We start from the raw sequence: 71,148 nt of genomic DNA on the forward strand, positions 1-71,148 counted from the left end.
GAAAATCGAATGACAGGTCCAGTCGGATGAAATGTTTGTATGACGACCCAAGAAACGCAATAGCTAACTCTCTGAGCGGTATAGTGACGGTCTCACGCGATGACCAAGGGAGAACTGTTGTACAAGGATAATAAGCTCGACTATGCAATCCCAGCCCGAAATGCATTATTGCGCACTTGTAAATGTTTGCGACGGCAAAGAGATCTAGTGGTGCGTCGAAATAGTGATTTATACCGCAAGGTCCTCCTCCCCACCGGATACGCCGTAGAGCACTATCCAAGCCGTCCTGGTACACATGACGATAAACATCTCGGTTAGAGGCAATTTCACTGTACATCAACTGACGCACTAAACCGTAGTTGTCTTCGCCCATCTGAAACACATCAGCCACGACCCGGAATCCGCAGTTACCATCTCCAACTACATCATTCCAGCCGTCCAAGTATGACATGATGATGTTAGGTATCCTATCCTTGTATGGAAACTGGTCAATATCAAATCTTCCTGTTGAACATATCATTAAACACAGTGAACAAGTCTGCAGTAAACTCAAAACCATTATAAAACGTAAATTAAAGTAAGCTATTGTACCAGTGCCGGGCATATTCATAGACGAAGATGACTGGCTACGACTGGATGACGATGTACGACCACGACCACGAATGTACTCAAACGCACTCTTGTTCCGCCGTTGACAACCTCTAGGTCGCTCAACTCCTTCAGGTTCCTCGTGATCTAAGCAGGACGTGTTGAACATGTCATGCAGTACGTGAGTAGCATCACGAATAATGGAAGGATGACTGGAGGATACTCAGTCGTACATCGAACGAAACTGCTCCAACTCCTCTTGTTCGCGGTCGACCATCTGCGTATCTGCATGCTCACCAATAACGAGCGTCCGCCAGAATGGATGAACCTGATCAACGTGTAACGACGTCCTATCTTGGGTAATTACGCGGTGAATGGTGCATGCGCAAGGTAATCCATGAGTTACTGATATAGCACATCCACACCGAACATCAACTTCATCCGCCAATCCCTCATCCTGTTGTGCTCGGCTAGAATCAACCCCAAGCAGTAGTGTGACACACGCCCTTGTAGAATCTTAAATATGAAATGGCTATACATCGTACCATGTCGCCGCCTAGAGTCCTCCAAAGAGTTCCTGATGCCGTTCTTCTGAGTTTCAATTGCCTTGTTTATCCTCTCGAACAGTGTATCTAGAGCAGCGGTGGAAGAATCAGTCCAGTCCTTCGTAGCTCTATGAGCACCCTCAACTCTACATGTTGTAGTGTTTCCAAAATGAAGTACTTGGTTTGTCCAATATTTGACAAACTTTTCCTTGTGAGGTGTCCACTGGTGCATCACATAGTTAACCACTGTTGGACACCATTGGTACGAATCTGTGAAGTTAGCCAAGGCTCAATCGTACTCTGCCTTTGTGGTAGCTTGTAGGATCTTTCGCCACTTACCATTCACCAATCTCTCTGCCATTTCCAAATTCTTGTTGAAAAGGTTGTAGGCTTTCACCTTCACACAGTTGTTGATGTGCCATGTGCACAACAAGTGCTTCGATTGTGGAAACAGCTCTGCTATGGGGGCAAAGAGACCTCCCTCACAATCACTGACGATGGCTGATGGCTGAACATTAGGGCCGATGTAGTTTCTCAGCTTCTCCAAGACCCAATAATAACACGGAGCCGTCTCATCCTTGATGACTGCATGACCAATCAGAAAGTTCTGGTTCGTTGGAGTCATCCCAATCATCTCAACTAGTAGGAACTTGTACTTGTTGTCTTGTACGTTGAATCGATCAAAATCACAGTTGGCTAAGACTTGATCATATCAGCACAATCAGAATGCACAAGCAATAGATGAGTCACCTCCGCTGTATCTTCATCAGAATCATACCAGAACAGGTAGCCACGTGCTTGTGCCTGGTGTAGAAGCTGTTGTACAGGGTTCCTTCCCTCTGACCGTTCAAACCTCAGTTGCTGTCTGACGTTGTAGATGTGTCTTCGGTTTGGTTGGTCTTAAGGAAATTTCTCTAGCACAGATGCTAATATTTTAGCAGGCTTCACTTGAGCATCACTCATTTCTTTGACAACCAGTTTTGCAGCAGGACTTAAGCCGCTCAACTGTCGATGACCCACTTCATATACTATCATCTCATGGTTGTGATACCCCCATTTGGAGTAACCCTTCACTTCCCAACCTTCACGACTCTCTAGTTCCCGAACCTTTACTCTGAACTCACACCCACAACCTTTCCGCTTTGTATCAATGGTTTACTGAAATATCTTTCTTCTCTTTTGCAATAATGGTCGCATCTCAAAATGCGATCCATTCTACCATCCCGTTGAGATTTATGACTTGTTACTACCAAGCAAAAACCAGAAGTAATTGCAACCTGTTTAGCCCAATCAATCGCTTGTTGAGCATCTTCGAAGGGACCATCATGTACAAATATCCCACTGTAATCATTTGCGTCTCCACCGTAATCCTGCATCAATTAGATATTATATTTAAATACATATAATTATGTAATGCGTAAATTAACACAAAATTAAAAACATAATTATGTATAACAGTATTCATACAAATACAAAATTAATACATAATCATTTATAAAAGTATTCATACACATATTAAATTAAAACATAATTATGTGTAAAAGTATTCATACACAAACAAAATTAAACATAATTAATTTTTTTGTAAATCATTAACACAAATCTAATTTCCACATGCAAAATTATAAAATAAATTTATTAGCAAATATGTAAAACATTATTTCAAGTTATACATTTTTTTTTACAATTTAAATTTCTCAAATTTATTAAAAAAAAAACAAATAAATTAAAAATCTAATTTCCACATACAAAATTATAAAATAAATTTGTTAACAAATATTTAAAACATAATTACAAATAAAACATACTTTTTTAAGAATTTCAATTTATCAAATTTATAAACAAAAAAAAAAAAAAATTAAAAAAAAAAAATATAAGGCAGTGGCGCCTGGCTGGACCACCACCACCATGGCAGTGGCGCCTGGCCAGGACGTCGCCACGGTGGGAGTGGCGCCTGGCCAGGACGCCAGAACCGTGGGAGTGGCGCCTGGCCAGGACGCCAGAACCGTGGGAGTGGCGCCTAGCCTGGAAGCCACCACCACGATTCCGGCGTTCTGGCCAGGCGCCACCTCCACGGTGCCGGCGTCCTAGCCAGGCGCCACCACCATGGCACTGGCGTCCTGGCCATGCGCCCCAACCATGACGGTGGTGGTCCATGCTCACGCCTCTGACGATGTTTTTCCTCATTTTGCTGCGACGACGACGACTCTTCAACGTCCCTCGGCTCTCCGGTCTCCCGCGCAGACCCAGTACGGCTCCACATTTATCGATGTCAGAATTTATCGTTTTTTGGTAAGATTTCACAAATGGGCAAAAGTGTCAAACCAAGTGTCTTTTTCAATTCGATTTTTCGATGTCAGAATTTTTCGTTTTTGGTAAGATTTCACAAATGGCCAAAACTGTCAAACTAAGTGTCTTTTTTAATTTGATTTTTCGATGTCATAATTTTTCGTTTTGGGTAAGAATTCACAAATGGGAAAAAGTGTCAAACCAAATATATTTTGCGGGCTTTATGTAGTAATTTGTGGGCGATGTTTAACAAATCCCATTTTCTAAGTACTATAGCCTTCTATCTCATGGAATATTAAGTAGTTAAGACCGTGTTTGGTGAAAATTAAAGTTAAACCTGATTGTATTAGCTGATTTTGACTATCTAGTTGTATTAACTAATTTGACTAACGTATTTTACTAGCTAATTGTATAAAAGTGTTTTGATAAATAGTTGATTACTTAAAGTTGTTTGAGTATGTGAAATGACCAACAAACTAATTGTGAGGGTAGGTAGTTGAAATAGGATTTTAAATTAAATGGGGGGTATAAGCGTTATTTCACCTTAAGATATTGAACAAGCTAATGAAAAAACTCCTAAAAGGAGTTTTTTTTTTTGGATAAAGAGCTTATTTAGTGGATTAAGCTCTTCAAAAAAGTTTTTCACCAAACACTTTTAATTAGCTTATTTAATAGTTAATAAGCTAATGTTGGTTAAATAAGCTAATTTTGCTTAAATAAACTATCTACCAAACACACCCTTAGTAAATTATTTTAAAATTTGTGTGTATAGTGGTGTTTCTTACGCACTCAATAGCACGATACGCGTGGAATGGCTAGGCCTTCGAAAGAATAATTATGGTTGGTGTAATGGCTTATATAATTGTTTGCATGACATTTGGTTGCACATTGCGGCTTGCTAGCTTCTCAATGACGTATGATTCACCATAATGGGTATCACATGGCCAAGATAGAGACAAGGTCAAACACAAACAACAAAGTATGAATCAGCAAAAGCTGAGTACTTATGAACCAATAGAAAAACACACACTAACATAATCGTCCTATCAATAATTGATTAAATAAAACTTGTTTGCCTCCCTACAAAAGTTATTGACTCTCTTTCTTCAATTATTAATTAATTAAATTATTTTAGGTAAAGTATCTGTGACACCCCCAAATTCCTCTATTAAAAAATAGTAGAATAATACGTATAAAATACCATAAAGTGAAACTTGGGTGTATTACCACCACGTGATTACGTAAGACTACTTTAAAACTACTAAACTTGCTAAACATGACGGCGGAATAAAACTGAATTTATTATTAATTGAAATCAAATTCATCATTATTATTGAGTACTTAACAAGAAATAAATAACTAAAACTCTTAATAAACTTAGGGGCCGTTTGGTTCGCGGTAATAATCAAAGGGAATGGGATTCCATGGGAATCATTCCCTTTGTTGTTTTTTTTTTTTTTTTTGCATTTCTATCATTCCCTTTCCCCTTTGATTACCCAAAAAGCTTCTACACCCATTCCCCACCCCCCTAGCCTTTCCCATTCCCTTTCCCCAACCACCACCGTACCCACATCAACCAACCTCACCCAGACCACTTCTCGCCGAAATCATTCACTTTACGAACCAAGCGGCCCCTAAGTCTATGTGAAACAACTCAAAATCCCAATGCGCATATAAAATACACATATGATGAAATCACGACTACTTACCAAATATGACAAACAAGGCAAATCAAAACAAAATAGATAGTATAAGTTTGCAAATTAAGCTAATTACATCCAAGTGCAAGATATGTACACTCATTTTATTTAATTAAACATGCTTTGAAAATATCCAATATAGAATCCATGATTTAAGTAAATTAAACTTTCCAAAAATAATTCATTATTAGAAACTTACCAAAACTTCCATCCTTCCAAATCATACTCCCTCTGTCTTTTTAAGGAAAATTTGTTAGAAATTTTTTTTTAAAAGCACCATTTTGCGAAAAAAAAAACCTTTTGAAAGCTTTTTGGTTATAAAAAATCACCACATTCATTTTTTTGCAGGAGGAAACCTATTTGATTAATTATCCTCTAATTACTTAATTACTCTTAATTTCCTCCCATTTTTTCTAACTACCCTTTAACCCACCTAATTATTTAATAATTAAATTTAATTTATTAAAAAAAAAAACATCACCCCCAAACCACCAGCCAATCTCCCCATTGGACCCGCCGCCCAAATCCTCCCACCCCCGGCAACCTACGTCCATCTCCGGCCGACTCTCCCTTTCCCCTTTATCCACGCTGGCGACCACCACTTCCCTTCGAAGCAAACAAGTAAGAGCAGAAGGTGAAATTGGTTAGGGATTTGGGTTAGATTAGGGTATTGAAAAAGGGGTTGATGAAATTGATGGGGTAGAACGAATTGGTGGTGGTGTCAACTATGTTTTGATACACAATTGTTGAATTAATTGATGGGATTGAAGGATTGTAATTTGATAAGGAGATTGAGGAGAGAGAAAGAATTCGATTGAAATTTGGGATTTGGATTTTGGTGTGAGGAGGAGGGAAAAGTGCAGGAAGATGATGGAAGAGTTGAAAAATATGTTGATGATCCTCTTCTTTGCTCATCGATTCTTCTGGCTGAACCAGAAAACAACAATGAATCATCTTTCGATTACAAGAATCTACAAAGAATGGAATATGAGGATAAATATAATTCATGATGCAGAATTCATAGAAAATGATTTGCCAACCACTTATGATCAACTTGCTTCTTTTATGGAGGATAATTTCCCCGAGCTTGAGGAAATTTACAGCATTATTGATGATCAGAATGTGTTTTATGTACTTGGATACCAATATTGAACTAATTACAAGCGAGCTTCTTGATACGAATACACCATCTGCAACAACAATGTGGATGTTTTCTTGCCATGAAGAAGATATCAATGATGCTAGTCTCTCTTAAGACTTGTCTGGTGGCATATGTTGTGAATCGATTTTTGGGAAATTCAAGGTGGTTGGGTGGCAGTTTTAGGAGGTAGGTGGGGGTACGGTGGTCAGGTGGACTGGTGGTTGTGGGGGTTGTAGACGGAGGTTTGGTGGTGCTGCCAGGGGATGGGGAAAGGGAAGGGGTGGCTGGGTGGTGGTGGTCTTTGTTTTTTTTTTTTTTTTTTTTTTTTTTTTTTTTTTTTAATTTATAAATAAATTTATTTATTAAATGGTTAAATGGATTTTAGAGGATAATTAGAAGAAATTATATCTTAATTACATCAATTAGATGTACTAGGTTGTCTTTAACAAAAAAAAAAAAAAAAAAAATTACAATCGGGTTTTCTTTTGCTAAAAAGTTAAAAATCAGGTTATCTTTTGCCAAAAAGCTTTTAAAAGTTTTTTTTTTTTTTTTTTTTTTTTTTTTTTTTTTTTTGTAAAATAGTGCTTTTAAAAGAATTTTTTTGACAAATTTTCCTTTTTTTTAAAAGCTAGAATTGGGATTTTTCACTATTCATATGTCATCATTGACTTAATTTTTTTACCAATATATAATATATAAATATGATCATATAATGTGCTGTTGGATTTGTCATAATGTTTACTTTTATAAGTTATTTTTTTCATAATTTTTACTAACCTCAAATTAGAGATATTGATAGTCAAAATTGTGTCTCGGCAAATGTGCAAATCCAACTCAAGCTTATAAAAAAACAGAGGGAGTATTGTGAGGAGGGTAGCCGTCGTTGGGGATCCCCTTTCCTCTATGCCCATGGCCCTTTAGAAGCCTAGGACTTTACACTTTTTAGGGTGTGTTAGAATTTGAAATCCTGACTGTTTAGAGGACCTTGAATTAGAATTGATTATATCATTACGCTTTTTTTTTTTTTATTAAAAACCAATAAAGAGTCGCCAATGAGTTTCAGAAAAACTCATAAACCTCGTTCATGCCTTTCTCCCAAGTAGAGTTTAAGGGATATTAAGCACGAATCATAAGTTTACACATGCCCAAATTTGTCTACTAATACCAGAAATGAGTTCAGGAGCGAGGATATTAAGATAACGTTCATTTTTGAGGGGAATCGCCATCCTAGCCCTAGTGCGGCCTTTACTACCTCTTCCTTTTTCACAATTTCATCGCCAAACAATATATGCAACGTGATACCTAAAACTAAGTCAGTTGATTTTATTTACACGCATCAATCACATAAGGATTACATTACAATGAATGCCATTATTCTTATTATTTAATTCAAATTCGTGAAAGAACAATAATAAACAAGATTTGCCTTTGGCTTAAGTGATAAAACAATCAATTAATTTATTTAATTCTAGTCTTGTTTAACGAAAGAATACTATGTCAAACTAATTAATTAAAGGTTTATTTGAATATGATCAAGCAACATTAATTAGTCAATTTAGGTGATTTAAGACAAGAAAAGAGAAGTGATTTACCTAAGTGCTCGGGAATTACCACTTTTCCTTGCTAAATCTTTGTTTAAAATGCAAATGGACACCTTCTTGTTCGGGAACCTCCACCTTAAGAACAAAATGATTAAAGGGTGAGTGTTAGGACAAGTAGGTTAGATTATTGCATAAATTCACAAAGAGTTACTACTGACTTTTTGGCTGATTTTCTGTCTTTTTAAAGCTCGTATTGATCCTCTATTTATAAGCAAGGGTTGCGATTAGGGTTTTGGAGGTTCTGCAGCAGCAGGTGGCGTGCGCAACTCTGGAAGTTGCGTGTGGCTACCGCGCCCAAGTGTGGGAGTTGCGCTGACTAGGCCAGCGTGACTTCTAATCTTGCGCGCGGTTGTAAGGTAAGATTTGATTCAGTATCTTTTTGAAATTTTAAATCTTTCACAAGCACAACACTGAGAGTTTCGCGGCTGCCGAGCGTGACTGCATGAGTTGCGCGCGGATTTTCCTACGGTAACCCTAGATTTTAACCTAGGCGCTCTAAATCCGTCTGAGATTAGGTTTAATCTTTGAATTAGGCCTAATTTCTGATCGGGCTTAGTATTAATGAGCTTTAGTTCATTTCGTTTAGGTCAAGATAGCTAGTTTTATGGTTTAAGCTTTAATTAGTAGTCCATTAACATTCCTTACTCCAATCCAGCACAAATATGGAATTATTTATCGTCATAGCACTTCCGATCGGGACAGGGGACCAAAAGTAGATGCCTACAATTAGCCTCCACTTTGATCGAGTCTAGAATAGACGATGATCAAAGTAGTCAAGGAAATAAATCCAAGACTCATTCTGCGAAGTTCCTTAGAGATAAGGAATCTTTCAATGGTGTTGAGAATGTCGAAACTATCCTCAGTTCGCTTAATGTTCGAGACAAGTAGCTACTAATTAACGCCAAAAAAACACATAAAAACATGTATTTTTTTTAACTTAGTGTACTAAAGAGTCTAGATTGACCCTTTGTAGGTATAGAACGCTTTTACAAGTAAAGGCTGTCCTACGTGATGTCATGTTATGAAAAGGTATCGGGTTTAAAAAGATTAAAAGAGAATGATACCTTCTCAATATGGCATTGGCGATCTACAGTCCCTCGATCTGTCACTAAAAATTTAGTCCATGATTGTAATAAAGAAAAGATCATAAATAGGGGTGCTTTGGCGTTCGTAGCCTAACACTTTGAATAAAAGATTGACATATGCTGCCAAAACAAAGATTCGATGTCCACAAGATAAAAATACATGTCTTAGGACTGGAGGCATACATCAAAAACCAGTGAGTAGAGATGAAAATCGACAACTCTCTCAGGAGTTTTGTCTACAAGATGAAAACACGCGTCTCAAGACTAGGGGCACGTGTCTAAATGGGGTGCAGCTTCAGTAGGGATCGCTCTTTATACATGGGGTGGACGAACACCCTAACTATTTGGTGAAGCAAGATCGTTTTCAAGCTAACCGTATTTGCTTCCAACGGGGGTAGTCAATGCCCCGATGGTCGACGCACTTTGTCGACTCGTTAAGCTAACGCCTAAAAAAAGGTTCTATCGTTTTAACGAGAGACAGATCACATTACTAGTGCAATTTTACGCAGCATGTACACCATACAAATTTACGTTGTATGTACGCCATACAATTTTACGCTGTATGTATGCGGTATTTTTGTTAAGTAACAACAAAAATACTAAAATGTGGCATTTCTTAAAGGGTAGTACAAGAAAAATGCCACACTATCTATGAGATCTTTTACATAAAGCACTACTACGTGATATTTTTTCGTCGTCTTCCGAGAAAATATCCAAAACGTATGCTGGGAAGGCACAAAGAACGGTGTGCATATAGGATGATGCAATTAAAAAACTATTAAAGAAGAAAACAAACTACAAAATGCAAAGCAATAAAAGGATTTTGAAAATCCGCGCGTTTTACGTTTATCAACGCACTAAACTATAAGAAAAAATTCAAAACAGATCAAAATCCGGATACCGACCTTTTAAGTGACCAGTATCCATGCGCAACTTTAGAAGTCGCGCTGCAAGCATGGACAAGGTTCAGAGTTGTGGTGGGATGTCACGCGCAACTTTCAGGGTTGTGCGCGACATTTAAATCAGTAAAAAAAGAAGCGAAGAGCGCAATTCCGCAGCTCATCGCCATTTTCACCATTTTAGACCCTTTCTCTCTCTACAAAGCTTGGTTTTTTCCTCCATTTGAAGCTAAAGAAAGGAAATCTTGCCTCCAGTTCCATTTTTCCATGATCCAATGTAAGTTTTGCTTTTTATTTTCGCGGATTTTGGTCAAAATTAAAGGATTTCGAACCGAAGATTCCTAGTTTTTGAATTTGGGGGTTTTTGATCTGGTCCATAATTCATTAAATTGTTTGTTCTACATTGTTACGCTATGTTTAAGGAGTGTTTTGCAACAAATTTCATGAAAAATGGTTAAGTATTGAATCTCGTATGAGCATGTTTTGGTTTATGTTCGTTTTCACACTCTCCCCTTGATATTTAAGTGCGAATTGTTGTTTTTGCTCGCTTATTTTGTTATACTTGTTGATTATGAGATGAATTATAGTGTTATGACTACAATTATGCTCATGAATCATGTTTTGAAAATTTTGAGCTCAAGAAAAATGCGTGAAATGTTTGATTTTTTATTTTTGCCATTTTTCAAGTTACAAAATAATTATTTGATTGATGATAATTATATTTGTTTGATTATTATTCATCCATAAACTATTAACTTTTAAGATTCTATGAAACAAAGACTTTAGAATGATTAGTTGAACTGGTATAGGTTGGATTGTTGGGTTTTTAAGCCCCCATTTACTCAGTTCAATTGCAGGTGTCATAACCCCCAAGTATTGGGTGGTTTTTCACTTGTATTTTTGCCCTTTTGCAGCCGTTATGCTGCCGAAATGGGTCAAAAAATTATACTTATGTTTTTTTGGTAACATTTTAGGATCTAGAAAACATATTTAACCGTGTGACTTTTTTTTTTAAATTCCATCGATTGATTGTTCGTAGCATGCATGGATTCTCCTCTGTTTGTGGATGCCAAGGACATCTTAGAGGGACAAGTTCCTGACGAGGTAGTTCACCCTCGAAAGAGGAAGACACATGCTCGTGAGAAAGGGCGAGAGCGACATGTTGATGCTGATAGACATCGTCACGAGGAGTTGGTTTGGGAGGCTCCTCCCAACTGGGATCCACATGTCCTTAAATGGGACCTGGATCACCATGTCTCGATTCAGGGTCGGCGCGGCATAGTAAGTGTTTCATGTTTGTTTTTTATTTTTTTATTTTATTTTTTTTATTTCATTATTTCCCGTCATAATTGAGTTTTCTTTCTTCTCTTTTTTTTTTCTTTTCTTTTGTTTTGGAGTGAGCCTAACATGCGCCTATAAGTTCTTACGACTTGAGAGGTCGTTATAACTCTCTACCCGAGGCAGTGAATGAGGTGATTGAGCTTTCGGGGGTCAGTTTCTAGCTGGCAGCTCTTCGGGATTTGTCGAGTCAGCCTGCGTCACTAGCTTTTCTCCCCGGGTTGTTGGAGTTTTGGTGGGATTCCACCAACACTTTTCACTTTCAGTGGGGAGAGATGATGGTTACCCCTTACGACTTATCTATGATAACGAGTTTTCCTTTTGAAGGCGAGCCCGTGGTTTTGGGGAACATAAAGGGGTCAGACGAGAGACTGTGTGATCTTGTGGGGGATCGTCTTGAGGCGACCCTACATGTGTATATGCAATCTTGTCCTTACTTGGTTCTTGCCGACGAGTTTTTGGCTGATGAGGTGGATCGGCAGTGTACTCCTAAACAGTTGGCTCGGATATACATTGCTCACGTTCTTTCCGTCACTGCTTTGTGTGATCGGGGAGAACGTTTCGCTATCGGGTTACTCACATGCCTTAGTGAGTTAGGGAAGGTGGGTAACCTGAATCGGGCGGAGGTGTCGTATCCTCGTATGCTTACTGCTATAGGCAAGATGACACGAGTGATGGATTCCGCGATAGCTACTGAGGTGCCCCGGATCTCCATTTCATGGCATGGTCGTATTCTTGAGGAATGTTTCTTTTTTTTTTTCTTTTTTTTTAATCTTTCCCATCGACTCTTAAGCTAATCTTATTTATTTTGTTTGCTTCTTTAGGCATGGGGGTATTCGTACCTTCCTTTTCTAGCCCCCTGGACGCTCGGGCCGACTCGTTTCCCTATTGGCCACAGTTTGGTCAGAATAGGGAAGATACGAGCTACTGAAGCCGGTGAATTTCGCCAGAGGATTCTCTCGGCAACTTGTGCGTCGGTGAGTATAGGTTTGCAACTTACATTCATACTATTATTATTCATTGGTCATTCGTTTACATGATGATGTATTTTGCAGGCTGACCTTCGCCCTTGGGGCTTAGTCGTGGGGATCCTAGCGGTTGTCCAAGCAAGCAACGTTCGCTGTCATTTCCGGGCACTTTATTAGGGTCTCTTCTTGATTCATCGGACAGACGCGTGGCTTTTAGGCGAGCCCGTTGTTTGGCAGTTTTTGTTCGTGGAGCCTTTGGTTCCTGCAGACCCTGATCCGGATGCTGCGTCCGGACCTACTTTCTACCGAGGACTGAGCTCAGGCAATCCTTGGTAATCCCGCGGAGCAGCTGGTGCTGCCTGGGTTTTCTACTAGGCTTTTGTTGCGCCTAGGATGACTCCTTTTTCAGCTTTTGTCCCGATTCGTATTTTTCTTTCTTTGATTTTATTTTTCTTTTGACGTTCGGATATTAACCTCTTTTTATTTTTTGTTTCTCGTAGAGCGTCATGCTTAGTGGTTGGGCGCCTCCTGCAGCGGAGATCTCGTATACCTAACTCACTAACGTAGGAATCACAGCCACCTTTTAGCTAGTGACAAGCCAATTTAAACCCCTACATTGCCCTAGAGGACGAGTGATGTTCTCGTAAGGGTTTCCTAAAGAGCTTAACCTATAACTCTCAAAACAAAATGAGGCAAAGCATGAAAATGAAATCAAAAATAAAAAGAAAAAGAACAAATGCTCATGAATGGACTTTTGCAAATGATCAAGCACAAATGGATGCAAAACTTTCTAAATAACCAAGGGGATGCACGTTTCAAGATATCCAAGGTTGATTGAAACATAGAATATGCTAAGCGTAGAGAACTCACACGACACAATTACCTTCGTCCCCACCATTCTAACAACGTTCTCTCCACTAGCTTCAAATCAACCTCGAGTTAGCTTCTCATGATTCCTCGAAGGAACCGAAAAAATATAAAGAAATGAAAAACATGAGAAGGTTATCCCGACGTCTTAGCTATACACATCCCTCTCTATAGGCTTGAAAACCATCTCCCTCCACCGGTTGTAGACTCAACCCTCTAGGGTCTAAAGGACTTTATTGGGTTGTAATGTCATGGCTTAGGGTATAGGTAGGGTGAAAATTTGAAAAATTTGGTGGTATTTCCTGAGTGAAGCAAAAGAGTGGCCATCTCCCAAAAACCAACTTAAGAAGTCACCAATAATCATATAAAAGTGCCATCTCCCCCAAGTTTATTCAACAAACACACAAACAAATACACAAAAGCACAGGAACGCTCCTCCAAACGTAAACAAAGCATTGCCTTTAATGCTTAAACTAGGAAAACAATCACAACCAAAGTATATTTGTTGCTTTCCATCATTATTGGCTTTTTTTTATTACTACTAGTTGTGGACCCGCGCGCATTGCGCGCTGTTCCCCAAGATATCGGTTTTTGTTTTGCTAATGGTAGGTTGTTGGGGATTAATTAGGAGATTATGGTGTACTTAGTTACAATTTGTAGGGCATGTATTTGAATATGTAACAAATTAACAATAGTGCGTGTTTGTCATGTGTATAGATATTAGGTTCTTGAAGTTGTATTGGAATAACTACTCAATGATGAAGTTGCGATTAATTGTGTAAAAGCTAATCTTTGGAAGAAAGTAGACGTTAATTTGATTAGTAGTTACACACAATAGATAATTAAGGCGAAGCACAATACTAAGAGTTAGATTTAATTACAAGTGAGGCCCATATATCTCCTGATGAGTTATAGCCTTGAGCTTCGTCATGTCTTTCAAGAGTACAAGATCAATATGTCAATGTACATCTAAGTAATCATAACATTCATGATTCATCAAGTACACATATGCGGTGTATGAAGGTGCTTATGTAATTAGATTATAATTGGGAATCAGCAATTCATCTAAGTTGTGTATAGTAGTAACATCTTTCTTTATAATGAAAGTAATGGGAATCAGGTTCTAGTCATTTATTAGTTTAATGCTACTATTGTTAATTTACTATTAGTTAGAAGATTTTGTTGCTGAGATATTAATATGTAGGGTTCATTTATCAATATAGTGTGAGCATATAGTTTGTTCATGTATTGGCTTTCTTTTACCACATTTAGATAATGGTATAAGCGTGTGATATATTCAATAGAGTTCAAATGTCTAATTAATAACTAAATAGCTATCACAAATTGAAAAGGAATTCTTTAAGTTTATAATGTAGAGTGTCTAATTATCATTTGAGGTACACCTACTAATAGTGTTAATAATAATAACTATTAAACTTGTTTCTTTGGTAAAGAAAGGTGAATTCTCTTGTTTAGTATGCAAGGGTTATATAATTATGTTTGAAGCAGATTACGCACGCCCTTGCCTATATGAGAACTGTTTTTTTTGTTAATGAGTTTTAACTTTTAAAAAAGAATTCTCTACCATTATGTTTCACATGCAAAACACTCAAAGGTATTAATCAGTGAAATTTGTATTAGACTGTGGTGTAACAGTTAATAAGCAATAGCAGACTATAACACGCAATATTAATATAAGCTAATAATATTATAAGTAAAGTAATACATTTGTACCCTTGTTTAAAATCATAGGAACCTGTTTCGGGGTTTTTGTCCCTCCGAAGAGTTACGTCACCAAGACTTATTTCCTGCCGGCTGTACCTGCAAAACAACAGAAGCTCCGGGTGCTTGGAGTTCCGCCTCCGACGATCAAGTTAGAAAGTGTTCGGAGTGATGTAAAAGTGCGGAAAGTAAAATGAGATCTTCTCGGATTCCGAGATCAGGTGATTTCTCTGTTTTCGAGAGAATTGATTGTGTGTAATGATTGAACGTGTCCCCAAAGTGGGGCAAATCCTCCTATTTATAGGGTCATTGGTAGATGTGCCCTTACTTAGGTCATACTGACCTAGATTTGGGGGGCTGCGCCGTTTTGCGGTTTTTCTCGGGAATTGGGCCTTGAAGTCCGTCTTTTTTCCGTACTGACTGGGAGTGCCACGTGTTAGTTGAGGATTGGTTCACTTTGAGCCTCTCCTAGGGTGACATGTGTCACCCTCTGATTGGGCCACGTGGCCTGGGTATTTTGACCCAAATCATTTGCCCCTCACAGGTGTTACATGGCGTGCCACGTGGTACCTGTGACACTTGTCACTTAGGCATTGGTGAACAGTTTTAATTGTTCACCTTCTAGGGAAATTATAGGATGCTGTTGAATTTACCCCTCTATAAATAGAATTTTATCCCCCTCATTTTTTACATTTTAAAAAAAAATCTAGAGAGAGAAAGTCAAATGTTCTAGAGAGAGAGAATCTGACAACCACCTGTGTATCTCACAAACATCTGCTTGATTTCTGCCCGCCTGTTACAGCCGGTTAGCGCTTGACACCCTTTTCAAGAAACAAATCTTCAAGGTTCCATCTCTCCTCCTCTCAGCTCTTTCACATTTTTTCCGCTTGTGTACATGTCATTAAATAAATGAATTCACCATTAGCACACACGGCACAACCTAGGTAAGTAGTCAGCCGGTCTCCTGGTACGGCTGAATCTAGGACTCGGGGTGTCGTCTCTGGGTGTTTGGACCACCCTTGTTCTTCCCCAAATCCGATCGTCTCTGTGTCTTTGCAGGACACTATGGCTCGAATAATGCGAATGGCACCTGATCCAGAATATAGAGAGGAAGGTACAGACGGTGCGCCGCTTGAGGAAGAGACGGCTGAGGTAGGGGTACCGGCTGAAGAGGAGGGAGGATCTTCTCCGGATGCACCCAACACTCCTAGTGACAAGATCCTTGAATCACAACAGGGAGACGGTGAAGAAGCCGTCTTTGTATCTAGTTCTGAGGGAGATGATGAAGCTGAGTCTTAGAGAGACGGGGAAGAGACCGACTCTGTATCCGGCTCAGAGAGAGACGGTGGAGAGACCGCCTCTAGGTCTGGTACTGAGGAGAGTAGTAGTGGCTCACTATCGCCGCTTGAGGATAGTGAGGCAGAAGAGAGAAAAAATTGGAACAATGAGGGGGATCCGTTCCAGACCCATGTGTCTGCCAAAGACAGAGCAAACATGAAAAAAGGCTTGGAGGATTTCAAAATAAAACGTCCTCTTGGTGAAGGCTATGACATCCGGGTGCCGCCTGAACTTAGCACCTTTGCCTGGAAGGGTGACCAACTAAATGCCAACAATTACTACGGCTGCTACGTGGCGGCCTTCCTATCCGGTATCCGCTTCCCCCTCCATGATGCAATTAAGGCTATCCTTCGAGGATATGGCCTGGGTGTGTGGCAGTTGATCCCAAATTCTTGGGTTAACATTCTGGGATACATTGCCACCTATGAGATGTAGGGCCTCCATCCCGGCTGGGAGGCTTTTTCCCATATGCACTACCTTAGCCGTAGCCTAGGCGGCTGGCGGGCGTGGTACACTTTGACCACCTATCCCAATTATTTGATGACCTTAGACAAACCGTCTAAGTGGTCTGATTGGAAGAACATGTTTTACCTGATTTCTGCCACCAAACGGTGAGATAACTTTGAGTATCGGTGTTACAATAAGAAGCCAGATCTATTGGGTCAGAAGTGTGCTTTCCCAAAGGTTCCGAATGAGGATTATGAGAAAATAATAGAGCCGGGTTCTTTGAGCTTACAACCACTCCCCTCTTAACCGGCGAGTTAATAAGTGTACCCAAGAACTGGGTACCAAAGCATGAATGACTAAGAGACGAGGCGTTCTTGTCCGCCTGTGGTCTGAGCACAATGTTCAATAGACATATGTAGAGCATGCTTCCAGAAATCTTTATGCCACCTTTATTGTTTTGCAATATTGTAATTGTTTTGATTTCTAACAGGCGGTTTTATTTGCAGAAAACGCTAGGAAGATGTTGCCGGAAGACATGATGTCTAAATGAGCTGCAGCTCAAATTCGTAAAGATAACGCGGAGAAGAAGAAAGCCCAACTGGCAGTTAAGGGCCAGGTATAAACCGCTTACCCCAACTTCTCTTCAATTTTCAAGTTTATTTATACACAGAGATGGCTAAAACCGACTGTATGCTTTGGTACCCAGTTCTTGGGTACACTTATTAACTCACTTACCCCATCTTCCTTGTGGTGCAGATCAATCCCCCCGGTGGCCGGATGTGCAGCAATACTCCAAGGCCATGCTGGGGTCTATCCCCAAAGAGGAGAAGGAGGCCATTCCGGGGAATCAGACGTTCAATGTTGAACGTATCCTCTCCTTGCCGTCTGAGGTATTGTAACTTAATTGAGGTTTTTTAAAGTACAATGTCGATTGTGTTTCTAACATACCGTTCGCACTTTTTCAGGTGATGCTAAGAGTTGATGGGTTGAAGAAGGGGTATGCTTGCAAGCAGGAGTAAGACGGGCCAATAAATGGGCAATTGAGTCCGCCGACGTTGCCCAATATCAAAATATAATAAACCAACTTGAGACTAAAGCTGAGTTGATGACGCAGGTGTAGAGCATCAAGCGTCTGACGGCTGCTCTGGATGAGGCGAACAAGAGGATGTCAAAGTCCTTGAAGAACGAGATGGCTGCTTCCCAGTCCAACTTCAAGGCAACTCTGGCAGCCGAGCAGGACCGCCTCATCGAGGAGAATAAGAAAGACTGCACAACCCGGATGAAGATGGCATGGGATATTATGCATTCGAGTTCTAAGTACGGCATCTGGGCCTTAGCCTATGAGTACGCCGATGAGGTCCTGACGGCAAGGGAGGAAGGCAAGCCGGAGCCTGTTCCGTTTGATGTTTGGGAAAACAAGGAGGCCTCAGACGGAGAGGAACCTGCTCAGGTTGCAGAGGGTGGAGAGAAAGAGCAAGAACAACAAGATACACAAGTGAACTCTGCTCTACCTCCGCCTGAGAAGGATGGGAAGGAAGCCTCGGAGTCCCCTCGGCAAAATTAGCTTTACCGTCTTCATTTCTATTTGGCCTTTGATCGTCTGCATTTCCGGCCTGCGTGCCGTGTATTTTGGATGTTTGTTATAACAATATTTTCTTATTTCCCAGATGTCGATCCGGTATGACAACTGCTCCCCCGGCCTTTTGGTCGGGTTTTATTTATGAAATTGTCGATTGAGTCGGTTTTGTAAAATTTTTCAATTCTTGCAAGTTTTGATTTTGCTATATGTATGCTTCAATCTTTCCCAACTTATTAATTGCATACGACAACTAACAAACCGGCTGACCTTTTGCTCTTGGGCAGTTGTGTGGTTGGTTTCAAAATAGATTGATTGGCTGAGGAACTTTTGATAATTTTAAGGAGTATGAGAGGTTACTTGGTTAATCAATCACTACCATGATTTCCCCAATCGAAGTACACAACCGTCTAAGATTCAAGCGGTACTATCTTGAACACCTAGAGGTTCACCATTTGGGTCATTTGTGAAATTGGACTTGATTGTCCATGAATATACTCAAGCGTCTTTTTGCCCCATTAGGGGGATTTCTCGAGTTACACAATTATTATAAGCTTTTAATCTAAGTTGGAATAACGGCTGGATACTAGGTGGTGTCAAATAGGACATGCAGTTTTCTTATGCCATCTAGGTTCCATTTTAGATTATTCAGGTCAAACGGCTATGAACTAGCCCCTATTAGGTTAGTCAGTCTTTGTTGTTTGTGTTTGACTTTATAGAGCAATGTGCCACCCAAATGAGAGATGCTCTCTGCGACGAAATCACTCAGATGGGCGTCGCCGGATGTCGTACTCATATTGGAGCAGACGGTTGGTTTAGATTTAGCCGTCTGCAAATTGCACAGACGGTGTTCCCATTGGGAGACATATCTAATAAAGCATATAATCAAAATTAAAAACAAAAAGCGATTTTTCATTGATAGGCTTTATATTTACAACAAATTCACAAGTTTTAGAAGTAGTGCATATTTAGATTGTCTACATTCTAAATTCTGGCTAGCTTCCTGCCGTCTGGAGTTTCCACGTGGTAGGTGCCGCCTCTTACTTCCTCATAGATCCGGTAGGGACCTTCCCAATTGGGCGTTAATTACCTTGTTCATTGGTCCTACCAGTTGCCTCCATTTTCCGTAACACAAAGTCCTATACTTTCAAGGGCCGTTTGTGCACTCTCTTGTTATTGGCTCTCGTCATTCTCAAACGGTAAAATTTCATGGCGTAAGGCGGCATTTCCTTGACGTTCTGGAAGTGAGTCCAATGCAAGACGCATGGCCTCCCAGTTGGCCTCTTCATCATACAACATGATTTGAAGAGTTGGCTCATAAAGCTCAATAGGTAAGACGGCTTCAGCACCGTATACCATAAGAAATGGGGTTTTGCCGATTGCCCCTTTTGCTGTTGTTCTGATGGCCCATAGGACATGAGTTAACTCTTTTGCCCAGAGACCGCCAGCCCTTTCAGTTTTCTTTTTTATGCCGTCTGAGATAAGCTTGTTGAAGGCTTCAACCTGGCCGTTTGCTTGGGGACAGTCGACCGATGCAAAACAGTGGGAGATCCCTTGGTCTCCCAGCCAATTCTTGAGGGTAGACATCTCAAACTGAGGGCCATTGTCTAAAACCATAGACATAGGTACCCCGAACCGGGTGATGATGTTCTTCAAGATAACGGAGATGACATCCTTTGTCTTGATGCCTTTGACCGCCTCTGCCTCTACCCACTTGGTGAAGTAGTCAACGGCAACTAGAATATACCGTCATCCGCCTGGCGCAGGCGTATACGGACCCAGAATGTCCATGCCCCATCTGGCGAATGGTACTGGGATATGAATGACCGTTAGATCAGTAGCCGGACAGTGTATGAGTTTGCCAAATCTTTGACACTTATCACACTTCTTCACCATTTCCATGGCGTCTGCCTCAAGAGTGGGCCAGAAGTAGCCTTGCCGCCTGACCCTTTCTGTTAGAGCTCTGCCGCCTATGTGTGAGGCACAGAAGCCCGAATGTAGAACTTCCAGAATTTCCTGCCCCTTTTCTGGGGTGATGCATTTCAAGAGAGGCTGTAGAAAGCCCTTCTTGAAAAGTTCTCCTTTACGGATCTCAAAGTTGGCCGCACGCTTTTTCATTGCAGCCATTTTTAGATATGTATCCGGCAGTGTGCCGTCTAGCAGATATGCCCGGATGCCGTCTGTTTAGGGTAAATATTACCCTAGACACGTGGCCCAATAGGCTGGTGACACGTGGCGCATCACCATTAGTCAATAGGGCTCCAATCCCCTATTGACACGTGTCCTTGGTACCCACCATGGGGGACTTGTCTGTCCTACTATAAATAGTGGGGCAAACCTCATTAATGGGGCATTCAAAAATACAAACACTATTACCGAGCAATATTAATTGCGAAATTCTCCCAATCAGTGAGAAGAATTTAACCTATTCCGTATTCTTTCCTCCTGTACGTATACTAATTTGATCGTCGGAGGCGAAGCTCCTACCAACCGGAGTCTTCGTGATCTTCCAGGTACAGGCACCGGCAGCTCAGCCTTAGAATCGAAACTCTCCCGCAAGACACATAAAAAAACCCCGAAACATTGGCGTCGTCTGTGGAGAGGGTACTTCTAAGATGACTTCTGAAACTGTACCATCGAATCTGGACAAACGGCCCATGGCCGAGCCGGAGGTCCAGACGGACCATGAAAGTGGTGACGACTATGAAATCAACACCTATGTGGCCCCAGACGGGTCCTTTAGAACAAAACGCACCTGTTCCAAGGAAATGAAGGAACGAGGTGAGAATCAAGCTGCTCCCAACAACACAACCGGTATGCTGGTCGGGAAAGCCCAAGCAGCAGCGGGATCTGCTCCCGTCACGAGAAACGAACTCATGACTTCATGAATAGTTTCAAAGGCGAGATAAAGAATCTCATCCGGACAGCCACGCCCCAGAAGGGTCAGCCGGCCAAGAAGCCTTCATCCTCTGGGAAGAAGGCTATGAAAGACCGTGTGCCCACTCCTCATCCCAAACCCAAGGTGGGGGAGGGGCCCCATATCGACTTAAATAGGCCCCGTTTCCCTCAAATGGAGCACAGAAAAGCCATCCGACATTTACAACCGGATAGATCCAAGATAACTTTCTCTTATGCCCAGACGTTTCTCCAGGAGAAGAGAAATCAACAACTGTCTGGGTCGGCCTCAACGTCGACCTTCCCTGAAAGTCTCCGCAGTGTCTCCGTCAGACACTCGAAAAAAGACCAAGCGGGTCAGTCTCGCAAACCCTCCGCGCGATCTGGTCCTAAAGTGAGCCAGCCGGGACAATATGGTCCACCATACGTACTGGGTGGATCCCCTTTTTCCGCACCAGGCCTCTTTGGGGGTCATGTGCAGCAGCCGTTCTAACCCACGGATTGGCAGCTGCGCTTGCTTAATCTGGGAGAACAGCCAACAGTGTTCTCGCCAGAAATAACCCAGGCGGCACAGCCGCCCAAGGTCAAGAATGTGTTGGTAGGTGCCTATGATGGCACCTCCAACCCATAAGACCACCTAATGGCATACTCCAACATCATGTATCTACAGGGGTTGGATGATGCCGCCTGGTGTCGATGCTTCCCGGCGACCCTGAAGGGCATTGCCCAATGGCGGTTTGGTAATCTACCAGCCGGATGCATAAACAATTTCAGAACCTTGGCGTATTTATTCACGTCAAACTTCTCAATGAACATCCCTGCCAAGAAGACCAGCCTTGATCTTGGGGCAATACAGCAGGGTAAGAAGGAAGGACTCCGGTCCTATGTCAGGCGGTTCAATCTGATGAGAACTCAGTGGATGAGGGCCAGGTGTCGAAGGACACCTTTCCTGAGGTCCTTATTTCTGAAAAGGACCGGGGCAAGGTCAGACGGCCTCACGATGACTCCATCGTCATTGAATGCAAGGTTGCCAACCAAAAGATTGGCCGGATCTTAATAGATACTGGGAGCTCGTCTGACCTAATCAGCTATCAGTGCTTGACAAAGCTCAAGTACAAGCCCACCAGCATGCAACAGGCGCCTCACCCCTTAGTTGGTTTTGGGGGAGGAGTGGTGCATCCGATAGGAAGCATTGACCTTCCTATCTGGTTAGGTGAAAAGGCGCAAGGACACCACATGGTTGTCAAGTTCTTAGTTGTGGAGGAACTGACTGCCTACAACATGATATTTGGCCGTCCGACCCTCAACGAGTCTAAGGCTGTCATTATCTCGTCTCTCATGCTGGTCAAATTTGAGAAGGATGATGGTACAGTCGGTTCCTTAAACGGGGACCAGAAGACGGCTAGGGAGTGCTATTTCTCTGACGTCTAGCCAACTATGGGTACAGCCGGTCAAGGTGAGCCCATAGATGTTGATAACTGCGATCCAGCAGTCCCGGCTCCAAGGGCAGCCGGTAAGAAAAGGAAGGCGGACCAGCTGGCACCCGTAAAAAAAGAAAAGAAATAACAATCACTTGCCGGAGAAAGGTCGGATGACTTTCGACCCCAACCGGCAGGAGAGAGCGTTGATGTCGTCCTGAACGACAACCGGCCCGACAAAACCGTCAAGGTTGGGACGGTTGCTTTTGAGATGTCTGGGGCAGATTTGCTCCAACTGCTGAAGGAATTCAAAGACATTTTTGCCTTTGAAGTGGAAGAGATTCCAGGCGTGAGCCCGGATCTAGCTGTCCACAAACTCGCCGTGGATCCAAAAAAGAAGCCGGTTAGGCAGAAAAAGAGAAATCATGGCGAGGAAAGATCTCAGGCGGCAGCCGCCGAGGTCAAGAAGCTGTTAGATGCTGGGTTCATTCGGCAATGCTACTACCCGGATTGGGTAGCAAACATTGTCCTGGTTAAAAAGCCGAACGGAACTTGGCGGATGTGTGTAGACTACACAGATCTGAACAGAGCATGTCCAAAAGACAGTTACCCGCTCCCCCAGATCGACAGCCTGGTTGACTCTACAGCCGGTCATGATTTGATGAGCTTCATGGACGCCTACTCAGGCTTCCATCAGATACCCCTCTGGAAAAAAGATTAGGAAAAGACGGCATTCGTCACTGATCAGGGGTTATTTTGTTACACTGTGATGCTGTTTGGGTTAAAGAATGCGCCTGCTACATTTCAGCGAATGATAAACACAGTTTTCCTCCATCAGATAGGCAGGAATGTAGAGGCGTATATCGATGACATTATAGTCAAATCTAAGCTACAGACGGATCATCTAGCTGACCTCCGAGAAACGTTCACCACACTCAGGCGGCACAAGGTCATGCTTAACCCTAAGAAGTGTGTCTTTGGTGTTGAGTCTGGGAAGTTCCTCGGGTTTTTGATTGACCAAAGGGGAATTGAGGCTAATCCGGAAAAGGTACAGGCGGTAATTGACATGCAGTCACCCCGCAATGTAAGAGAAGTCCAAAAACTCACCGGTTGCCTGGCGGCATTGGGGAGATTCCTCAGCCGGTCTGGCGACAAATGCCTCTATTTCTTCCAAGCAATTAGGAAGAGGTTAAGGTTTGAATGGGGAGAAGAGGCTGAGGCGGCATTTCAGAAGCTCAAGCAGCATCTGTATTCTTTACCAAGGCTAGTGAGCCCTCTGCCCCAGGAGGCTCTCTACATGTATCTAGCCGTCTCAGATCACTCCCTTAGTGTTGTTCTCCTTGCTGAGAGAGACAACAATCAACTCCCGGTGTATTTCATCAGTCATGTCCTAAGAAATGCTGAGCTCCGGTACCCTATGATTGAAAAATTTGGGTTGGCCCTCTACAAAGCAGTCAAGCGGTTGAAGCCCTATTTCCTGGCTCATCCGGTAACTGTATACACTGATCAGCCACTCAAGCGCCCAATGACCACCATAGAGTCATCCGGTAGAATGATCAAATGGGCTGTTGAAATGCAAAGCCTGGAGATAACTTTCGAACCCAGGCGGGCAGTGAAAGGTCAGGCGTTTGTTGACTTCATTGTTAAGATGACTAGGCTGGTGCAACCGGAAAAATCCTGATCAGGTTTGGAAGCTGTTTGTAGACGGTAGTTCTACAACAAACGGCTGTGGTGCAGGCGTTATTTGCCATTCTCCGGTAGGGGATAAGTTTGAATATGCACTGCGGTTTAAGTTCCAGGCCTCAAATAACGAAGCAGAATATGAAGCCCTACTAGCCGGCATGCGTATGTGTAAGGCAGCCGGAGCAAGGAAAGTTGACGCCTGCTCAAACTCTTAATTGATCGTTAGCCAGTACCACGGTGACTACGAAGCCACCCATCCGGCTATGATCAAATACCTGCAGGCGGTCAGGGAAGAGGCTGCGTCACTTGATGAATTTCATTTGAGTCAAGTGCCAAGGTCTGAAAACAATCAGGCGGATGCGCTCTCCAAATTGGCATCATCCGCCTCCTGCGATGCGCCGAGGACAGTCTTTTGGGAAGTCATGGATAAAAGAAGCATAGACCATGATCCCATTGGAATTTTGGACCGAAGCGCCACCTGGATGGATCCCATCCGGGCTTATCTGACAGACGACTCTTTGCCGGATGTCCCTTCAGAAGCAGCTGCGCTAAAAAAGCGAGCTTTGAGTTTTGTTATGCACCAAGGAGAACTTCTCCGGAAGGGGCATTTACAGCCGTTTCTGAAGTGTGTAACCCCAGAAAGGGGAAAGGAAGTCTTGGAAGATCTGCACGCGGGTTTTTGTGCCTCGCATATAGGCGGCATATCCCTGGCTAAAAGAGCCAGGCGACAAGGATATTTTAGGCCCACTCTTGAGGAAGATGCCATTGACCTGGTAAAGAGGTGTGATAAGTGCCAACGGTTTGGCCGGTTGATACATCGTCCGGCAACGGACCTTACAGCTATACACAGTCCGATCCCGTTTACAAAATGGGGGATGGATATCTTGGGACCCTACACGCCTGCTTCAGGCGGTCGGCGCTACATCTTGGTAGCCATAGATTACTTCATCAAATGGGTTGAAGCAGAGGTGGTCAAAGGCATAAAGACCAAGGATGTGATCTCCTTCATTTGGAGAAACATCATAACCCGGTTTGGGGTCCCTATGTCTATGGTCTTCGACAATGGTCCTCAATTTGAAACGCCTGTGCTCAAGGGCTAGTTGGGGGATCAGGGTATCTCCCATTGCTTTGCGTCTGTAGGCAGGCCCTAGGAAAACGGACAAGTTGAGGCCTTCAATAAGATTATCTCAGACACCATTAAGAGGAAAGTTGAAAGGGCTGGTGGTCTATGGGCAGAGGAGTTGCCTCATGTTCTTTGGGCTATCAGAACAACTGAGAAAGGGGCAACCGGTGAAACCCCGTTCCTTATGACATACGGCTCTGAGGCTGTTCTCCCTATTGAGCACTATGAACCAACTATCCGTGTCATGCTGTATGATGAGGAGGCCAACTAGGAGGCCATGCGTCTTGCCCTGGATGCTCTTCCAGAGCGAAGGGGCAACACCGCCTTACGACAAGAGGTATATTGTCTGAGAATGACTAGAGTGTACAACAAGCGGGTACACAAGCGGTCCTTGAAAGTAGGGGAATTTGTACTCCGCAAAATGGAGGCAACCGGTAGGGCAAATGAGCAGGGCAAGCTAACCCCAAATTGGGAGGGCCCCTACCGGATTTTTGAAGAAGTTAGAAATGGCACATACCGCCTGGAGACCCCAAACGGTAGGAAGTTGCCTAGAACTTGGAATGTAGACAACTTAAAAAAGTACTACTTCTAAGAACTGTAAAACTCTTGTAATTACCGTATGATTAATGAAAACAGTTTAGTTCATTATGTTTCTGTATACCTATGCCATGTCTTGTGCTTAACACAAGCGGCTTTCATCATTTAACTTTTCACATGCTAGGTCTTGTGCTTAACACAAGCGGCTTTTATCATTTAATTTTCATGCGCCATGTCTTGGGCATTACCCAAGCAGCACATCCGGTGACACCCATACGGGTGAATTCACTGAAGAGAGCATCTCCCTTTTTGGTGGTAAATTGTTCTAGTGATCAAATCTCAAGCGGATATAATAAATGGAAATCAAGCCGGTTATTTCTGCCTGAATTATCCATTGCATCAAAGAATAGCTGACTAGCACTCCCAAAAGTGCAGCCGATTTTCTCTTTGAAAAGCAGTACCGACAGAAGCTAGCCTCGAAAAAGGCAGCCGGTACTCCCAGTACATCCAGACCGCCGTCTACCCCTTCTGAAGAGGCAGGCGCAGGATAAACATGTTAATGCTAACTCAATTCTACGCAAAAGCACCTCATACGGTTCACCATCAATTCTATCTTTGAGCACCTAACGAAAAAAACGCAGCCGACAACCTAGCAAAACAAAATCTACACAGTACTTAAAGCCGTGTTCTCACTCGGGTTGTACGTGTTTAAATATCATCAGTCCCTAACCGGGGGCATACGGATAGCCGCCTGGCTGAGCGCAGCTCTACCAGTCACCTATCCAGGGGGAAATATTCCCAACCCCACTCCGTCTCCGCTTCGAACGACAATAGTACTTGAAGAAATTTCTAAGAAAAATTTAAAGTGCAAATAAGGAGAAATCATTCAACAAAACCGGCACAGCCGGTGGGAAAATATATATATTAATATTCAAAATAAAATACAATGGCAGAGTAAGCCGACTCATCCGGCGCGATTACAAGATAATGCTTGGCGCGCAGGCCGGGAGGTCGTTGCTATTCTATCTGCACGGTCACCCGGTCCTCCGAAGCCTGAGTCCCTTCCGGGTGTGACGGATCAATGGTGGGGACGGAGCCAGGAGCAACTTCATCTTCAATTGCCTCCTCATTAGCAGCCGCTTCCTCCTCCATCCTTTTGAACTCCGCCTCAACCCACTTCTCATAGGGTTCAGGCCCCGGCTGACCCCCCTCTTCAGCCAGAATGGCGAGATCTGCATATTTGTAGGCGAGCTCCCAGACGTTGTAGTCTGTACCCGGATGGATAATGGAGAACGCCCTCTTCATTCTGTTCTCGCAGTCTTGCTCATTCTCCTCAATGAGCCGGTTCTGTTCTGCTTCAAGGGTGGCCTGGAAGTTGCCCTTTGCAGCAGCTGCCTCTTTGATCAGGCGGTCATTCTCTTTCTGTAGGCGGGTGCTTGTCTTCTCCGCCTGATCTAGCCGTTTGAGGGGCTCCTCATGGTCCTTGAGCTCCTTCTCGGCATTGTCCAACACCACCTTGAGATTGTCCAATTTGTTCTTGGACTCATTGAGGGCATTTTGGAGGGTCTTAACCTGGTCCACCTGTCGCATGATTATAGATTTAGTTTCTAAGTCATGCACAATCATTGAATATTCAGCAACGTTATGTGCGTCATCCGCAGAACGTTTGGCTCTCCTTACCTCCTCTTGTTTGCGTATTTATTGATTTACCGCCGGTAGAGGGCCAGGCGGTGGATGTGGTCTTTTGCACCTTAGATGCAGGCTCCTCTACAGTCGGCTTCGGCCGAATCTGCTTTTGCAAGGAGCGAGGAGCTTTGCTCCCATCCTGAAACGAAGAAACAAACGATCAGGCGAAGAAATGAGCAAAACGGGAGTAAAGCAAACAAATCAAAGAAAAGTTAGACGGTCTAACCTTCTTAGCCGCCTGAGCAGCAAGCTTTTTCTCCAGATTCTCCTTGCGGATGTCTGAAGCCTTCCTAGCAGGCATTTTCTCTGTTGGCAACATGTTCTTTGCTTCTTCTGCAAAACACAAATCAAATACGTCCGGTCAAGGTCAAGACAATAGCAAACAAGCATTGTAATCAAGAGAAAATAGTCATCCAGCATTAACACGCCGGATGAGGCTTTTAACCTACGTTTTTCGAACATGCTGCTAAGCCCGCAGGCGGACAAAAAGGCCTCGTCCCTTAGAAACTCATGTTTGGGCACCCTTATTACCTCTCCGGTTGAGAGGGTGGAAGGGACGAGCTCAAAAAAGTGGGAGTCCAGGATTGCTTCCCTATCCCTCTCCGGCACTGGGGGCATCTGGCATTTCTGCCCCAAAAGTTCAGGTTTCCGGTTGTATGTCGGGAACTCTCTGTTTTCCTCATTTGTAGGAGCCTTGACCAGGTAGAAGTGGCTCTTCCAGTCCAACCACTTAGACGGTTTGTCAAGTGTCATAAGGTACTGGGGGTAGGTGGTCAGGGTGTACCAGGCTCTCCAGCCGCCTGGGCTCCTACTCAAGTAGTGCATATGGGCAAACGCCTCCCATCCGGGGTTCAGATCCTGCATTTCGCAGGCGGCGATGTACCCGAGAATATTCACCCAACATTTGGGGGTGAGTTGCCAGATGCCCAAGCCATACCCCCTTAGTATGGCCTTTATTGTGTCATGAAGGGGGAAGCGGAGCCCCGCCAAGAATGCCGCCTCGTAGCAGCCAAACCAGTCGTCTGCATTGCACTGGTCATCTTCCCAAGCAATTGTCCCCTTCGCAGGCGGGACCACCAGTCTATATCCCGTTCCAAGGGGCCGCTTGAGGACGAAATCGGCCAAATTGTTCTGCATCATGGCTCTGTCTTTGGTAGAGACGGTGATCATCAAAGGATCACCCTTGGTTTGCCAGGAGGGTCTCTCCTCCTCCTCACTATCAACGGATGGCGTTAGATAGATAGAGCTCCTCTCCACGGGATCGAGAGTAGAGCCAGAAGCAGAGGAGGATGCCTCTTGGGATGAGTTTCTTCGTTCAACGGAGGCGACTTCCTCACCGCCTCCCTGACCAGAGCCTAGAATGCTATCACTAGGCGTGCTGGGAATACCTCTAGGAGATCCCATGGCTGTCTCATTAGGGGCCCTCTCATCAGGCGGCAACTCGTCAGAGCCACCGCCTCTATAATTGGGGTCCACAACCGTCTTCCTGGTTCTGGCCATTGTGTCCTGCACAGACACGGAGACGGTCGGATTGGGAGATAAACAAGGCAAATCCAAGAGGTTACAGTCGGTGTTTCCAATTCTGGACTCAGCCATACTAATAGACCGGCTGGTCTCATTATTATGTTCCGGATGGGGGTATAAAAGGTCCATCTAACTATGGGACATATAAACGAGAAAATAAACAAAAGAATCAAGCGAAAATACATGGAAGAGCTTGAAAGAATAGAGGCGGTACCTAAAAGAAAGAAGGAGAAAAACCGCTTGGTCGCTAAGAATTTCTTGGGATTGCTTGCAAAGACACAGGCGTCACTTGAGCCGGCTGTGTTGTTTGAAGTGTAGGTGAAAATTTGGCTTGCTATCCAACCCCTCAGACGGTTGTAAACCGGATGATCACGCAGTGTTTATCTCAGAAATACTCTCAAATACCGGTTGCTCTCGAAAATCAAAAAATTCGCAAAGTTAGTAAATGAGGGTTCGAGGAGGGGACTTGCCTATTTATAGGCCTCTCCTCAGAAGGCGAAGAGTCCCGACTCTTCACCTTCTGCTTTTCCCGCCTTTTCACCCAAACAGCCATAATCCAAGAGATTAAAAAAAAAAAAAGAGTTCTTCACAGGTGCCATGTGGCACAGCCACGTCAGCACCTATGAAGGGCAAATGTTTAGGGTAAAAATTATCCTAGACATGTGGCCCAATAGGCTGGTGACACGTGGCGCATCACCATTAGTCAAAAGGGCTCCAATCCCCTATTGACACGTGTCCTTGGTACCCTCCATGGGGGACTTGTCTGTCCTACTATAAATAGTGGGGCAAACCTCATTAATGGGGCATTCAAAAATATAAACACTATTACCGAGCAATATTAATTGCGGAATTCTCCCAATCAGCGAGAAGAATTTAACCTATTCCGTATTCTTTTCTCCTGTACGTATACTAATTTGATCGTCGGAGGCGAAGCTCCTACCAACCGGAGTCTTCGTGATCTTCCAGGTACAGGCACCGGCAGCTTAGTCTTGGAATCGTAACTCTCCCGCAGGACACATCAAAAAACCCCGAAACACCGTCCATCTAGGTTGAACTCCGGTTAAGAACGCCAATGGGATCTTCCTCAATACTTCGCTTTTCCATTACCTCCCAGAAGACTGACTAAGGTGTATGACAGGAGGCGAATGATGCCAACTTGGAAAGAGCATCTGCCTGATTGTTCTCCGACGGGGGCACTTGACTTAGATGAAATTCATCAAGTGTCCCAGCTTCTGTCCTGACAGCCTGCAAGTACTTGATCATAGCCGGATGAGTGGCCTCATAGTGACCATGGTATTGGCTAACAACCAATTGAGAATCAAAGCAGGCATCAATTTTTCTTGCCCCTGCCGCCTTGCACATGCGGATGCCAGCTAACAAGGCTTCATGTTCTGCCTCATTATTCGAGGCCTGGAACTAAAACCTCAGTGCATATTCATACTTGTCCTCCTCAGGAGACTGACATATTATCCCTGCACCACATCCATTCATAGTAGAGCTCCCGTCTACATACACCTTTCAAATATGATCAAGATTTTCCGGCTCAACTGGCCTTGGCATTTCAATAATGAAGTGTGAACGCCTGTTCCTTCACTGCCTTCCTCGGTTCGAAAGAGATTTCAAGACTTTGCATTTCAATAGCCCATTTAAGCATTCGGCCGGATGACTCTAAAGTTGTCATTGACCGCTTGAGGGGTTAATCTGTATAGACTACCACCGGATGTGCCAAGAAGTAAGGTTTCAACTTCTTGACTGTCATGAACAAGGCGAGACCGAATTTTTCAATCATAGAGTACCAGAGCTCTGCATTTCGAAGCATATGGCTAATGAAATAGACCGGGAGCTGATTGTCGTTTCTCTCAGCAAGGAGAACGACACTGAGAGAATGATCTGAAATGGCTAAGTACATGTAAAGCGTCTCCTTGGGTAAAGGGTTGACAAGCCTTGGCAGGGAATGCAAATGCTCTTTCAATTTTTGGAAGGATGCCTTAGCATCATCCCCCCATTCAAACATGGTCTTCTTTCTGATTGCTTGGAAGAAATAGAGGCACTTGTCGCCTGACCGGCTGAGGTATCTCCCCAATGTCGCCAGACAACCGGTTAATATCTGTACTTCCTTTACAGTGCGAGGTGAAATTCATGTCAATAACCGCCTGTATCTTCTCTAGGTTGGCCTCTATCCCCCTTTGATCAATAAAAAATCCGAGAAACTTCCTAGACTTAACACCAAAGACACACTTCTTGGGATTGAGCATGACCTTGTGCCACCTAAGTGTGGTGAAGGTTCCTTGGAGATCAGCAAGGTGATCCGTCTGTAGCTTGGATTTGACAATCATGTCATCAATGTACGCCTCTACATTCCTTCCAATCTGATTAAAGAAGACCGAGTTAATCATATGTTGGAAAGTAGTAGGCGCATTCTTCAAGCCAAACGGCATCACAATATAGTAGAATAACCCCTAATCACACGAATGCCGTCTTCTCTTGATCTTTTTTCCACAGGGGTATCTGATGGAAGCCGGAATTGGCATCCATAAAACTCATCAAAGCATGTCGAGCTGTTGAATCGACCAGAATGTCGATCTTTGGAAGCGGGTAACTGTCCTTCGGACATGCCTTGTTCAGATCAGTGTAATCAACACACATGCGTCAGGTACCATTCGGCTTCTTTACAAGCACAACATTCGCAATCCAGTCTGGGAAGTGACATTGCCGAATAAACCCCGCGTCTAACAGCTTGTTTACTTCGGCGGCTGCCGCTTGACTTCTCTCCTCGCCGTGATTTATTTTCTTTTGTCTCACAGGCCTCATTTTTGGATCCACGGCGAGCTTGTGGACAACAAGATTCGGGCTGATGTCTGGCATCTCTTCACTTCAAAGGCAAAAATGTCCTTGAATTCTTTCAGCAAGTTGTGCAAGTCTGCACCCAGCTTTGCAAAAGCAACCGTCCCAACCTTAACAGTTCTCCGAACGGGAGTTGTCTAGAGCAATATCCATGTGCTCACCAGTCGGATGGGGACGGAGGTCGTGTGACCATTCCCCGGTCAGTGATTGCTATTGCTTTTCTTTTTTAACAGCCACCAGCTGGTCGGCCTTTCTTTTCTTTCCGGCTGCTGGTGGGGCAGGCTCTTACTACTAGAAATAGGCCGTTTTCCGACGAAATCGTTTCGACGGACCTAAATTCTGTCGGAAAATTCGAATTTTCCAACGGAATTATGGTTTGTTAGAAAATTCCGTCCGAAAAGGTACGTTATGACGGAAAATCTCTCGGAATTCTTGCGACGGAATTAAATTCTCCGGAATTAACAGCTCGGAATATTAAATTTTCGACGGAAAAAAACCCCTCGGAATATTCCGACGGATTATTCCGTCGGAGATTTAAATTTTCGACGGAAAAAAAATTCCGTCGGAATATTTCGACGGATTTTCCTTCGGAAATTCATTAAAAAAAAAACTTACCCTCTTAACCCTAAACCGACAGCCCCTTCCCCTTATTTCATTTTCTCTATCTCTCTCCTTCTGCTACTGCTTTCTCTTTCTCTTTCTCTCTCCTCTTCTCCGCCTTTTCTCCTTCTTTTTTCCCTTTCTCAGTATTCTTCTCTTCTCCTCCCTCCTCTTTCCCCCTTTCTCTCTCTTCTCGATCTCCTTCTTTACTCCTCTCTGACATCACCGTATCGACATCAACAACAACACCACCACTGCTTCTCTGCTCCTCTCTGCCGTCACCGACATCAACATTAACAACAATTTCCGACATCAACATCAACAACAATTTTCGGCCTTTCTCTTTGTTCTCTTGCTAAAAACAAAGGTTTTCAATTCAAATTCGACCATGAAAACTCTAGATCTAGAGTTTTCATGGTCGAATTTGGCCTCGTAAACCCAATTTTGAGGTTTTGTGTGGTCGAATTAAGGTATGTATCTTTTTTTTTATTATTATTATTTTTTTTATTTTGTTGTTTAATCGGATTTTTTTTGAATATATATGGTTGTGGTGGATTTTTTTTTTTATTTTTTTTTCGATGTTGGGGGTTGGGTTGGGATTTTAATTTTTTTTTTGTTAATTTTTAGGCTGTGATGGTTTGTTTAGGCGGTAGCGGCGGTGGTTTTAGGTGGGTGGTGGGGTGGTTTGCTTAGGATGGGTGGTTCGGCCGAATTTGTTAGGGTTAGGGTTGTAGATCTGGGTTCGTTTGGGTGGGGTTCATTTAGGTGGTAGATCTGATTGGGTGGGTTTGGGTTAGGTGAGGAATCTGGTGGTGGGTTAGGGTTCAGTGGTGGTCGTGGTGGTTATGGGGGGCTAATGGGGTCACGGTGGTGGGGTGGGTTGGGGTTACGGTGGTATATTCTGGTGGGTGGGGGTGGTGGGTTAGGGGGTGGCGGTGGGGTGGGTTGGGGTTACGGTGGTATGTTCTGGTGGGTGGGGGTGGTGGGTTAGGGGGTGGCGGTGGGGTGGGTTAGGGTGGCGAGCAGGGGTGTGGGCAGTGGTGGATCTGGGTGGGGTAAGGGTTAGGGGTTTGGCTGTTTTTTTTATTTTTTTAATTTTTTTTATTGACTTTTCAGACGGAAATTTCCGTCGGAATATACCTCTTCCAACGGAAATTTCCGTCGGAAACCTCTCCAACTCCGACGGAAATTTCCGTCAGAAAATTGCGACGGAATTTTAATTAAAGTAAAAAAAGCGCCGACAGAATTAAATCCGTCGGAAACTAGCCTTCCGACGGAAATTCCGTCGGAAAAGGTCGAATTTCCTTTAAAGGGCTTTGCGACAGACTGATTTCGACGGAAGACCATTTTCCGACGGAATTTCCGATGTTTCCGGCGGATTTTTTCCGTCGGAATCAAGCTGTTTTCTTGTAGTGTCTTGTTCCTTGACATCGTCAAGGTCTATTGGCTCCCCACCCTGCCGGCTGCTGCCGCAGTGGGCTTGACGTTTGAGAGGTAGCACTCTCGAGCTATCTTCTAGTCCCCGCTCAGGGAGCCAACAAAACCATCATCTTTCTCAAATTTCAGCAGAATAAGGGATGGGATGATGACGGCCTTAGATTCGTTCAGAGTTGGACGACCCAAAATCATATTATAGGCGGTCACCTTTTCCACGACCAGGAACTGGACGACCATGTGGCGCCCCTCTCCCTTTTCTCCAAGCCGGATGAGTAGGTCAATTCGGCCGACTGGGTGCACAACTCCACCCCCAAAACCAACCAAGGGATGAGTGACCTTGTGCATGCTGTCGGGCCTGTACTTCAGCTTGGACAGGCACTTGTAGCTGATGATGTCAGACAAGCTACCGGTATCAATGAGGATTCGACTGTCGTTCTAGTTAGGCACCTTGCATTCAATGACAATGGGGTCATCATGCGGCCGACGGACTTTGCCCCGGTCCTTTTGAGTGATGATGACCTTAGGGAATGTGTCGGTAGACGCCTGGCTCTCATCGACGGAGCTGACATCCAGCCGTCTGACATGGTCCTTGGTGCCCCTGATGGTCGGGCCCCCTCCATCAAAGCCGCCTGCTATGGTGTAGATCGGCTCCTTGTCAGTTTCCGAACTACTAGTAGGCTTTGCTGGCTTTTTTTACGGCTATCTAGGGTTTGTCTTCAGAGTCACCTTAGACTTGAGGATGTAAGATTTTAACACCCCCTTATCAGCCAATCTATCCAACAACCGCTTGAGGCTATAGAAGTCGTTGGTGTCATGGCCAATATCCTCATGGAAGTGGCAGTACTTGTCTTTATTCTGGTTTTTGGCCGGACCTTTCATAGCTGTGGGCTTCTCAATAGTCACCCGGTTTTTAATCTTCATGAGGATGGAGTAGTAGTCTTTGTTAAACTCGTACTTTGGGACGTACGATTTAAACTCTTTCTTTTTCTTCTGGGACGACTGATCAAAATCCTTAACCGCCTGATTTCTTTTCTCTTCTTGCTCTCTTCAGCTTTGTGAGCCGGCTGTTCTTGCTGACTCCCTTTTTGTTTGTCGGACTTCTTTGAGTCCGACTGCTTGCTGGTGGAGCAGAGCTCGGTTGCCTGTATATAGGCTTCCGCCTCCATCAGTGCTTCCTGAAGAGTGGAGGTCCTCTTCCACATGAGGTCAAACTTGAATGCCAACCCGTCTTTCAGACCCTTGAAGAAGTCTGTGTAAGAAACAACGTCAGACAGTCTTTGGATCTAGATTCTCACTAGATTGAACCGCCTGACGTATGAGCGGAGCCCCTCCCTTTCTCCCTGTTGTACCGCGCCCAAGTCGAGGCTTGTCTCTTCGGCGGGTATGTTCATGGAGAAGTTCGAGGCGAACAAGAATGCAAGCGTCCTAAAATTGTTGATGCACCCATCCGGAAAATTATCGAACCATTACTGGGTAATGCCCTTCAGCGTGGCTGGGAAGCACCTGCACCATGCGGCGTCATCCAACCCCTGTAAGTACATGAGGTGGGTGTATACCGATAGGTTGTCTTCTGGGTTGGTGGTACCATCGTAAGTACCCACCATGACATTCTTAACCTTGGCTAGCTATGCCGCCTTGATTATCTCCTTGATCTCCTTGGAGAATACAGAAGGTTGTTCTCCAAGTTTTAGCAGACAGAGCTGCCAGTCCAGTGGCTGGACGTTGTATGCCGCCTGACCCCCGAAGAGGGCAGGCTGCATTTAAGGCTGGGCATACGACCCGCATGGCTGCTGGGTCATATACGGGGTCGAGCTGATCATCTGAGTACTTGTATGGACGGACAGGCCGCCTGATAGGCTCTCTTGTACAGATTGAGAATACTTCATCGAGGTATTCTTGAAGTTGTCTGGGAAACTCGACGTTGAAGCCGACTAAAATAGTTGCTGATTTTTCTTTTGCTCGATTTAAAGGCGGGCATCAGAAAATGTCTTCTTGAACATGCCGAATGACCTTCCTCTTCTCTATCTCGGGGAAACGGAGAGAAGGCTTCTTGGCCGGCTGACCCTTGCTGGGACCAATCGTCCTTTTGGTGGTCAAATCTTTCATCTCTCCCTTGAAACCCGTCATGAATTTCATGAACTCGTCTTGGGTGATGTGAGCAGGCTGTCCTGCCGCCTGGGGCTGGCCGGATGACTTACTCGGACCTGCTTGAGCATCGCCCCGTTCCTTGTTGTCTTTGGAACGGACGCGCCTTGTAATGAGGGATCCATCTATGGCCGTATATGTTTTGACTCTGCTTCCGTATCATTGTCTGAATAGACCTCAGCCGTAAGCTGCTTATTCTTAGGAGGCGGTACAATCTCTTGAGAAACCATCTTAGAGGTACTCTCCCCACAGACGGCGCCAAATGTTTTGGGGTTTTCCTCCCTTGGGAGAGTTACGTCACCAAGACTGATTTCCCGCCGGTTGTACCTGCAAAACAACGGAAGCTCCGGGTGCTCGGAGTTCCGCCTTCGACGATAAAGTTAGAAAGTGTTCGGAGTGATGTATATTTGCGGAAAGTAAAATGAGATGTTCTCGGATTCCGAGATCAGGTGATTTCTCTGTTTTCGAGAGAATTGATTGTGTGTAATGATTGAACGTGTCCCCAAAGTGGGGTAAATCCCCTTATTTATAGGGTCATTGGTAAATGTACCCTTATCTAGGTCATTATGACCTAGATTTGGGGGGCTGCGCCGTTTTGCGGCTTTTCTCGGGAATTGGGCCCTGAAGGCTGTCTTTTTTCCTTACTGATTGGGAGTGCCACGTGTCAGCTAAGGATTGGTTCACTTTGAACCTCTCCTAGGGTGACACGTGTCACCCTTTGATTGGGCCACGTGGCCTGGGTATTTCTACCCAAATCAGAACCGATACATTATCTTAAGCAGTTATAGCTACTTAAACTGTCATGTACTACTAAGTTGTACATATTTCAGTAGGCAAAAGTAAAATACCAATGCTTCTAGTTTAAAGCTACAACATCCCCTAACACAGCTAAAATAATAATATGCATGAATAGACATTATTCCTGTAGTTTTTTCAATTTTAAATCATGCATAACAAAATTTGGAATTCAGTTATGATGTTACAATTGTTTCTCATGCAAAAGTCTAAACCATATTTTGTTAAAGTACCAATTCTATTTTGATATGTCTTTCTAAGCTTAAAGAACCAGTGATGTTACCCGGTTGTGTGAGCACTATCTTCTTGAAGTGTAGAGGAACTAACAGCTTCTGCAATCACATTTTGGTATTTGATCTCTGAGTTACCTCTTTGTTCTGGATCTATTTCTTCTGTCACTGCAACCAGAGCATTCAGTGAGCGTTTCTTGCATAGTTCTTTTGTTAAAATCACTTCAGTAGATTTACTGAATGATGCTTCTTGTTTGATAGAAGCACCATGTGTCTTAACAACACCAAAACTTCCATGGCCTTGTTCATTAACAGCAGCAATTGGTTTATCAGAGCTCAAAGCAGGTATCTTGTTAACATCTAGAGCTAAATGAATGTGCATTGTAGTTTCTGTCTGAGCAAAGTTACCAGGAACAATAGGATTCCAATCTTTTGTAGCACTTTTTGTTTTGGCTATATGTGCTTTAGTACGACTTATCTTCAATGGTTGTCGTGATAACTCCATGACTGAGTTATTTGCAGATTCACCATCAGTTGCTTCATATTCTGTTTCTTTGACAACACATCAGAATCTGTAACATGTACTACAGCTGCTGTATGACTTAAATTATTAAATCCCAAGTCTTTCTGTCCAGAAGGAAAGTTACTTGCATTTATGATTGCAGCAACATGATCTTGTGAAGGTGAACCTGTAATTGCATGCTGTGTATGTGGATATGCTCCTGAAGATGAAGGTAATTGGGTTTCCTCAGCATATTGTTATGTGGGCATGGAATTGGTGTTGTCAAGTTTTGTATTGTTTGCCTCTAGTTCTATGCCTTTCAAACATCACTGAAGGATAATGTTTCTTGAGAGAGCTGTTTTTGGACCAACTTGCACCAGAAAATGAGTGTTACAAATCTGTTGTTGAATTGAATCAAATATCTGAATATTTTCCTATGTAACCATGACCAATTTTAAAAGTGTGTTATTAAACAGAAGTACATGTGACCTTGCTAAAGTGTAAAGGCATGGCTAAAAGCATGAATATATGTGAAATGCTTACAGAGTTTTTTATCAAATAAATTTCTTCGGCAGATATTCCAAACAGTTTTTCTGTATCAGCGGTAAACGTTATGAAAGCCATTGTTCCCGAGTAATCTGTGGCATCAAATTTGAATGTGACTCTGCAACATAAATGTTAATTTAGCACATTAGTGATGTGTAATTGTGCTGCCAAATTTAAAAGTTATAATACAAAGCTTTTACCGGTGTGCAGACATGCTATCCTTTTTCTTGCAGTTGGCACAACTTAATTTTGTACCGACGGGAATATTTATGTGCTTCCCACAAGCTAAACACCCAATATAAGCAACGACATCCTTCAAATCAGGCTGACATATTGTTACTCGTAACCAATGTCGCTCTTCTTGTAGTACATTAGATGGCTGCAGTATAAGTAAATGCAGATGTTAATAATTGTTTTTGATAGGAAAGAATGAGGTGTCAACGTTAGCTAATGTTGGTGTAGACTTTACTTTTTAATTTCTGAGACTCTGAATCTCTATAGATGTTTCATTTGTAGGTGGATAGCGCACTTGCAATACCTTTGCTTGTCTGTCTCACAGGTCTTGATTGTGAAACTTTGCCCTATATAGAAATTGGTATTAATATTCAACATAATTTTTCTTGTAGGATATATCAAGTTATATAATGTTCTTCTACACGTACCATTCACGCAGAATATTGGTTTTATCTCCTTTAGGGTCATGTATGATTTCAGTAGACATACCAGTAGATAAAGAGAATCCTTATAAACAACATTTGGAAGTTAGTTGTTATAGATAAATATCAAAAGCTGTTCCAAAATTTCTGAATTGATATAGAAACTTTTATTTATGCATACCTTTTATGCACAGATGGTCTTAATGCAGTGAACCCAATCACATCAAAGGTTTTAGCATATACACTAATAGCATCACATGCAATATCAGCTAAATCATTCCACGCAGTTATGACAAGAGGCTGGTCCATGCTGTAAATGCAAACACAATTTTTAATCTAATTCAGATCAGCTTTTACGAATAGAGTTTTATAAAGCTAAGGTTATGTATAGTCTTACGTTTGATTAGTAACAATAATTTCTCTAACATGAAATTCTCGTCCTTGGTTAGCATTAATAATACGGGCTTTATCTTCTGCATAGAGAACAATGCCTAGAACATCTACAATATAAATAAGATATATTTAGTGATAATGATGGAGCACTCAACAAACTTTTAATGTGGAATATAAAAAATAAGGTTAAATACTTGTTACCATGTTTAGCTCCTGCTATCAAGATTCGAGGAATTGATTGTATGGACTGAAACATTGGACCAGCTACTATTGTTTCACAATTTGCTTTTTGAACTACAGTTTGTCCTCCAAAAGTCATTTGAAAAGGGAGTTTATCTGAATTGTTTCTCCACCGTTCTTCTATCAGCCTGATAGGAGCATTTGAAATGATGTATTGCCCATTATAGACTATGGCTTCATTGAAACTTTCAACTTGATCCCCAAACAATGCTACTTTCATTTTATTTCCCTGAAATTGTAAGTTGTTAATATTTTGCAAGCTTTTCTGAAATATAACTTGATAACTAAGCTTTGATTTTTATATTGAGGTTTATTTGTATTAGGCTGTGATGCAACTTCTTAATTGTTTACAGCATATTACTTTATACATATAGTGAATTGAAAAGAGTAGAGTACCTTATCATCAGCAAGTAACAAAGTTTGAAAGAGAACTGCTTTCTTGGAAGATGTTTTTAGCCTTGATTTTTCTACAACTCTAACTTTCACGCTATAATTCTTACTGTTGCTGTTCATTTCATTCAGATATATATAGTCTTTTTCCATGATTGTGAACCTACAAAATTTAAACATACATATGAGAATATTATCTGCATCTATACTACATAATGACTTGATGATGGTTATAAAATTTCAGAATATACAGGACATTTAAATCAACCTGAATATACTATAATATAATTAACATATATTGTTAAATTGGATAATTCAGGTTTATTATCCGAATCATTTTCTAGGAATTCTTACTAAAGTAACTACTCTTGTAATTGACATATTTAGTCTTGAATTCATAATCATAAGTCTAATCTGACTAAACTATATTAAGAAAAATTTACAGAAACATTATCTCCTTAGTATTACTGTAGGATAGCATTGTTTGTATTGCAATTATACAGAAGGGTATACTTATTATCAGTAGCTGGTAAAGAACATATATACTCTAAAATATATTCATATATGTAAATAATAAATAGTTTCAAAGCACAAAATGATTATTAAGATTATCTGACATGAATTCTTATCACTCTGTATATTTACAAGAGCAATATAATTTTAATACTATCAACAAAAGGTAAGAGCAAGAAGAGTACCTTGTATATTTAGTAGAAGTTGTTGGAATGAAAGGTTTCCTTTTTCTTTGGTCATAAGCAAGGATAATGAGCTTTACTATATATAGGCTGTATACAGAAGTAAAAAAGGCAAGAATTTGCACAAGTGGGCAGAACAGTAGATCTTAGTTGTACGTTCAGAATATTTTATACCTATCTAAATATAATAAATATGCACAAATTTTAGCAACCTAAAAGTTCCCTTAGCTTATAGGCTCTATATATGTTAATTTCCTTATATAGAAAAGCATATATTTGCATATTGTGTTTTTTTTTCTTGTATAATTCAATTTTGATAGATGTTATATAAATGTATATTTTGGATCATGTTTTTTACTGACTTATTCATTAGATGATATTTGCTGCACTTATAATAGCTGTAATTAATCTTATACTATATACTTATAAAGCTGAAATAAAGGAACAATTTCTGTAATAATAAAATTTTACAAGGTTAATGACTGTGCTTTCGTTACTTTTAAGTAAGTGTTGGTTGCAGAATCTGAAACCAGAATATCAATGTATCAGGCTTTCTTGTAGCATTAGATAATTATTAATACTTTAAAAATGTTCATCATAAGTTACAAATTATAGAAGCTGTATAGCACTACATATGCTAAGCCAAAACCAACATTAACAGTAGTTATATCACTATTTATAATTAGGCAAAATGCAAAAGACAAGAGCTTTTAAATAGCATTTCCTAATAGATCCCAGCCAATCGTAAAACTTCATAACAAATAACATTCTTAATAGAAGTTGGAGGAAATTCTTGTGGAGGCATAGTAGAGAAGACACTCACATCAGTTTGTTTCTTTACTCGTGAGAGAGCAACGTATAGCTATCTATGTGAAAAGCAAGGGCAAGGAAGATAAACAGATACTCGGCTTAAGGTTTGTCCCTGTGAGTAGTTTATTGTCATGGCAAAGCTCAACTTCAAAGGGAATTGTTTCCTTTCAAACTGAAAAGGATACCTAGCCGAAGCAGAAGGTCAGAGGTTAATTTGTGGACTAAAGACCTGGTTACCTTTGTATTGTCCTACAACAATGACACATAAAACAATATTTGGAAAGAAATCCTTGCATATGAGGCGCGTTCCATTACAAAGACCAGCAGAAGGAAGTAAAATCCGCAGCAATATTACTAGGCAATTTTTTTTGAGGAACCAATTCATGAGGGCTTAAACCACCAGGACACAATTTATTCAAGAACTCTATAGGATACACATCACATGTATCACTTAGAATTGTGTCAAAGCTTTTATAGACTACAGGATTTCCAGGAAACTGATTTATAAGTGAACTTTTGATAGAGTCAACACTATCGTTTAAAGGAGTTAAGATAGCTCTATATGTGAACAAAGTGCTATCAAACTCTCCTTTGTAAAATTCTGGGAAGACTGCCCTGGTTACTTCAGATATAGGATCTTCATCACTTGTAAAAGGTTTAGAAATGTTCGCAGGCAAATCAACATATGTGTTTTCAGACTGCTGTAATTGACCGTTCCCCAGAGCAAGTAAGAAACCAGAGAACTCTAGATCTTGTTTGGCCCTTTGATTGATTCTCTGTCAATTGGAATTTGATAAGCTGAGACCACACATATGAAGTAACTATGCTAGATTGCACGACTTCCTTTTGATTCTTTAGCGGAACAACAGGTAATACCTGGCGAAAATCCCCTCCAAGAACAACCAATTTCCCACCAAACAGTTTGTCACAACCACATATATCCTGCCACAATAGATCTAAAGATTCTAAGTTGCTTTTATTGGTCATTGAAGCTTCATCCCAAATAATTAATGTAGTTTCCTTTAAAAAGCGCTGCTAAAACTACCTTGTTTAGGTACATCACACGCCAATGAACTCTCAATATCGATTGGGATTTTGAACCTTGAATGAGCGGTTCTGCCAGAAGGAATATTGGCTGCCGCAGAAGTAGCTGTTGGTAATACTATTTTATTCATCAACCTTATTTCTGCATACAAAGCATTATATAAGAAAGTTTTACCGGTGCCACTAGGTCCATCTATAAAAAATGCTCCAGATTTTCCTAACCGAACATATTCCATTATATGTGAAAAAGCAGCTAATTGTTTAGCATTGAGACGATCAATACAATCAATACATGATTGAGGAATCGGTGCATCTAAAGCATCAATTATGTCTTTAGTATGCTGAAACTCATCTTCTTCACCATAACACAATTCACTCAGTCCTACACTTTTCAGTGATTTTCCCATTGCTTCTAAGTACTGCTCAACTGACCTAATAGTCAGCTTTATAACTTTATCAACATTTCCTTGGTACTAATATTGGAAATCTTTAGATAAATCAGTCAAATATTTACACCATAAAGAATAAGGATCGCTTGGATGACAGAATATCAGAATAGTTGCAAATAAACGGTGTAGAGCCGCAGGTAAGTGAGTATCCTTTGCTTCTGACATACACAGATCACCAACATCATCTTCTTCAAGTAACCCTAATTTCAGAGCAGCTTCCTGAAATGTAGGATACACGTGCCCGTGCACAATTCTCAGATCCTCAAAAGATGTTAGACTTTTTACATTAATTAGAAGTAATCTAAGAAAGAAACGTTCTCCTTCAGCTGGATAAACAAATGCTAATCTACCCACTACCATATTTTTTGTCTTTCTTTCAACCCAGTCTTTGCTAGATGCCTTCCATCGATAGTGTTCAGAAAATTCTCCATACAGATAGGCCGTTCAACCTTGTCCAAAAGTTATTTTCAATATATTAACAAGTCTCATAGAATAAGAATAGTATATATCTAAAAGTAGTTCCTGTCTATAATCATACAAGAATCCATTATATAAGCAAGAATGCGTAATGTTGTGAAAAGGAAATGACATCACATAAGCAATAGTAACATTGGTATAAACACTAATCTATACATACCAGGTACAACAGAATTAGCTGCAAAGAACTCAGTTAATGGAGTTCTACTCCGCTTAACATCAGAAACAACAGATTGTAGTCGTTCATGTGGCCTAAGCTGAATGTTCTGCATATTCGACAAGTGTACAGGTAGTGGTAGGATGCATGGAGACACCCACCTCCCAGATTGATATTCCTCAATCTCATCAACCACATTGTCTTTTTGAGGTACAATGTTATATTGTATTCGATCATGACCTTTATATACATATTTATACAGATATTTGACTGCTTTAATAGTTGAGCAGACCTCAATATTTTTATGGCTATCAAACATCATAGATAAATATGGATTATATAGTATGACCCATCGATTATCCAGTTGAGCATTTCTTATTTTAACACTTTCTCCTGTGTTTTTTCAGTCTGTATAAAGGATAACCTTCTTTATTTACAATGGTTTCATCAGAAAGCTGTATAGGGTAACCATATTTGCAAGATTCTTTCACTCCTGATGTGCGCATACACGTACATTTAGGATTCAAGCTTCTACATGGACCATGCATCATATGTCCAAGTACAATTTTTCGAAGTAGAGGAGATGTATTGGAGGTAGTTCTGCAAATACAAATCTATCATAATCCTCAACACATTTCATCTTGAACACTGGCTTTAAAATGATCAAGAAGTGAGCGTGTGGAAGCCCTCGTTTTTGGAATTCAACCACAAATATCACAGCAGCTACCTCACCAAAGCACGTTTTTTTCCATGATTTCCTTTTTCATTGCAATTAACTTAGCATGAAAAATGCGTGCTACTAAATCAGGCCGATCTTGTGCTTGTTCCTTAGCACCCAATTCATTCTTGATCTCAGGCCAGTTTGCATTACATGTCATTGTTACAAAAAGATCTGGTTTCCCAAACTTTTGAAGCAAAGCCATTGCATTGAAATACCTCTTCTTCATATCTCGTGGCCCTCCTATATATGTAGGAGGTAGTATAACCCTACAGCCAACATTTGCTGCTATAGTTTCACCACAATCCAAAGAATCAAGTACACCTTGAATACAAATATGCTCTGATAGTATCTTGATTCTTGCGGAAAAAAATCAAGTCTTGTATTTTCTATTTTGATATACATATCAACTATATATTGTTCAAAACATCTCCCTGCCCGGAGCAGTAAATTATTAGGCCTTATCTGTAATTTATAAGCATAATATTCTCTTACTGATACATGCTAGTCTGCTTTTGTGTTTCTTCTCAAAGCACCTACATATTGAATAAAAGCAGGCTATTATACAACTATATAGTATCAATATATATGTTTGAAATATATCATAGATCAATATATAAGAACATATGTAATTCTTCTTCTGCAAGTAACTCATCCGTAGTATGAACAACACATGACATGACAGGATCTACCTGCATAGTTGATTGTTGACTCCCTGTCCATGTTCTTTTTAAGCCCTTGAGTCCACCCACATTGCCCTTTTGGAAATAAAATAGGATACTCTAATGGATCATAATAGCCATAATAGTGTTGAATGCGATGAGACTCTGATGATTTACACTGAACAACAATGTGGGGACTACTACTGTGGCTAGAAGCTGAGGTATCTGGCCATGTACCAGCAACTTCGTCAATGGAGCATTATACATTCGTTGATCAGGAACTGTATTCTTATTCAGTATAATAGTTGTGGTTTGATCAACAGGTATCTCTCGCAAAAGATATGAAAAATCTAGCATATGGATTGTCCTTAGTAACATTCATCAATATAGAAACAATATCCTCCCTTACTTCCGGGAAACTATCTATGCGATTGGAAGCTTCATGTTGGCCATCATAGAAATACAGCTATAAATACTTAAGATTCCCATCAGTTGGAAGTAAATCTGGAACAAAGTGATACATTTGCCCATGTACCTTGAACACATAAATTCCTTTGTAAGTATTAGCATCAAAATTACCACCCAGTGAACTGAAAGCAAACAGGTTATTATATAACCGAGCATATTTTTTAAAAATGAAGAACATCTTCGTCATCACTTGTAAAAAGTTTGTTTAGCTCCAAGGGATATTCATTGGAAGCTATTTGAATTTCTCCATCACCACAACAAAAATGTAAGGTCTCATATGCAAACTTTTTTGCATTGCATTTAGCACAATAATGCGGAAGAGGTAACTTTGGAGGACCAGTAGGCAAGCGCAGCCCAATTTTTGCTGATGGCGTATCTGCAGTCCACATGTTGCTTTATTATGTTGGTATTTTTCATTAAAATGAAACATAGGTTTTAATAGTTGGTAAGCTTAGTAAAGGGAAAAGAAGTAATACCAATATTCTTGATAGGATGTCGAGTCCGTGGCTGCTAGGCATCCTAGTTCTATTATCACGATGTATAATAAAAAAATTTAGAAATTAAGAAGTATAACTACATTACTATCCAAAGATAACTACACACTACTAAGCTAGCATTGCTTTATATTATGAGTACCTCACAGGCTGAGTTTGAGACTGCATTTCAATTGTTCTTCTTCGTCTGCTTGATCGTGTGACAGGCCTTGATATTCTAACAGTGTCAGTAGGCATCTGTGATTCAATAAACATGCTGATTTCATCTGCACTAGTCAAATACTTCCGTTAAATTACACATTTCTCTCATGGGCAAAGTGCATTGCTAACTATCAATTGATAAATCTGTTTGTGGAAATTACCCAAAGTATTTATAGGTTGACAATGTGTTCGCCTCCATGTCCTACACCTGCTACTTCAATCCATAGTGGATTAGAATTTTCATATGAAGCTATAACAGATTCTATATTATAATCACAACCTTGAAATAATTCATATAAACCTCAGAACATTATCTTGTACACTAGGCAACTCAAATCCAACATTTGATGTTGCTGTATCTACATTATAGGCAGATTTTTATCACTTCAGTGGTTTTTAAAAGTATTAATATGCAATTAATAGTGTTTATTTATGAGACTGATCAATACTATTCTACCAGTATGATTGACTGCCTGTTGACCATGGATTTGCTGACGAATCCTACCAGTTCTATTGTTCTGTGTGTTGTCAATGCGAAGACTAAATTAAGTAAATGTATTAACATTGCGTACATAAGATATTCAAATAAATAATTGAACGAATACTATATATATAACAAACACCTGACAATATTAGGCTGAGACATAGCAGCTATTACACGCCTACGTCTACTTGTACTTGGTAGAGACCTTGACATCAAGTTTACTTTTCAACCTATGCATCAAATATTGAAGTATGAGATATAACAATTGTACTGCAACTAATAGTCTATATTCATATGAACACTATGATATCAGAATAACTATCCAATATTCTGTAAAAAAAAAAAAATATCCAATATTGCACAATTATGTAATCCTGGTATAATGGCTTAATTATTAGCACCATAACAACAACTCATTAATGAATATATAATAAATACCATTATTCCCAAAGCTATTGCACATTGCTCAGAAAAAGACATACATCACACATTCAAAATACGTTTCATACAACCAAATACATTGAACCATAATCTAGGATTTTAATACATCATAGCAGTTGATATAAACTAAAGAGTTCTCTACTACATATTCTAGAACCTAAATGCATAAAACCAGACAGCACAAGATAGTTGCTATACACATAGCTAGCATAGAATCTGTAGAAATTTTCTACACTTATACAAATCTAATTTTTTTTGCTACTACAGATGGAGTGCTAGTCCCAGCGTCGAGTCCCTGATGGTCTTTTCGAAACTAAATTAGCAGGAGTGCTTGGAGCATGAATAATTACAGTAGCTTGGCAATTGTCCTTAGGTGGAGTTGATGGGCCTTCTTCAATGAATAAAGGCATCAGTTGTGCATTATCTTTATGTCCTGTCTTTCGCTCTTCTAATGATAAACAGCTTTCCCCTTCTAGAGAGCTTAGAACCCCCTTTAAATAATTTGCATCCACGATATCTAAATTATGTTGGTACATAATATAATATATTGCTTTCTTAGCAACCATTTGTTTGGAGCTATTGCTATCCAAACACAGTTCACTGAATATATGCACTCCATCCCACTTTTGGCATGAACAGAAGTGACAGTAAGCTAAGATATATAGCCCTGACCTTCTGAATGCATTGTTTCTAAATCAGTTGTAACCACACCAGTCTGTCTAATAGCTTTAGGCAGAAAATCCATATATTTAACAGAAACATGTACAACATCACCTACAACCTTCTTACTAAAACTCTTTCTTTTATCTCCAGATTCTAAAGAGTTGCGTTTTATCCTATACAACTTTCCACACAACTCATACATTCACATTCTATCCAGTGAAGTCACCAATACAGACATTATATTTCTTAATAAAAAAAGTGCACTGCTCTTTGAGCTGCGTTTTCTCGAGACTCATCAATGGTAGCTGCTTTCTCCCATTAAACCAGAAAATGCCACGTTCACCCTCAGTCCTTATGTATACACTAGAGCTACACTTAATTGCATCAACCATGGAATAAGTAGGCCTAGGGAAGTCAACAGTCTGTGATCTGAACCAATAGTGCCTGAAAAGGAATACAAATTTTTTTCGCGACATGAAGATGGCATAAGTTGAAATGGCCACATTGCCATTTAGGAAACTGATTTTTTAAATACAAGGAATGCTCATTCTATGAATATATAGACACATAATAAGGCAGGTAGTTCTTAACTTAAATAAGACCACATATAGGGGCTAATCTAAACATACAATGTGTGCCTCTATTTTAATCATCCTCAAGCCAAATGCGAAACACGCGGAGTATTGTTTTAGTAGAACATATTGTTCCTTAAATAATTTAAGGCAAAAGAAAGAAACTACTATTTTAAGCACAAATAAAGGGGAAACAGAACCACTGAGAGCAACAACTAAATGTTTAATTTCGCACATCTTATTATAGGCATCAATCTGCTAATTAGAAATCAAAAGTGCAAAAGACTCCTTTAGCACAACAAATATAGCATTACAACATAAAAACATTTCTTTCAATTAAAAAAAAAGAGTGTGGACTAACCAATGTTACCAACAATAACCCAAAAGAGCCACTTCAATAGGAACCCAACACCAGCCGTAATCCCAAGAACTCACAAGCTGAAGTTACCTATTAACACACGAGGGCAGAAACAAGGAATGTAAGTTAAACGAACAAGCTGACCATTAAACAAGCAAACTCATTTCAAAGGGGAAAAGTGCAGATAGCACTCTCATGGAATCAACTATACCCAAATTTAATTTACACCCTAAATAAAGAATCATAGAACTCACCTTACGCCAGAGAGCTTGAATGTTCAGAATCGTTGGTTGAATGACTTCACTGGTTTCTTTGGAGCTCTTTCCCAAATTAAGGTCAAGAAGAACCGCAATTCCCAAATTGCAGCCAAAGTTTTAAGAATTCCCATTCTACCGTCCACGTCACCGGTTCAGGGGGAAGAAATTTTAAATCCGGTCTACAGCAAAACCGCTACCTGAAGAAATTGGGCATAGGGTCATTCACAAGAATGCTTGTTGATCCACATTATGTCAATGACCATCTCTCACAGTTTAGGTCTCCGGCCTCATCGCCTAATGTTGGAACCTCGACAAGCACACAACCACAAGACATTCTTGATTCTCTTGACCCAAACAATGTTGATGTATTTGGCGATGCAGAGATGAATGACACTGATGAAGATGATGATGAAGAGATAATTGAAGCTCGTGATAAGGCAATTAAAGGAAGCGCCCCCACTTCAGACTTCAATGAAGTGGCGCAAGTTGATCCTCGTTTGAATAACTCATGGATGTCTTGGTTAGGAAATGAGACATATAACAATGGGGGAGAATTTGAGGTTGGTCAGCAGTTTGACTCATTGCAACAACTGAAAGATGCTGTGAAATCTTACTCCATAGCTAGAAATCAAACAATTCGAGTTGTGGAGGCAGAGCCAGAGAAATATGTGTTGAGTGCAAGAGGAAAGAACAATGTTGTTGAGTGCACGGCCCTCCTGCCATTGGACCTCCATTTGAGGGATGGCATGACCTAGTTGAGGAGTTGCTGGGAGTTCGACCTGGCCATGATGATAACGGTAAGCCGTTTCTGGAGGGATCTACTTTAAAGTTGACGTGGCTCAGACGTCACTTCTCACAGATGCCAGAGGGAGCTGATGACTTGACAGTTCAGCGCCATAGCCGTGCTTACATTCTCACTCTCATGGGATCTATTCTGTTCGCCGACAAGAGTGGCGATGCTGTGTCACTCTACTACTTGTCGTTCCTTCGAGACTGGGGGACAGCTTCGACCTACAGCTGGGGGAGTGCGACTCTTGGTTTTTTGTATCGGCAGCTATGTCGAGGATGTCAGCGAGATTCAAGATAGATTGGAGGCCCGCTCATCCTACTACAGTTGTGGTCGTGGGAGCATATTACTATTTGCCGACCATATTAGGAGGCCTCGAGATCCGCCACAGGAGGACCCTGAGGCTGAGGATGAGGATGACATTTTGGGGACTCAGCATCAGCGAGGTGTTGACCCTTTGGCGTGCAGGTACAATGTTTGCTTCAAGTTCATGTTCTTACAATTCTATCTTTCAAGAATTATTATTAACATGTCTTTACAGGTGGTTACGTGTCCATCTATCGTGTGCGCATACTGCTTCTGGACTACCATACTACAGAGATGCGTTTGACCATCAGCGCGAGGACCAGGTACAATCGGTGTTTCTTTTTTTTGTGCATTGTATTTCTTCCATTATGTTAGTCATATACATGTTGACATACTTGTTTTGGGAATTAGATGATTTGGCAGCCATATACTGAGGCGGTGATGGATCGACTTCCGGAGATTTGTCGCTCAGACATGCACATTTGGCGTTCACGGGCACCTCTGATATGCTTTGACGTCGTTGAGTTCCACCTCCCAGACCGAGTCCTTCGTCAGTTTGGTTAGACCAGCCGATCCCACAAGATGTAGACACGGACGTTGCTCTACACAGGAAGGATCGAAGGGGACAGCGTAATTGGGAGATTCGGCATTCGGACCATGTACACGAGTGGAGTCGACGAGAGGCATTAGTCGTCCAGGGATACCCGTTCACTGGGACTTCTTCCCCGGCCATGACAGAGTACATGGCTTGGTACCGTCGCATCACGAGACTGGTCATTACTCCACCTTCGCAGGAGCGCCCCCCGAGTCATTACCAGCCAGCTACCTCGGACCTCCTGCTTGTATGAACTTCACTTCATTTCAATCTAGTTCTTACGTTTTTGATTTCATTTTACTAACATTAAAACTACACTTAAATGTAGGCACATGCATTTGCTGATTTGCACCTCCAGCTATCGGGAGCTACTGAGACCATCTCCCACTTGCCACCAGAGACGGCTATACCATTTGCCATACAGACGATGCAGGGTTTTACATCATTTTGTGGCCAAACCTTGTCTAGGGTGGGGCAGTCACACCTTATTCAGCAGCCTCGACCGTCCACGTCTTCATCTTCTACTGTGCACACTATGCCGATCAGACCACCACCTCATCGTGGAGGCCATTCAGCACGTGCCTTCCGTCCACCGACTCCTTCTCAGCATACTATCATGACATCTCCTCCACTAGTGCATCGCCAGTATCAGAGAAACCGACGGCGTAGCAACACTACGTCTGGGGTTGGAGTTGGCCTGGATGACATTCCAGAGGAGACAGCTGCATCATCTTCATCGTCACCTCATGGGAAGAAGCAACGCCCGAGCTAAGTGTATATTTTGGAACTAAACTAATTTTTTTGTAAATGCTTAGAATTGGATTTTGTTATATTTAATCAATTGAAAAATATTCGACTTTGCAATTTCGACTTCCTTAGATCTTCATAAACTTGTTATTTATGGTGGTTGTGTTGAAAATATGCTATATATCTCATGTTTTACAGGTACACAACTTGCAAGTTTTTTTTTGAGTGATTATGCAAGTTTGAAAAAAAAACCAGTCCAGGGTATACCGCTACTTCAAGTAGCGGTTTCTTAGTTTAAAACCGCTACTTGAAGTAGCGGTTTTCCAAAATAAACCGCTACATTAAATAGCGGTTTTTTGTAAACAAACCGCTACTTCAAGTAGCGGTTTTAAACTAAGAAACCGCTACTTGAAGTGGCGGTTTATTGCAAAGAAACCGCTACTTGAAGTAGCGGTTTACCCTGGACCGGAAAAAAAAACCGGTTTTTTAACCAGTGCTTACGTGGACGGTAGAATGGGAAAACTTAAAACTTTGGCTGCAATTTGGGAATTGCGGTTCTTCTTGACCTTAATTTGGGAAAGAGCTCTTTAATAAGATACTCGATTTGGTTTTTCAAAAAATAAAGGACTTTAATAAAAGAAGTTATTTTTAATTTTTCCTAATTAATATTGTTAGGAAAAAAAAATATCGATTACTTCATAATAATTAACTTTATAAAGGTTAATAGTTTCTTAACGTTACAGTTACAAGTTAACTGCTACTTGTTTAATAAAATAAGGAGTAAGGGTTTATTCTCATACGTTGAAATTCAATTCAGTTCAGTTTATGTCTAATGATATTGCTAATGATATAAAGCCAAATTTCATTCTTTTAAGCTCTTATTACAACGACAATAATAATAATAATAAAAATAATAATAATAATAATCCGTAAAAATCACTAATCCGTAGTTAAAAATCACTAATTACTAAGTTCAGTTCAGCTCAGCTCAGTTCAGTAACTTCAGTTCAGTTCAGCTGATTTCAGTCAATGGGAACAAGCCCTAACTAGTTTTCTAGGCTCGAGTGATGCCCTAAGTGGTCGAGTTACTATATGTATTACAATGATTGTGATTAGTATACATGATTTTAATCTTGTATCATAATAATTGTGCATAACATTCATGATTCAAAAAAGTAGTTTATTTTGCTACTAAAGACTCATATCGAGGTGTAATTCAATGGTTTAATGCGTAATGACACAGATTAATAGCCATTAGCCGATTAAAAAAAATGAAAAAAAAAAAGAAAGTCGAGAAACAGTGTCATGTGATATGTAGACTTGTGACGAAACACTTTTGATATATAGTAGTATAGATTTTGAATATGACAAATTGATAGATATACAATATTGCTGTAACATTATTTGACAAAATCAATGCTCCAAAACAAAAATAAATAAAATCCAAATTCCAATTATTCAATGACTAGCCACTAAAACATCTTACACTTCAAAGTTGCTCAAAATTTTTAGAGTAAACAATAAAACTTGTATATCATAATAAAAAAATGTAATATTATTATGAGCTCTCAAAAACAATTTATATAAATTTATAAATGTGATTATAACCACTAACAGGTAATTTAACCAATTCAATTAACCATATTTGTTTATTTTTAATGGCATAGTAAACCTATAAAAAAAACGTGTCGTTTATACCTATTAACAATTACAACTTTTCTTTTGTACACCCCTACTTCGGATTTAAGTGAGACTTAATTTGGTATTTTTTTTTATATATTAATCAATTTATTTAGGTGACGATTAAATTTTTTAATTCTAAAATAAAATACAAATCTAATTTTTAATTGGTCGAAATAAGAACTTAGTGGCACCGCAAATGCTCTTCAAAAATGCCTACTTTATTATATATATTAGATTAGATTAGATATACCAAGTATTAGTTATTGATAAGCTTGAAAGTTATATTGTTGGCAATCTTGGCACATAATAACACATTATTTGTTTGTCATTGTGTGTTTTTTCTTCATTTTATTTACATTGTTGATGATTTTAGATTTTTTTTATTTAAATTTATTAAGAATTTAATGATATCTAATTCATTAATTAATTATTCTAAAGAAATAGTTGACAAAATTTAATAAAAAGATGTGTTATTTATATTTGTTTTTTGGATAGTACTCCGTAATATTAATTCATTAATAAAAAGCTATACTATTAATACAAAGTTATATGACATATACACAAGGATTCGATTTTAACAAATGCCTAAGAAATTTAATCAAACAAACATGTTTCCTTAAGAAACCAAGATTATGGGGGGCCTTCCACCAATTAAAAGGTTAAAATCGATCAAAATTCCTTCAACAATCGAAAATGAAGGCTAAGGATTTATTCAACAATCGACAATGGAGGTTAAGATTTATTCAACAATCGGCAATAGAAGAAAGAGGAGAGAATCAAAGATGTGCTAATTTGATAAAAGTTTTTCTTACCATAAAAATAAAAAAACAAAGGGCAATAAAGTATTTGGGAAAAAAAAAAAAAAAAAATTGAAAAAGCAAAAATTACTCAAAAATAAAGAGAATCCTTTTGTTGGATATAGAATATCCAGAGATGACAAGAATTTTCTGAATAAAGACCCAGCTCCTGCCTCCTAGTCAAAAGATACCTATTTCACACCAACCAACCAATCAACTTCCAAGTTCCAACTTCACCTAACTTTCTCAACTAAGGATCACCTAATCTTTTAAAAACTGGAACTGCTAATGCTGCTTCATTCCCTTGTTTTCCAATTTCCACAATTAAGATTATAACTGAAACAATTGTCTGCCTGATAATTTTTCAATCAACACTCATTGCATTGATTTAAAATCCTATCTTCCACGCAGTACCAAGTGTCGATCTCATCGTAACGACCAAGTATTTCTTCAGCTCCATAAAAGTTTAATCAAGTATTTGCTCTAAAATCATTGGTAGACTCTACCAGACTTACCACACAGTTGCTTTCAATCTATACTTGAACTAACACATAGCCAAACAAAAGTGTTAATGACAATAATATGAATTTTGAAAATCTTATACTTAATACAAGGATAAACCGTCCTGAAATTTCACAAGAGAGCGCAGAGAAGGTCATACAGGAAGGGGAGAAAGAGAAAGAAATCAAAACAAAAAAGATAGTTTGTTACACTAGTATTAAGGTGTTACTGATATGAAACATCGGGGAACCTGAAAGAGGTTGGGGAGGGAGGGGGGAAGGAGATCACTTCCTAAACACACTTTCCAGTAGAGTACCTCTCCCTACATCCTATGTAAAAGTTAAGGCTGAGAACCAGCTTTCTCCAGCAATACCATAAAAACTGGAAGCATCGGAGAAAGGATTTCAGTTGCATAACACAGTAGTATGTTCAAAATCAGACTTCATCTTGGTCCTTGAAGCTCTGCATCTCTTACTCCTCATGAAAGAAGGGTCACACACAGTTCAGTGACCTTCATTCTCTTTTCTTTTTAGTGTTGCGCTTTCCCGTTCTTTTCTCTCCACGCTTTCGTGTGGAACTGCGTCCTGATTTTTGCAGGCGCAGTTGGGGCAGCAGGCATATGTTGACCATTAACCAAACCAGGGAAACCAACAGCAGGGATTCTGTCAAACCAGCATACAAAGGTGAGGGAGCTAGAAAACCAGGAATGACAAAACAATTTCTAAAATGATATGACACATGCTCAAGCAAGGACAAAAGAAGTGGAGAGTATAAACAGTCAGTGCTGCAGAAACATAGAGAAAAAGGATCAGATGCAAGGGTGAACCTAACTTCACATATCTGTTATGGAGTACAAATGTATGGATTTTTTCAACGTCTTTCTATGCAAGTATGCAACCAAAAAAGGGAAATCAAGAAGAAGAATGTCAAGTTGAGCATTGTAGGTTAACTCAATGGGGAAGAAGAATGTCAAGTTGAGCATTGTAGGTTAACTCAATGGGGAAGAAGAATGTCAAGTTGAGCGTTGTAGGTTAACTCAATGGGGAAGAAGAATGTCAAGATGAGCAACTGAATTTCAATTATTTCGGTTGGTACATCACAAAAATCAGGGGTAAACATTAAAGCAATACATATACTCTTACAAAAATTACAAGACGCTAGCCAGTCTATGATCACGGTCTTACAAGAGAAGGGAGCGAACTGCAGGAACAGGATCTGAACAGATATATATAAAGACAGGACAAGGCAAGATGAGAAAATTCATACCCAACAAGAGCACAGCAGACTCCGGAATGGCCATGGACGCACCATACGCACTGCCCAAGGAAATACGCAACATCTGATTCTCGGCATAACAACACTGAAGCAACCTCCCCAATCTCCTGCATTCCGCTTCCATATAACGACTCTTTATCTCCAAATCCTTGACATACATCTTTTTCCTTTCTCTTGATCTCATCGCGGCATCTCTATTTCTCAATTGTCTGAACAACAATCATCTCACATTATTACACAATAGAACCACAAAAAACACATGCCAATCCAATATTATGCGTCCAGGTAACATTGCTATTTCAAAGTACACTATTAATTTCACTTTAATTACATATATACAAATTTTAAAACGGAAAAAATTCGACACTTTTACATAACTTAGACTGAGCAACCGCAAACTACAAATTCAACAATTAAAGAAACAGCAGACATTTAATTGTAAATGTTACTATTAAAACCATGACAATTTTATGACACAAAATTCAAAACATACTCAATTTAAGTAAATGTATAGATTACCTTTTACGTTTCTTGGAGAGGGGATCATCATGATCAGTGTCATCATCGAGGTCCAAAACATCATCCCCAGATTTATCATTCTCAGATTTCTCACCATTTGATTCAAAATTGGGGACATCACCACCACTACAATTACTATTTATCTTAGCAACATTATCCTCGGAATTCGAACAACTAGATGAATTCGAATTCGGAAGTGAAGCCGGTTCATCGGACGGCTGAGGTGTATCAAGCAGAATATCATACCATAAGATATCATTGCTTAATTCTAATTGTGCTTGATTAATATCGTGTTCTTCATCATCCTTCATCAGCAACTCCTCAACCCACGACTCGATTGTATTCTCTTTTGCGATTCCAGTTGTTGCATCATCTTCCAATGATGGAGGAACATCTGAGAAGAATTCAAATTCGCCTTCTGGAAACAAATTATCCCAGTCGATTTCATTCAATTCATCCATCTTTATCCTCAATTAAACCCTAATTTGATTCAACTAAAACTCTATTATTAACCAATAAAAGAACAAAATATTGAAAAATAAAACCTATATTTACAAAATTTTATAAAAGTAGAAGAAATTTTATTGATTGCGAGAATTTTGCATCGTTTTCTTCTTCAATCCAATTTTTAGAGGGAGAGAGAAAGAAGAAGAATTTTACTACTATTTCAGTTGACAGAAATTGGAAGGACATGATTTATACCCGATATAAAGATGACGTAATTACTAAAATACCCCTTTCAATAATCAAAGGGGATTTCCTTCGCTGAGAAGGAGGAGAAAGAGGGAGGAAAGGACGCGGTTACAGGCTTACAGCTTACAGGAAGAGAGAGAAAGTGGATGTTGCATCACTCAACCAATCAGAATGCTCCTTTGTGATGACATGGCATCATTATATTTTGTTATTAACCGTACTAGTTTCAGGGTGGGCTTTGGATTGAATTAATGTTACCATAGCCCCAAAACGTTACTCCGTATTACTAATACGGAGTAGTTTTAATACAGAGTAAAATATTTTGCAAATAAGTTAAGAGGATAAAGGCTATCGGTAATAATTTTCCGCAAATTTTCTTATGGTTCCGCACTATAAAAACGATCATTTACTATGAACAAAATGATCATTTACTAGAATAGAAATGAACATTTAATTATTTGAAGAAATTTCTAGAAATCGAGTTTCTCTCTTATGGCGATCTCAGAATCGCTCGGAGGTTATAGGTGCGACGGTGATGACACGATGACAGCGGATTATTGCGAACTTGTTCGCAGATAGATAGTGCAGTTGGTGGTCCGAGTATTAAAGCTTATACTTCTTCTTCAATGGCGGAAGAAACGGAGGAATACAAAGAAAATCTCTAGTGGAGAAGCTGGTGATGATGACAAAAACCTTGATGGCGCTGAAAATAATGATAGTGAAAGGAATAATTTTGAGAATGTTAATGGTGAAGGTGAAGCTAAGGTCGTTAATGGTGGTGGAGCTCACGCTATGAAACCGTGATTCAGTACTCGTATTGGTAGAATTTGTTAATTAGAAAATGAACATTTATTTTATACGAATGAACATCATAATGTATGAAAATGAACATTTAATTACTAAGAAATACAAATTATTGTAAAATAAGTTAGTTAAAAAATGTTCATTTTTATCAAGATAAATGTTCATTTTTTATTGAGGGACCAACCAACTCTAGCTAGTCTCGAGACCAGCTATTAACAATTGATCCCCACTAAATCAGGCACTGGCGGATCTACATTGGAACCGGGGCCGGGGGGCACGTGCTACCCCGAGAAAAAGAAAAAAAAATTGTACTTCCTCCGTTAACTATTATTTGCAACAAAGGGGGTATTTGCGGACTCCTAGGCAAAATTTGTTTGTAAGAGTAAAATGGAGAGAGAAAAAGTTGGGTGCATGTGATGAGAAGAGAAATAGAGAGAAATGATTACCTAAAAAGGAAAAAAAAAAAAAACATTTGTTACACATAATAGTTAGCATCCATTTATAATATATGTTGCAAATAACCGTTAACAAAGGTAGTATAAAAAAAACTTCCTTCTAGAAAGTTGATAAGTATTAAACAATGCATATTTCATGAAAGTTGTATTTGCGTCAGCGGTGCAAAGCAGGAAAATAAAGCTTCCTTTTAGTAATATATGAAGAAAATTAGTAATATATGATAAATTGACTAATTTTATTTCATTGTAATACAAAATATATTTTGATAGCTAGTATGTTGTACATGCATAATTTTATCCACAATAATAACTCATAGATGGTAACATTTTATTTAACTTGATGTGTTATTACCATCTTAAATTTAGTTTGAGTTTCAAGTTCGTAGGTGTTTATTGTTATTTCGTCTTTTTTTTATTTATTTTTTTTTGAAAGAATTTCGTCCTTTAATTTATCTAGTACGCGTTTAGTGCTACTCCTAGTGCGGAATCCTGGATCCGCCACTAAATTCGGGACGTCGGGTTGAGTCAGTAGTAATCAAGTTTAGGTTAAAATCTCATGAGTGATGAGGTAGATACTCCATACGAAGAATATAAGAAATAATACAGAACTCCGCAATTAACAGAAAAAGAGATGTTGTTGATTACAATTAATAAAAACAGCGTTACATTTTACAGTAGAGAGAGACACATAACGGATATCAAACTTAAACCGTAATTCCAATTAATGAACAGTCCGTACAAACTAATCCTGGTAAGTGCGGCATTCTTCAGTTTCAGGATGTTCCTGACAAAAACTCTGAAGAGGATCACCGGAATGCATCAATTGAAGACGAAGATGAGATTTAGCGGCGCTGATTTCTTCAACTTCATCCCACGCCACTTTACAGCCGTCGGATGTTTTGTCTTGGCTACAAACCTCTTCAGCTTCTCGAATCTTCTTCTGGATCATCTCTGTTAGCTCTTTCTCTCTCCTCCGAGTCCCTTCGAATTTTATCAGTTTTTTCTCTTCTTCTTCTTCTTCGACTCCTCCTGATGATGATGATGTTGATGATTTTGCAATTCTGAGATCTGCTCTTCTTGTAATTGGGGAAATTGCTACAGATTTCCATGGTTTTGGGTGGATAAATGATGGTTTTGGAATCCCAATTCCTACGCTCACACACGCCATGTTCATGGTTTCTGATGATCAGATCAACTTGTTTCTCTCTCTAACTTTACTAAGTTTGGTGTATAAAGTAAGCTAAACTATAACATAAATGTGATTCTTTCAATTTTTCCTTTTTAAAGATTAAATTTTTTTTCAAGAAGAATAATGTGAATTTGTGATAATGGGTCCTCTAGCCTCCTTAGCATTCATTGTTACTTGTTAGCAACAATGGACGAATGGGTCACCCTACTAAGGTTTGTTCTCTTTCGTTGAAATTCAGTTCAGTTCAGCTTAGTTCAGTTCAGGTCTTAATTTATGTCTAATAATATTGCTAATGATATAAAGCCAAATTTCATTCTTTTAAGCTATTATTACAACGACGACAATAATAATAATCTAATATATATATATAAATAAAGTATTCGGCGCGCCACATAAGCAAAGATATATTTTTGACCAATTAAAAATTAGATTTCTATTTTATTTTAGAATTAGAAAATTCACTTGCCACCTACATAAAAGCGACGAATGAGATTTAAGAAATTTTCCACGTACGTAAAAAACAACGAATAATGATTTATTAAGATTTAATTTATTTTAAAAACTAAAAATTATCTTTTTAAAAAAATCATCTTAAGATATGGATTTATATATCTAAGATAATCTTTAGAGTGTTTATAATAAGAAATAAAAATTATTCCTTAATTATAATTAAATTAAAATTGTGATGCCTACCACTATATAAATTGACGCATCCTACAACACCAATAAAATTTCATATCAATACAAAACCAAATCAAGCGAATTTTGTGTCAGTTGTGTCAGTTTCATGTCATCAATGGTTGCGTAATTCTTAGTTTAATTTTTAAAATCCATGTTTAAATGTAAATTTGTGATTATTGCTTACATTATGTTTATTTAGAATACTTAATGATTATATGTTTATTTTTTATTTACTGAATTTTGTTTTTATATGTAGATCTAATATAATCAGATAATTAAATTCGAGCAAAAATGATTGGAAAATCAAAGTAAAAAGAGGTATTACATCTTTATATATATCGTTTACATTTATTAAATTTTTTATAAACCTTTTTAGTTTTTATTAATTAATTATATGATTAAAACAAATTTTTGTGATTTAGGTAGCATAATCAAGTCATCAAATTAACTTAATTTTTATTTTTAATTACAGGGTGATTACGTTCATGCCGCAATTAAAGCCAACCTTGTACAATTTCATTAGATATTTTTCAATCGTTACAATTAAGAAGAAATATCGCAAGCATTGCCAGTGACAACAAAATAATGATTTAATTTTTTAAAAATACTACTGTTCGGGCGATTGAGGACGATGAAAAAATTCCAATGCATAGATTTTATTTTTTACAATTAAAATTTTTAGATCAATTTCACAATAATTTTTCACTTCCTGGTAAATATATATATTGATTTATTTATATATTAATTAGAATTAACAAAAAGAATTAATTTTATATAAATTTATTTTTGCTAACATGTTTTATTTATCCATTTTGATTAGATGGAAGAGATATGGGTGTGAACGAAGTTGGTGATTCTATCAAAATAGAAGATAAATAGTATACGTGTTTTTGATTATTTTTTTATAATATTTTTATCTTTTAAAAAACAACAAATAATGATTTATTTTAAATTATTTTAAAATAAAAAATATCTTTTCACATTAAAGATTTTATCCTAATATGTAACCGATAAAATTACATTTACAATTATTTTTTTTGAAAGATATCATATTTACAATTTAATCATATTTTTAAATCCAATTGTTATATAATTAACAACCACAATAAAGTACAAAACAACAATAAATAAAGTCGCGTTAAAAATTACATTTTAAAAAAAAAAACTTTTGTAATAGGCAATAACACTTTAATTAAAATATTATGTGTTTTTTTGTCTGAAATTATTAGATAGTAAAATAAATCAAATAATTAAAAAAAAACATAGAATCTATACAAAAATATATTTTCTTGAGATTTATATATGAAAAAACCGTGCATCGCACGGGCTTTCATCTAGTAATAATAATAATAATAATAATAATAATAATAATAGTAGTAGTAGTAGTAATAATAGTAATAATAATAATCAATAAGTAATAAATAATAATAATAATAATAATAATAATCAATAAATAATCATATAACTAATATATAAAGCTAAACTTTTAGCCAGACGAAGAGATAACGACACTTGGCGTTCCAACTTTTCGCCAAGTGTTGCGCCAACTTATATAGAATTCAATTGTATGATAAAAAAATTAATTTAGAATTCTATTTTCAATCAAATTTGGATATAATTTTAGGATAAAATTGTTAATTTAGAGTTTTATTTTCGATAAAGTACCAATATTTCATATGTACAAATTAAAATTATAATTTTATAAAAAAAAAATTATTACACTCATAAATATCATATAAATTTATTTTTTTGTATCATAGTATTTTTTTTGCAGCGAAAGAATTAGCTCATAATGCACCACATCCATTATTTATAATATATTCTAATCAATTAACTAGAGTCATTTCGGACATGGTCATTATTTTAGGTTACGGGTTAAGAAATGTTTTTCACCAATGTTATTATTAGTCATTGCATGCCTACTATATAGTTTAAATCATCACAAAAATACATCAATTCCTAACTAATTTTATATCAATGATATGTTTTAAATTTGACATATAGATTAAAAATTTATCTTAAAATTCAATAAACAACCCGGGCATCGCACGGGTACAAAACTAGTAATAATAATAATAATAACATTAAAGAGAGTGGGTTAGGGTGTTAGACTATTGGGCCGTTGCCTCTGTTAGCTTTTCTTGTTTTTTTTTTTTTAAATATTTTTTTTTTAAATTTGTTTAAATTGGTTAGATACATGTAAGTGTTTGTGTTCTTTTGTCATAATACTATTTATTTTTAAATTAAATAGTATATGTGTTTAAAAAGTTTAGAGGTTTCAAGTTTTTAATATATTTTCCATAAATTTTATAATTATATAGTATATTTTTCGTAAATATTTTAATATGTACATTTGTACAGTTCAGCTCAGTTCAGTACAGTTCAGTTCAGTCCAATTCAGCTGAGTTCAGTCAATCAGAACAAGCCCTAAAGGTGTTGTTTCATTTTTAGGTTTGAGTCATTTTTCATTTTATATTACTTGGGTTGGTTTTATATTTGAAGTTCAAATGCCAAACAATATTTGAGTTAAGTATAAAATTAGGGTCTAACCTTTTCATTTTTTTCACCTTTTGAGACCTCCCACTTTTTTTTTCTTCACTTTTTAGGATCTCTAGTTAACTTTCTGGTCACACCGAAGGAAAAGTGAGTCCCTTAATTGACTATTTGACCCAAAAAGTTAGTCCCTCATTAACTTTTCACAAAATAAACTAATAAAAGTCGTCCATTTATAAATAATCATCAGCCATATCCCAAAAAAAAAAGTATATTCCAAATATTTTTGTAACTAGCCGTCACTACAACAAATAATCACTTGTGCCACGAATTATGCCACGAGAAAAAAACGAATTTAAGAAGAAATTATAAAATTTATACCACGGGAAAATGTGGCAAACTTTATATTTGTGCCACGAATAGTGTTTTTCCCATGGCAAACTTTACATTTGTGCCATGAGTAACTCTTCTCCCGTGGCAAACTTTACATATGTGCCATGAATAATTTTTCCCGTTACTTTCTTTTTCTCATCATCCAAACTTAATTTTTCAATCTAGGGTTTTATCCTAATTAGTTACTCATTAAAAAAAATAAAAAAAAAATTCAAATTGATTAGATTATAATTTAGAAATATGTAGTCGTACATAGTACTCCGTATATTATACATCGTACAATTCAATTTACTAAATTCTTCAAATTTCCACTTCAAAATTCTCCCGGTTCATATTAGCGTAACTGCAAAATCTCACAAGTCAAATGACACTTTCGGCTACAATTTTGTCGATCGGCTAAAAATTCTCACTCCATCATTGGTAAGTTGATCTTAATTCAGTTTATTTACATGAATTTGGTCGCACTTAGCGTTTTGTTTAGTAGTTTTTGTATCTTGCCCCATTTCTTTTTATTATTCACTACTAGAAATAGGCTAAATACCGACGGATAGGTTCCGACGGACCTTTTTTTCGTCGCAAACTTCAAAAATTCCGGCGGAATATATTTCGTCGGAATTTATCGACGGATTTCTTATGTTTCGACGAATTTTCCGTCGTAATATTTCCGACGGAACTAATTTCCGTCGTGAATTCCTTTTTCCGACGGAATATTTTGTCAAAAATAATTTTGCGACGGAAAATTCCGTCGGAAGATGGAATTACAACGGAAATTAGTTCCGTCGGAAATAATCGGATTTTTTTAAAAATTTGGCAATTTCAATTTTAACCTAAAAACAAAGGGGGGGGGGAATTTTTGGAGTCGTTGCACAGAAGAAAGAGAAGGAGAGAAAGAGAGAGGGAAAGAGAAATAGGGTACCACACCGCCGCAACCTCCGCCCTCCGTCACGCATCTACCGTCGTCGATGACCAAACGGAGCCGACATTGTAAGAGAGAAAGAGGACGAGTAGGAGAAAGAAAAAGAGGACGAGAAGGAGAAAGAAAAAGAGGACGAGAAGGAGAAAGAGGGCGGTTGAAGGGGCGGCTTGTTTTCCGTCGAGCCTCCGGCCCCGCGTTCCTAGGTCAGTTTACACTTTTTTTTTGTTTTTGTTTTGTTTTTTTTTTTTTACATTCAAATCTGACTTTCTTTGCCCTGACCACCACAACCGCAGCCTCCGGCCTCCGGCCTCCTCCCTTCCCTCGCTGGGCTGGTTGTTGTTGCCGGCGCCGCGCCAAGGTCAGTTTCCCCCACTTTTTTTTAATTTTTTTTGTTTAATAATAAACCCTTATTTATTTAATTTAATTTTTTAAATATTTTGTAGGATTTGTACAATTAGATGGTTTAATTGTCAAAAAGCAGTGCAAATCTAAAGGTTAGTCACATTACAAACCCTAATATTTTGTATGTATGTTAGTTTGGTTTGGTTTTGTTTAACATAACTTAGTTTAGTTAAGTTTTTTCTAATATAATGTGTTTTAGTTTAGTTTAACAAGGAGTCAGGGGATTCAGAAGAGTCCCAATGAGTTGTACTGGGAGACGGTGGGTGGGTGCAATAAGAAGGGGCGTGTGAAGGGACTTGGCCAAAGTGCAGAGCTCTACTGTTTTGGGTGTTTTTGTCCCTCGGGAGAGTTACAACATGAAGACTGATCCGGGGTGAGCTGTACCTGCAAAACAAACGGAGACACCAGTTGGGTGGTGCTCCGCCTCCGACGCACAAGTTAGAAACTTGAAGGGAGAAAAAAGGTGCGGAAATTTAAGTGGGGATCTGCTCGGATTCCAAGCTCAGGATGTCTCTATCAAAGAGTAAAATGTGTAATAAATGGTAAAAAACCCGTTTTGTCAAAATGAGGGACATCTCCCTATTTATAGGGTCTTTGGGAATTGTGCCCCTGATTAGGTTACTGAACCCTAATCATTGGTGGGCTGCGCCGTTTGGCGGCATTCTCGGGATTTGGGCCTGAAGGCCGCCTTTTCCCTTGATTTTGGGAATGACACGTGTCGAGCAGGGATTGGTCCATTTTAGACTAATCTGGGGCTGACACGTGTCACCTTCTGATTGGGCCACGTGGCAGGGTAAAATTACCCTAAACATTTGCCCCTCACAGATGTGACGTGGCACGCCACGTGGCATCTGTGACACATGTCATGCTCCGGCTGGCGGTAATTTTACCGTTACAGAGTAACCGTTCATCTTCTGGGTAAATTACGGAAATGCCCCCAAATTTACCCTCTATATATAGCCGTTTTACCCTCATAATTTTGTACGTTTACAAAAATTTTCTAGAGAGAAAAACTTTGAGAGAGCAGAAGACATCCGTTTGAGTCAGGTGCGAGCAAGAAACTTTGTTCTTCCGCAACCCAGCCGGACCCGCCTTCCTTCAGATATCAAATCCAAAGGTACCGTCTCTGTCTCTCAGCTCTTTTTTTTTTTCACCGTTTGTACATATTTCTTGCAATAAATGGATGCATCACCAACACACACGGCACAGTCTAGGTTAAGTCCAGCCGTCACCAGGGACGGCTGAGTCTAGGACTGGGAGTGCCGGCTCGGGGTGTTGGGACCACCCTTTGCCATGGATTCCGACCATTTATGTGTCTGTGCAGGATACCATGGCTCGGACAATGAAGACGGCCACTGATCCGAATTATAGAAGCGAAGGCTCAGGCGGCCAAACGCCTGAGGGAGAATCGTCTGGTCAGGGAGACCAGACAGCTCTGGAGAGATCCCCTCCACGCGCCCCTTCAACCCCTGCTGACTTTTCTTGGAAGAGTGTGACCAAGGCGGCGACGAGGCCGCCTCTGCCCCCATGGACCAAAGCGAGGGGGAGACGGAGAGCGACATCTCCGCCTCTACCTCCGAGAGCAGCGATGACTTGCCCCCTCTTCCGGATAGCGAGGAGGAAGAAAGGAAAAAGTGGAATGAGAAGGACGATCCCTTCAACATCCACGTCTCATCCAAGGACCGAATCCAGATGGGGGAGAACTTAGAGAACTTTAAGAAAATGCACCCGCTTGGAGACGGGTATAAGATCCGGGTGCCGCCTGAGCTGGGCACCATCTCTTGGGGGGATGATCAAGAGAACGCCAACATCTATTTTTGTTGTTATGAGGCGGCGTTCAAAGCCGGCCTTCGTTTCCCCCTTCACTAGGCGGTGAAGGAAATTTTGAGAGGCTACGACCTTGGGGTTTGACAACTTACCCCCAACTCCTGGACCAACATTCTGGGGTATGTTGTCGCCTGCGAGTTCCAAGGGCTTAACCCCGCCTGGGATGCCTTTGCAAGCATGCATTATCTCAGCAGAAGCCCAAGCGGCTGGAGGGCGTGGTATACTCTAACCACACAGCCGCAATACATGATGACCTTGGACAAGGTCTCCAAGTTCGATGGCTGGAAGCATAGGTTCTACCTGATGTCAGCCCCAACCAGACGGGAAAATTATGAATTCCGTCTGTATAAATAAGAAGCCCGACTTGTTGGGCAGGAAGTGCGCTCTTCCCCGGATCCCAGAGGAAGACTTTGACAAAATAATCGAGGCAGACTTTTTCGGCCTCACAGACACAACTCTGTCAACCGGGGAAACAATAAAAGTCCCTAAGAATTGGATTCCCAAGAGCGCCTGGTTCAGGGATGAATGTTTCCTAGCCGCCTGCGGGCTAGGGCACATGTTTATAAACGTATGCTCCTGGGTTCACACCGTCTGTAGTATTTTTCTATCGGAATTAATTTATGATTCTGATCAATTTATTTCTTTTTTTGTAGAAGAAGCGCTAAACATGTTGCAGTCGGAGAAAACTCCCAAGCGGTCTTCTGCGACCATCCGCAAAGATCTTGCGGAGAAGGCTGCGGCCGAGCTCAGGGCCAAGGTATTGAGCGCCTGACCCTTTCTTAAGTTTATTTTATAAACTGTCTTGCCCGGATACTAACCTTTACTTGTGTATTTTCACAGGGGGAGAAAGTTGGGAAATCGTTTGAGAAGAATCTCAAACGGGCTAGAGAGGAGGCCCCAGCCGTTCAATAAAATAAAAAAGTCCGCCTCTACGTCAACTCCTGGCGCCTCAGCCGGGCTAAGACGATGCGGGTTGCGGGGCGACTCGAGAAGATAGGCGGCGGTGTGGGCCTTGATCTTGTCAACCCCTTATCAGCAGCCGCGAGGTTCACCACGCCTGCAAGCGTTTCCCGCTTGGCCGGCTATTTAGGTAAGAACCCTTTTGAATCCCCGCTTGAGCTGGGGTGGCCTTTACGGGTGAAATCCCACTCCCAACAGACGTCATCCTCAGACAGTCGGCAACAGATAGGTGCTGCCTTAGTTTCTCACTCATCACGTGTTGATTGTGGTGCAGATCAATCTCCCCGCTGGCCAGACGTCCAGAAGCACGCCAAGGCCATGCTGGATGCCGTCTGGAAGAGGGATAAGGACAATATCCCTGGGATAAAGACGTTCAATCTTGAACGCATTCTATCCCTTCTGGCTGAGGTAAGAAACTTGTCAATTCAATGTTATTTTTTCAAGTAATTATCCGCCTGTAATTCTTATACTGCCTGCTTTTGCAGGCCATGCTGTGAGTGGACGGGCTCAAACGTCCTTATTCCCGCAAACGGGAAGAGGTAAAAAGGGCCAAGAAGTCCGCCATAGATGCTGATAATATTGCTTTACACTCGACTATCGTAAATGAACTTGAAACTAAAGCAATAATTATGACACAAGCGTCTAAAATCCAGCAGCTGGAGCTAGATCTGAAGGCGGCCGACCAGCGGGCAACGGATGCTGAGACGGCCAAGAAGGGGGCGGAGGAGGCCCAGAAGAAGGCAGACGAGAGCGTTAAGTAGGCTGATGAGGCGCTCAAGAAGGCCCAGGCGGACCTTGGCAAACTGAAAGCCAAGGTTGAGAGGCTGGAGAAGGATGCTGCTCAAGCTCAGAAAAACTTTGCAACAACCCTGGAGGCGGAGCAAAACCGCCTTGTTGCTGAGAGTGATGCTGACAACGACGCCCGTATGAAGATTGCTTGGGCTGTCTTGTACCCAGAAGCTGATTATAGCATCTGGGCAATGGCAACACAGCTATGCTGAGTACGTGGTGTACTTGAGAGAGCAAGGTGAGCCAGAGCCTGCCTCCTTTGAATCCTGGCTCAGCAACAGTGAGCCAACCGCGCCTGAGCTTCCTGGTCCCGGCGATGCGCACCAAATTCCCTCAGATGATGAGGAGAAGGGGGAGAACCAGGAGGCTCCGTCTGCAAGCCAGAAGTGACCCTCAGCGGTAGTATGCCAGTCTTTGCTTTTTCAATTCCTTTTTATTCAGCGGCTGTATGCTAAAACTTGCTTTTTCCGGCCTGCGTGCCGAGTATTTGTGTTTTTACCGGCTATGGAGCCAGGTTAATTAACAATTTCTTTCTCCCGGACGGGGTTCGGTTAACATTTAGCATTTGAATTTTTGTTTTTTGCAAATTTTAATTTTTGCCTAACTTATCGAAAGCATGCATCGATTTCTTGCCTAACTTATCAAAAGCATGCGACGGATTCTTGCCTAACTAATCAGTAGTCCGGCTGTCCTTGCCCCTGGACGGCTGTGTGATTGGTTTCAATTGGAGCTGGTTGATTGACGTGAAAACGTGTGATGCTGCAAAGCGCATGATATGTTTGTAAGTCAATCAATCACAGTAGTGATTGCCCCAAACCAAGTGCACAGTCGTACACCAACAGGCGTTTCAGTCACCACTACACAAACGACTTATGCCCGCCTTGGTAGAGATTTCATAGCCATTGAACTCTTGCCCCAATTGGGGTGAGGTGCAATTTTAAAATAAATAACCTGTGAGAACTTCAGCCGGTTACCGACTGATACCTGTGGGCATCCGGTATTTAGGAACTTATTCGTTCTTCGTAGGTTATTTTAGTCAGACGGCTATGAGTTGACCAATTTGGTCGTTCAATTTTTGCCGTTTGTATGGATAAGTAGAACCGACAGATAATCTGTTCTCTGCGACGATTGCACCCGGAGGGGTGTCGCCGGACGCCTTTGTCCATGTTGGGACAGGCGATTTTATAAAAATAGCAACCATCCGGCCATTTTAGCCTCTGGTCCTTTTTGAGATCGGTTGTGTAGCCACTAAACGTTTTTGTGCTTAGTTTCTTAATCAGAGTTGAATTTACACCAAGTATCGAACTTAGTTTTTTAAGCATACGAGACTGTCTGGGTAATATCCAGACGGACAGACAAATATTTGATCATAATAAGTATCAAACTTAGTTAGATAAATGGAGAATCCGTCTGAGTATTACCCAGGCGGATAGTATCATACTAAGTATCAAACTTAGTTAGATAAATGGAGAATCCGTCTGAGTATTACCCAGGCGGATAGTATCATACTAAGTATCAAACTTAGTTAGATAAATGGAAAATCCGTCCGAGTATTACCCAGGCGGATAGTCAAGCAGTTGAATAAACAAAATCAAACTTAAATAACAAGAGATCCAAGTATTACCCAGGCGGACTAATAAATGAAACCTTCACTAAGTATCGAACTTAGTTAGGTAAATGAGGAATTCGCCTGGATATTACCCGGATGGATAATCAAACGATAATTTTGCAAACAAAGTCTGAATCTTCATTAACTGACACTGTTTACAAAAAAGTTTACATTCTCAGAAGTAGTACTTTTTTAGATTGTCTACATTCCAAGTTCTAGGCAGGCGCCTTCCGTCTGGAGTTTCCAGGCGGTAGGTGCCGTCCCTTACTTCTTCATAGATCCGGTAGGGGCCTTCCCAATTTGGGGTTAGCTTTCCCAGCTCATTGGCCCTACCGGTTGCCTCCATTTTTCGTAACACTAAGTTGTCAACTTTCAAAGGACGCTTGTGTACTTTTTTGTTGTAGGCTCTTGTCATTCTCAGACGGTAAATCTCATGACGCAAGGCGGCATTGCCCCTGCGTTCTGGGAGTGAATCTAATGCCAGGAGCATTGCTTCCCAGTTTGCCTCTTCATCATACAGCATGACTCTGAGAGTCGGCTCGTAATGTTCGATGGGCAAGACGGCTTCAGCACCGTAAACCATGAGAAATGGGGTTTCACCGGTTGCCCCTTTCGCTATTGTCCGGATGGCCCACAGGACATGGATTAATTCTTCTGCCCATAAGCCACCATCTCTTTCTATTTTCTTTTTAATGCTGTCTAAGATGAGTTTGTTGAAAGCTTCAACTTGGCCGTTTGCTTGGGGCCGGCCAACAGATGTGAAATAGCTTGAGATCCCCTGATCTCCCAACCAAGTTTTTAGCTGAGGCGTCTCAAACTGAGGACCATTATCAAAAACCATAGACATGGGTACCCCGTACCGGGTGATAATGTTCTTCCAGATGAAGGAAATTACGTCTGAGGTCTTGATGTTTTTAACCGCCTCAGCCTCAACCCACTTGGTGAAGTAATCCACAGCCACTAAGATATAGCGCTTTCCGCCTGGAGCAGGCGTGTAAGGACTAAGGACCTAGAATGTCCATGCCCCATTTTGCAAACGGGATTGGGCTGTGGATGGCCGTCAGATCAGTAGCCGGACGGTGAATGAGTTTGCCAAATTTTTGGCACTTGTCACATTTCTTAACCAACTCCTTGGCGTCCGCCTCAAGAGTGGGCCAAAAGTAATGTCATCTGGCTCTGACGGCTAGGGACCTGTCGCCTATGTGAGAGGCGCAGAATCCCGAGTGCAAGTCTTCGAGAATTTCTTTCCCCTTTTCTGGGGTGACACATTTCAACAAAGGCTTTAGAAACCCCGCCTTGAAGAGTTCTCCATTTTTCAACTCGAATCTTGCAGCTCGCTTTTTCAGGACGGCTGCTCCTGTGGCGAATCAGGAAGTGTGCCGTATGAGAGATAGGCCCGGATGCCATCCATCCAGGTAGAGCTTCGGTCCAGAATTCCAACGGGATCCTCATAGATGCTTCTTTTTTCAAGAACTTCCCAGAAGACTGACCGAGGCGTATCATGGCAGGCGGAAGATGCCAGCTTTGACAATGCATCCGCTTGGTTGTTTTCCGACCTAGGCACCTGATTCAGCCGGAATTCCTCAAGTGCCTCGGTCTCTTCTTTGACCGCCTGAAGATATTTAATCATAGCCGGATGAGTAGCCTCGTAGCTTCCCTCATACTGGCTAACAACCAATTGAGAATCAGAGTAGGCGTCAATTTTCATGGCCCCTGCCGCCTTACACATGCGAATGCCGGCTAGCAGGGCTTCATATTCCGCCTCATTGTTAGAGGCCTGAAATTTGAAGCGTAGTGCATACTCAAATATGTCTCCTTCAGGAAACTCATAAATTACACCTGCACCACAGCCGTTCTTTGTAGAGCTCCCGTCTACATACACTTTCTAAACCTGATCAAGATTATCCGGAGCCACCGGACGAGTCATTTCCACAATGAAGTCGGCAAACGCCTGACCTTTCACTGCCTTTCTTGGTTCGTAAGTGATTTCAAGGCTCTGCATTTCAATAGCCCATTTCAACATTCTCCC

At 40.4% G+C, this 71,148-nt stretch overlaps 3 protein-coding genes, 1 long non-coding RNA gene and 1 pseudogene across 4 annotated transcripts; 2 read left to right on the top strand and 3 right to left on the bottom strand.

Moving 5' to 3' along the window:
• Window positions 1-9,512: 9,512 nt before the first annotated feature.
• On the top strand, window positions 9,513-13,810 carry LOC110706233. The gene is made up of 3 exons (XR_002508280.1): window positions 9,513-10,125; window positions 10,888-12,163; window positions 12,242-13,810. It is a non-coding gene; the product is annotated as an uncharacterized LOC110706233 (long non-coding RNA).
• A 12,835-nt stretch (window positions 13,811-26,645) lies between these two features.
• Window positions 26,646-31,164, bottom strand: LOC110706234. Its single transcript, XM_021884126.1, has 2 exons — window positions 27,673-31,164; window positions 26,646-27,585 (listed from the first exon to the last, which is right to left on the bottom strand). The coding sequence occupies exons 1-2, from the start codon at window positions 29,097-29,099 to the stop codon at window positions 27,528-27,530; spliced, it is 1,485 nt and encodes a 494-aa protein (XP_021739818.1). The 5' UTR covers window positions 29,100-31,164; the 3' UTR covers window positions 26,646-27,527.
• Window positions 31,165-49,557: 18,393 nt separating this feature from the next.
• LOC110706263 (serine/threonine-protein phosphatase 7 long form homolog) lies at window positions 49,558-50,355 on the top strand. Its single transcript, XM_021884161.1, has 4 exons — window positions 49,558-49,661; window positions 49,753-49,953; window positions 50,027-50,114; window positions 50,203-50,355. The coding sequence occupies exons 1-4, from the start codon at window positions 49,558-49,560 to the stop codon at window positions 50,353-50,355; spliced, it is 546 nt and encodes a 181-aa protein (XP_021739853.1).
• Window positions 50,356-54,617: 4,262 nt separating this feature from the next.
• On the bottom strand, window positions 54,618-56,593 carry LOC110706264 (annotated as a pseudogene).
• A 1,883-nt stretch (window positions 56,594-58,476) lies between these two features.
• On the bottom strand, window positions 58,477-59,185 carry LOC110706236 (calvin cycle protein CP12-3, chloroplastic-like). The gene has a single exon (XM_021884127.1). It carries the CDS (start codon window positions 59,032-59,034, stop codon window positions 58,603-58,605), a length of 432 nt encoding a protein of 143 aa, XP_021739819.1. The 5' UTR covers window positions 59,035-59,185; the 3' UTR covers window positions 58,477-58,602.
• Window positions 59,186-71,148: the final 11,963 nt, after the last annotated feature.

This window comes from Chenopodium quinoa, unplaced genomic scaffold (genome assembly GCF_001683475.1).
Source record: "Chenopodium quinoa cultivar QQ74 unplaced genomic scaffold, ASM168347v1, whole genome shotgun sequence".
In the NCBI taxonomy this organism is placed as follows: Eukaryota; Viridiplantae; Streptophyta; class Magnoliopsida; order Caryophyllales; family Amaranthaceae; genus Chenopodium; species Chenopodium quinoa.

Coding starts and splice junctions, on each gene's coding strand:
- LOC110706234 (XM_021884126.1), bottom strand. CDS start 29,099: ATGGACCTTTTATACCCCCATCCGGAACATAATAATGAGACCAGCCGG. Junction 27,586..27,672: donor CTGCTCAGGCGGCTAAGAAG/GTTAGACCGTCT, acceptor TCTTCGTTTCAG/GATGGGAGCAAAGCTCCTCG.
- LOC110706263 (XM_021884161.1), top strand. CDS start 49,558: ATGCCAGAGGGAGCTGATGACTTGACAGTTCAGCGCCATAGCCGTGCT. Junction 49,954..50,026: donor GTTGACCCTTTGGCGTGCAG/GTACAATGTTTG, acceptor ATGTCTTTACAG/GTGGTTACGTGTCCATCTAT. Junction 50,115..50,202: donor ACCATCAGCGCGAGGACCAG/GTACAATCGGTG, acceptor TTTGGGAATTAG/ATGATTTGGCAGCCATATAC.
- LOC110706236 (XM_021884127.1), bottom strand. CDS start 59,034: ATGAACATGGCGTGTGTGAGCGTAGGAATTGGGATTCCAAAACCATCA.